We start from the raw sequence: 72,089 nt of genomic DNA, 5'->3' as shown, positions 1-72,089 counted from the left end.
GACTGAGTTGTGAGTCAGTTTAGAGCTCCTATTAAAGTCAGATTGATCCAGATTTACATTGAAGTTTTGGCCTAGTTTGCAGAAAGCTATGGGAACCAAGTTATATTTTAGTACCGTTTTTCATCCACAGACATTAGAGGACATGTTGAGAGCATGTATATTGCAATTTAAGGGCAATTAGGATACATATCTGTCGTTGATCGAATTTGCGTATAACAACAGCTACCAATCGAATATCGGGATGGCACCGTATGAGGCACTATATGAAAGACCATGTAGGACTCCGATATGTTGGAATGAAGTCGGTGAGAGGAAATTACTAGGTCCAGAACTTATGCAGCAGACATCGAATAACGTTAAGATTATAAGAGATAATCTTAAGACGGCTCGAGATAGGCAAAAAAGTTATGCCGATAAGCGGGGAAGAGAATTGGAGTTTGATGGTTACTATAAATATTGTACACATATTTCCGTTGTGTAGAATTGGAGTTTATACTATGGAGTGAAGATTGGAAGCTCCAAGACTATGAGCGGGGAAGAGAATTGGAGTTTGATGGTTACTATAAATATTGTACACATAAACGTTACTACGGAAATATTGTACACAAAATCCAGAACTCGTTACTCAATTCTAGACATATTTCCGTTGTTTAGAATTGAAGTTTGAAGAGGTCTTAAGGTTTAGATGGTTACTATAAATATTGTACACATATTTCCGTTGTTCATATAGGGACTAGGGTTTTTGGGCTTTGGGACTTATGAATCTAGTGTTGTAATTACTCTAAACATATTTTTACCGTCACAATCCTACATTGTTTTATATCTTTGCATTGTAATAACGTGTATTTCTACCCGTTATCAACGAAAAGTGCTAGACGATAGATGTTGGACGCTAAATGATAGGCGTTGGGCGCTAGACGATAGGCGCTGGGTGCTAGACGATGGAGTAAGCAATATGCACAAGGCATTGAAACTCGATGCACACTAAAGTTATGCTATGAGGCGAAGGCCTAACAAGGGTTAGAAGAAAGAGAAGGAAAAAAAATTAGTTGAAGAAACTCACTAATTGGAATTGGTCGGATGCACTAGGTGCTGGATGAGGTGGCAGTTTGACCATTGAACATGGGAGGTGGCAGGAAGTATTAAAGGAAAAGGAACTTCAGAAGCTCAGTTTTCGCAAAGGACTTGAGCAAATTAAGTGAGATCAGTGCCATTTGAAAGCTGAGACAACCTAGATTTTGAGGTTGCTTTGCCAAAGAAATATCTCACGGGGAGAAGAACAAAAAGTGAAGAATATTCAAAAGGGGCAGATTCTCGGATTAATCAGAGCCTGGAGTGAAGATTGGAAGCTCCAAGACAAATTAGAAGGAATTTGGGGCTGATATTTTAATGTAAGAACGTTACTCAATTCTAAACAAATTTTTAGAAGAAAATTTGTTAAAACGAGTTCTGGATTTTGAGTTATGAATTTTTGAAGTTGTAATAGGGTGTCGGTGCGTAAACAGGCAGCTGTTTGGGAAGAATAAGCAAGCAGCTCACCTAGTGAGCGACATAAGAAAATGAGTGATAGCGATAGCGAGATAAGAAAATGAGCGAGGTAAGGAAGAGGTAGATCTCGCTAAGGATAAAAATCTCGCTGGTTTTGCGCTGAATCTCGCTGGAAAGTGGCAAATCTTGCTAGAAGTGGCCAAGAGTAGCCAAGAGAGGTATATAAGCTGTTAAAAGCCCCGACGAGCTGTGAGTGACTCTAAATGCTTTAAATGTTTTACGTAAATTGCTAATGTTTATGAATTTTTAGCAATGCATGTTTAGTAAAAGCTATTTATGAAAACTATTCTCAAATAGTTTCCAAGCAACACATCTCACATTAATTTTATGTTTATGCTATGCTTTTCAATGAACATGAGGATGCGTTAGTATGGAATGCTTTTGGGAAACTAAGTCATTAAGAGATAAGAATATGCAAGTTTAGTATGAGTAGCTCAGTACTGAAGGACTAGATGAGAAGGTACTGAAGCTCAATCTTAGATTTGAATAGCTCGGTAAAGAAGGACTAGATGAGAAGGTACTAAAGCTTTATCATAGAATTTGAATAGCTAGATACTGAAGGACATGGAGAAGGTATCCGAGCAGCTCGATACTGAAGAACATGGAGAAGGTATCTGAGCAGTAGTACCTAAGGTATGATGGTACTTAAACTAGAATCACACGAATGTAAGAAAAGTTGTTATTGGTAGTGTTAAGATCACTCCACACTAACTATGGATTGATGTTGAGGAATTGAGTAAAGGTTCTCTCTGAACTAAGGATGCAAATTATGTTTTTTAGGAAGTGAACAAAAGGGTTCCTTCCCAGTTAAGTAGTAGTATAGTTAAGCATGATAAAGAGTGAGCAAAAAGGCCACTCTAGACTAATAAACTAAGGCATAGTCTAGCAAAGCATGAAATAGTGCTATGTAATATTGATGATGACATGAATAATAGTTGCCAAGTTTATGTTTTCAATTAAATCTTTCAATTTTAATGTCAAATTTCTGTATGAATGTTATGCTTTAAATGTTAGTCACTCACTGGGCTTCTAGCTCATGTTTTCAAATGTTTTCCTTTTAGGTAGCGGTCAGTTCCCAAAAGACTTCCCTGCTATTGCTCTGCCACTGAAAGAGACAGGTTGAAGGATGCTTAATTGAAGACCTGTATTAGTTAGTACACATGTGTCTATCATATAGGGACTGGTATTCTAGATGGGGCTCACTAAGTTGTAATATTCACGTAAAAACAGGGTTATGAAACCCTGTAATGTAAATGTGTTAAGTTCTGAGTTAATTTGTTCAGTATATTGATGAAATGTACATATTTAGGGTTTGAACAAATTTAACAAGTTAAATAGGCAGTAAGTGCCAGCAAAAGGGTTGGTAACTGCTGCAGTCATAAATACATCTAGGTTAAGAGGGTAATCTGGAGCGGGGTGTGACAAGGGGTCACACTTACGCGGGATTGTTAAAGGTTAACAGTTCTGGACCGAATAAATTGTGGCTGTTAGGTTTAGTTCTAAGAGTTCGTTCTACCTAATGGTTGAGAATGTCTCATCTCAGCGAAGGGGCATCTAATCACCCCATCGGTGACGTTTGTCCTATCTCACTGGGGCATCATTGCAAAATAGAAGTCTTTCACTTTGGGTACTTGAAATTGTTCTGCAAAATTAATTGGTTAAATGTTGTTTAGCAAAATCTAATGAAGTTTTTTTTTCATATTTTCAGCAACAAGTTTTCAAAATGGCCACAACGACGTTAGCTTTGCTTAGCACCAAAAAATTAATTGGCGATAACTTTTCGACATGGAAACACATGATCACGATGATTCTTATCATCGAGTATCTCATATTCGCCCTTACGGTGATTTGTCCTCCTATTCCAACTCCTAATGCCGCTCGAAATGTTCGAGAGGCATACAAGTTATGGACACGAACAAATGAGAAGGCCTGAGCCTATATCTTGGCAAGTCTTTCTGAAGTCTTGGCCAAGAAACATGAGCCCATGGTCTCAGTGCATGAGATCATGGAGTCCCTACGGGGGATGTTTGGACAACCATCTGAACAGCTTATGTATGAGCCTCCTAAGTATATATTCAACTCCAGAATGGAAGAAGGCACCTCTATTCATGAACATGTGCTTAACATGATGGTCCACTTCAATGTGGCAGAGTTGAATGGGTCTATCATCAATGAGGGTAGCCAGGTTAGCATAATCCTGCTTTCTTTTCCGGAGAGCTTCATGCACTTTGTTAGCAATGTGATTCTTAACAAAGTGAAATATAACCTTACAACTCTCCTCAACGAGTTGTAGACCTACCAATCTTTATTGAAAAGTAAGGAGAGGAAGAAGGGTGAGGTAAACATTGCTTAATCCTCTAGGATGTTCCATAGAGGTTCGACCTCAGGGACGAAGTCTATACCTTCTACTTTCAACTCTGCAAAGGGGAAGAAGAAGAAGGGTGGTAAGGGAAAAGAGAAGGCATCTGCTAACCGGCCACCTGTCTCCCCAAGTAGGCATCCACCACCGGTTGAAAAGGGAAAGTGTTTCCACTATAACCAAGATGGACACTGGAAAAGGAACTATCCTTACTGGCTGATGGAATGGAAGGCCGCCAAGGTAAAGGCCAAGGCAGATAAAGGTAAATATGATTTACTTGTACTTGAAACTTGTTTAGTGGAGAATGATGATTCTGCCTAGATAATTGATTCGTGTGCCACTAATCACGCTTGCTTTTCTTTTTAAGGGATTAGATCCTGGCGATAGCTGAAGGCTGGTGAGATGATGATGTGAGTAGACTCTAGGCACGTCGTCTCAGCTGTGGTAGTGGGAAGGCTCCAGTTAGCTTTACCCAATAGGTTTCTGGTTTTGAATGATGTATATATTATTCCTGAACTTAATTGGAACCTCATTTCTGTAAAGTGCTTGTTACAATGTAAATACACTATTAGTTTTAATGTGGATAAAGCGTTTATTCATAAAGACGGTGTTACTATTTGTACAACATATCTGGAAAGTAATTTATATGTGCTAAGTCCGTTAGCCATTAATTCCCTCCATAACACATAATTGTTTAAAACTGCCGTAACTCAAACAAAACGTCGACTCTCTAAAAGAAAATGTCCATCGTTGGCATCTTCGTTTAGGGCACATCAAGTTCAATAGGATTGAGAGATTGGTGAAGAATGGACTTCTAAGTGAGTAAAAAGAAAATTCTTTACTGGTGTGCGAATCTTGCCTTAAGGGTAAGATGACTAAATGACCTTTTACTGAAAAAAGGTTATAGGGCCAAAGAGCCTCTTGACTAAGTACATTATGACCTTTGTGGGCTTATGAATGTGCGAGCCCAAGGTGGCTATGAGTATTTTATCATTTTACTGATGATTACTCTAGATATGGGTATGTTTATCTTATGCAACGGAAGTCTGAATCCTTTGAAAATTTCAAAGAGTTCAAGGCTGAAGTTGAAAACGTATTGGATAGACGGATTAAAATACTTCAATTAGATCGGGGTGGAGAGTTTTTGGACTCAGGATTCCAGGACTATTTGATAGAACATGGAATCGTTTCCTAACTCTCAGCATCGGGTATACCTCAACAAAATGGTGTAGCAGAGAGGAGAAATAGAACCTTGTTGGACAGGGTTCGTTCAATGATGAGTTATGCTTCCTTATTGGACTCTTTTTAAGGTTTCGCAGTGGAGACTGTGGTCTACATACTTAACTGTGTTCCCTCCAAGAGTGTTGTGAGAACACCTCTGGAGTTGTGGAACGGGCGTAAAGCTAGTCTACGTCACTTCCGCATTTGGGGTTTCCTTATGCTTCATGCTAATCCCAAGAAGTTAGAACCACGGTCGAGGTTATGCCTCTTTGTAGGCTACCCCGAAGGTATACGAGGAGGTTATGTACTAAGACCATTAGTTATAAAAGCCTTGTTTCACACTGAAATGTTCAGAACGACAACAATAGCTAAAAGACATCCTAACGAAAATACCCATCCTTGGCATCTAAGGTTAGGTCACATCAACCTTAATAGGATTGAGAAGTTGGTGCAAAGTGGACTTTTAAAGATTTTAGAAGAAAACTCCTTGCCGGTATGTGAATCATGCCTCGAAGGCAAGATGACTAAATGACCTTTTACTGGAAAAGGTTACAGAGCCAAGGAAGCCTTGGAGCTTGTACATTCAAACGTCTGTGGTCCGATGAATGTTAAAGCTCGAGGTGGGTATGAATATTTCATCACTTTCATAGATGATTATTCAAGGTTTGGGTATCTCTTCCTAATGCAATGTAAGTCTGAAGCCTTTGACAAGTTCAAGGAGTATAAGGTTGAAGTTGAAAACTTATGAGGTAAGAAGATAAAAACACTATGATCTGATCGTGGTGGAGAGTATATGGACCTCCAATTCTAGAACTATATGATAGAACATGGGATTGCGTCCCAACTCTCGGCCCCTAGTACACCTAAGCAGAATGGTGTATCAGAAAGGAGAAAAAAACCTTTTTGGACATGGTTCGGTCTATGACGAGTTATGCTCATCTTCCAGACTCGTTTTGGGGTTATGTAGTGGAGACATCATGTTATATCCTGAACAACGTTGCCTCGAAAAGTGTTTTTGAAGCACCTTTTGAGTTATGGAGAGGCCGTAAAGGTAGTTTACACCACTTTAGGATTTGGGGCTGTCCGACACATGTGCTAGCAACTAACTCAAAGAAGTTGGAACCACATTCGAAGGTTTGCCTCTTTGTAGGCTACCCCAAAGAAACCATAGGTGAATACTTCTATGATCAAAGTGAGAACAAAGTGTTTGTTTCCACAAATGCTATCTTCTTGGAAGAAGATCACATGAGGGATCATAAGTCACGAAGTAAGCTCGTTTTGCATGAGATCTCTAGTGCAACTGAGACTACTGAGGGTTCAACAAGAGTTGTTGAACAGGTCAACAGATCAACAAGAGTGTTTGAGGTCGAGACATCTGATGCTTAGTTTTATGAAGTGGATTTATGGGTGATATGCGATGGTGAAATTGTGTTGAGCACTTAAGTTCCCTCAGCGAAATCCAAGTGTAAAATCCACTAAACTTCTTGGTAAGTCCAGAGTCGAACTCAGGGACTTGTGAAAACAGGTTACGTTGGTAATTTTTAGGAAAACTTTGCGGTAACAAAATAAATAAATTGTTGGTTTGTTGTTGATTGCGTTAATGAAAAATAACAAATATGACAGATTTGAGAAAAGTCAATTGTGTGAAAGATGCACTGAGTAAGCAGATGAACGGGTTGAGGAGGTCTTTAGCTAGCGTTACTTGGGAATGCATCAGACTATGCGATCATGCCACAACCATGCACAGCAAGTCATTTTCCAATGCAAATGTGATGCTCCTAGGTCTAGGACGCATGTGTTGAATGCAAAAGTGTCCATAGAGCTTATTCCTAAGTCTCTACTCTTTTCCTATGCGATGATGCAACATGCATAAAGGCAAGATGACTGCATACAATCATATCACATCTCTAGGATGCATGCAATGTGTTAATAGCAAATAGTGCTTATTCCTAAGCTCCCATCTCTTGATTATGCATTCTAATTTGACTCTCCTGAGCCTAGACTACCCTCCCGAGTATCTCTAATGGACGAATGAAACATACATAATACAAGATAACCGCATAGAGTGAAGCCTAGTTGTGCTAGCTAAATGCTTCTCAACCCATTCAACTGATTTAGCTACTCATGCGTAAATAAAGAGAGTGAAAAGATATAGAGAAGTAGATTCCATTTTGATAAATGAATGAAGTACAAAACAACAATTGAAGTTGAAGGTAGAGACCCTGGTAGCAATTCCTTACTCATCGAGGCTTTTACACTGTAAATCTTTATTCGGTTCCAAAGATGTTCCTACTTTCGCATGTGTCGGCCCTCTCTTTGTCCTTGAAGCTTCCGGTGCTCTCCCAAGCTTACCGGAATGATCTGTCAGCACAACCTCCTCTCGCGTTCGCCTTCAAACTAAAGAAAACTATGAATAGGGACGTGTGAACTGAATGTATGAAATTTCGAATGGCTGAACGGTGAACCCCTTTTCTAAAGGTTGCCTTTGTTATTTATAGAACATCCAGGGTGAACGGTGGCTTCTCTCTCATGATTGCATGATACAAGCTCATGTCCCCGGCAATGGCGCCATAAACTTGATGCACTGAAAATTGAATTTCGTGTTGTGCATGCATGATAATGTGCTACAAGCTCATGTTGCCATAAACTTGTAACACTATTTTTATATCTTACAGCATGTGAACAAACATGAATATGAAAGAATGAACAAGTATATGCATTAAAGACATAAACTTGGTGACATAAAGATGGAATGTTATACTGTGTTATTGCCCATGCACACTTTATGCGATACTACTTCTAAATATATGTGTTGTTAATAATATGCTTGTAGTATGCTATGGAGTAATGCGTTTCACAATTTTCCTTGCGCTGAAACCAAGTATAATTCCAACGCAAGTTTCTCAGAATAATCCGAGGTCAAACATAGAGATTGTTGTCATTAATGTGTTACTTTTGTGATACATGTGATCGGTTTTTACAATTAATAAAGAATTAGGTTTATACAGGAATCTAAAGTGCGATGAAAATAAAGTTTGCGTTTATAAAATAAAAGTGCTTTAAAAGTAAAATCCTAAGCTAATATGATACAAGATACAAGATACATGATACATGATACATGATACTGAGTTTGAGACTGACTGTGAAGTTATACAAAGGATCATGGTATGCGATGGTTTATGGATGAATCAGACAGAGAAAGCATAAATAGTAAAAACATCGCAAGTTTGTTAATTACGTTAAAGATGTAACTAAGGTTCCACTTTCCCTTGGTGTACACCTCTCAGTGATCGGCCGCGTTCCCATATCTCTATGGTGAAATAGGGATGAACGTGATGAATGCAAGGTTGCTTCCATCTCTGGAAGTACTTCTCGCTTTAGTTAATGCATTCTTCCAACCCTCTCTCGATAGGCGGAATAGCATCTTCACTTCTGCTCTTACAGGTGAAGATGTCGCCGAGCATGCTTTCGCTAAACTTAATTATTTCCTTAACACAATTAATTTACTTGCTTTAATTCTTGCTAAGTATCCAGGGAATTAGGAAAACGTCATGGAGAAAGTGAATTATGGATGAACAGAAATAGACAGAGAGATGACAATGGAAATGGTCATAACATTTAATCATAGAATTAAGCGTCTAATACATGGTGTGAATGAAAGATTAAGAAGATGAATACAAGTGATGAAATAGAGATAGAAACAAATATGGAAAAGTGGTAACGTCTTGACACAAATCTGAACAGAGGTTTTGCTTGTCGGCGTGTGTAAGTAATGAAGAGAAGAGCTTCCCTCTAAGGCTTTCTCTTCTGGTAGAAGTGACATTCGTACAGAGCTTTAATAGCGAGGATCGGAAGGATTCTTTGCCCGGAGACTCACCTCTCGGCCTTGTCTCTTGATTATCCCAGATCTACTCTGGAAATCGCTCAGACCAGTCTCTCTCTCAGATCAGTACATACACGTCTCTATGTATTCAAGTATATCTTTCAATGGAATTGCAGAAGCTATTTATAGGCTAAGCTTAACTCTTTGCATTGTGGTCCCCACTTTATGGTTAAGGTAGTTCTTGAGATGGTGGAGTGAATATTCCTTCTGTTATGCAATCAATCTCATCAGAAATGCACAATGGTCAGCTGTACATTCATCAGACTCCTCCGTAGATGCATTGCTCTTTACATCTTCGATCGTTCGCCCGCATGCGGTGTTATTTTTTATTACCGCATGCGGTTAAGATTGCGTTGATTTCTAAGCTCTTGATCTATTGCCATATGCGCCGTCATTGTGTTGATCATCTTTTCATTCTTGAATGATGGGCATAATGCGACGTAGATGCATTGTTTATTTCATCTTTGAGCCATGAACGCATGCGGTGACTTAATTTCCTACAAAACAGAAACAGGAACATTCTATTCTACCATCGCAATGATGTTAGTGGGTGTATTGACGATAATTTATAATTCTCGTATTTCTTAGCCATTTTCTATACTATCGATGCAACTTTTCTTTCTTTTTGCCACAATATCTAAATAAAACAGTAGAAATAACTTGTATTTCTACAAGTTATCAGAGCACTCAAGTTTCCTCAGCGGAATCCAAGTGTAAATTCCACTAAGTTTCCTGGTAAGTCCAGGGTCGAACACAGGGACTTATGAAAATAGGTTGCGTTGGTAATTTTGATGAAAACTTTGTGGTAACCAAGTAAATAAATTGTTGGTTTGTTGTTTGTTGCGTTGATGAGAAAATAAACAAATGCGGCAGATTTGAGAAAAGGCAGATGTGTGATAGATACAATGAGTATGCAATGAACGGGTTGAGAAGATCTTTAGCTAGCGGTACATGGGAATGCGTCAGACTATGCGATCATGTTATAACCATGCACAACAAGGCATTTTCCAATGCAAATGCGATGCTCAGGTCTAGGATGCATGTGTTAAATGCAAAAGTGTCCATAGAGCTTATCCCTAAGTCTCTACTCTTGTTCTATGTGATGATGCAAAATGAATAAAAGCAAGGTGACTGCATACAATCATATCCCATCTCTAGGATGCATGTGATGCGTTGATAACAAATAGTGCTCATTCCTCCTATCTCTTGATTATGCATTCTAATCTGGCTCTTCCGAGCTTAGATTCTAACCTGACCTTTCGAAGTCTAAATCCTGTCCTTAGACTACCCTCCCGAGTATCTCTAATGGACGAATGAAGCATACATAATACAAGATAATCGAATGGCATGAAGATTCCCTAGTTATGCTAGCTAAATGCTTCTCAACCATTCAACTGATTTAGCTACTCTTGCGTAAATAACAGAAAGTGAACAAATATAGAGAAGGAAATTCCATTTTTATAAATGAGTTGTGTACAAAATAACAATGGAAGTTAAAGGTAGAGAGCCTGGTAGCAATTCCTTGCTGACCAAGGCTTTTACACTGAAATCTCTATTCGGTTCTAAAGATGTTCCTGCTTCTTCAGGCGTCGGCCCTCTCTCTGTCCTTAAAGCTTTCGGTGCTCTCCCAAGCTTATTGGAACGATCTGTTGGCACAACCTCCTCCCTCGCGTCCGCCTTAAATTAAAAGAAAACTATGAACAAAGACGTGCGTATGAACTTCGAACTAAAGAATGGTGAATCGATCAACCCCTTTTCTGAAGGCTGCCCTTGGTATTTATAGACATCCAAGGTGAACGACGGCTTCTCTCTCATGATTGTACGGATGGGACGGCTTTAATTCCTGACTGATGCGCCGAATATTTGTCACCGGAAAATCTGAATGTACTTGTGATCGTTATCGGTTGTCAACTTAATTCGGATTCGACTGCCATCAGCTTTCTATCCCATCACGATTAATTAGCCTTACACCCAGATGCACCCACCATGTTGCGCTAACCAAGTTACAGCGATCCTTCTCGGGCTAATGTTTGCGAGCACAATCATCGCAAAGCCTTGCGGTGAAGTTACGCTCAACCAATGATTTCCTATGATCGTAATTCTTGCATTGCGTCAATGCATATTCTGCACAAAAATAAAAAAATCAACTGTTCTAATGCGATGAATGCATGCGACCACAATATCATGGAATCGATGCTTAATGGACGTAAATTAACGTATTTCATCAATGCAATCCAACATTGTTTAAGAACTTAGCACCATGATAACGTGCATTTCTGCCCGTTATCAGTGAACAGTGGCTTCAATCTCATGATTGCATAGATGGGATGGCTTTAATTCCCTTGACTAATGCACCGAATATTTGTCACCGAAAATCTGAATATAGTATCGTTAGAGGCTGTCAACTTAATTCGGATTCGATTGTCATCAGATTTCTGTCCCATCGCGATTAATTAGCCTTTCACCTAGATGTGTCCACCATGTTGCGTTGACCAAGTTGCGACAATTCTTCTCGGGCGAATATTTGCGAACACGATCATTGCAAAGCCTTGCGGTAATGCTGCGCTCGACCAATGATTTCCTATGATCGCAATTTTCATCTTGCGTCAACGCATATTTTGCACCAAAATACAAAATCAACTGTTCTAATGTGATGAATGCATGCGACCGCGATATTATGAATCTGATGCTTTTTGGATGCAATTTAACATGTTTTATCAACGCAATCCAATATTGTTTAAGAACTTAGCATTATGATAACGTGCATTTCTACCCGTTATCGTACCCCCAAATTTAAAAAATGCTTGTCCTCAAGCATAAGCTAAAGATTTCTTTTAGCAAATCGACCGCAATGTTCTTTTCCTAGATTTCTCAAAGATACTTCATTCAAATTGTCGCACCCCCTCCCTAGCCTTAGCCCCCAAGACTTGGAAGAGAGCACGAGGGTACACCAGTAGTAGTCCAAGACAACATTTAAATTTAACATTCTCCCCCCTCCCCCCCCCCCCCCCTATCTCTATTAAAAATTTCAACATGTTTACAATACTTTGTCTAACTTCCATACACATAGTTCCATTTTCTATATTCTTTATTACATGATCCGAGTCGTGCCCTAAGAATTTACCAAGTCCTGGTGTGTTGGTGGTTAGTAGACTCCTTCCTGAACGCTCCGCTTTGCTACCTGGGGGGGGGGGGGATATAAGAAAACATTTGGAAGAGTGTGAGCTACTAAGCCCAGTGAGTGGTGCTTTTAGAATAATAATCACTTTGCAAAACATATTTTTGGGAAGTCAAATCACATAATCACAATTCCAACATAATTTATGCATGATCATGTGTACATTCATTCAATCATCATCCTCCAGTTCCATGTTATACATGGCATGCTCATATCATGGAAACATTATCAATCATAACAACTTTTTATGGAAACTTTCCTATAACCCACTTTTCCGCCAATGTGCACATCGACAATTCTTTTCCCGCTAGTCATGCTTAGGTAACTTGACTATATTTCCCGCCGGTCCTCACCGACTTATTTTCTGCCGACCGAGGCTGACTATATTTTCCCACCAAGTACCCTTTTATTAAGCATGCTAACTTATGTAGTTCGGGTATAATCTCAGTTTCCATAGAAATTCCACACACAATATCATGGCAACATCATAACATCATAAGCATGCATTTTGCACCTACATATGCATTTATCCACATATCAACGCATAAAACTAAGTAAACACTCACCGCAGTCAAGTTTTTCCACTAAAAAACACCTTGAGGATACCTTCCTGAGAATTCCTCCATATCAATGGAAATTCCTCAATTAATACTTGTTATATCAATAAATAATGTCAAAATAGCCAAACTACCATTATATAATGAAAATACCAGCTTACTCTACTCCAATTTAGCCAAAATCCTCAAATTAGCCTCTTTAGAGGTTATTTGGACCGTGGTAGGCAGCTAGGCGTTTGGGCAGTAGGAAGGGTGGGTGTGCTGTGCCGCACACGGGGTTGACGCATTGGGTGTGCGTTGCGCTGGGCGTGTGTTGCGCTAGGGGGCGTTGCACTAGGCGTGATGCATCGCACGGGGAAGGCAACTGCGTTGGGCTAGTGCGTGGGATGCGTCGAGCGAGGCGCGCAGATGGACGCAGCACTGCGAAGCATGCGCGTAGGGTGTGGGCTGGCTGTGCATCCGGCTGACTCAATGCCTCACCAATGCAACCTTTGTTTTTTTTTTTTTATCTCTAATCAATTTGGCAGCCTAATAACTCAAACGTAACTCTCTAAATATGCTCCCAACACAAGATTTAAGTTATGGTATGAATAAATTCCTCTTGCCCAACCCCTCTATTTATAGCCATTCCAAACTCGCCCCATGGTGACAACTCAACTCCCATTTGTCTCACTTTGGAGCTGCCAACACGCTACCCTAGCCTTGAGTTGTTCTCATCTCAGCTTGCTAGCCAAAATCTTCTTTTTTGTATGAAATCTCCTTCACCCACCTCCTGCTTGGGGTGATAATACTTCAATTGCATGAAATCTCCTTTGTCCACCTCCTACTAGAACTTTGTGTGATCCTCCTTTTGCAACCTAAATCACTTAAATAAACATATTTCTCTTTTTAAATTGTTGAAGACTTATGTTCGTATACCATTGGCATCTTCCCTTGAAGTTTTCCTTCAATTAGCCTTACCTTTTATCCTTAACGCATAACAACTCACCTTTCCTTCATTTAAGTCCCACTTAGCCATCGTATGAGTCGGCCATCACTAACGCATAGGGTGGCCACTCACCCTTGACGCATGGCTTGCTAGGTGTGCTTGCTTAGCCTACTTAACCATGGATGCACGACATTGACCATCAACGCATGGGCGTGCTGCCTAGGCGCTTGCGTGCTTTGCCGTATAAGCATGCTCGGTCGTATGGGCGAGCCTCGCCTCATAGGCATGCTTCACCACATGGGCGTGCGCTTGGCTTAACGCATCGATGCATTGCTGCTCGGTAGACTCGGCAGTGCTTCAAAGCATTGTATGGCTTGCCCGCTTACCCGTTCGATGCATAGACAGGGCGCTTGGCATACATTATCGACGCATGGCCTGTGCGCTTGTCCTCGATGCATGGGTTGCGCGCTTGGCGCATGGCCTGTGCACTTTGTCACACCCCGCCCCAGACCACCTTCTTAGCCTGAGAAAGGGCATGACTGCAGCAGTTATCAACCCTTTGGTTGACACTTACTGCCTAATAACTCTTGCGAAAATAACTCTGATACCATAAAAAAATTCAACAACCAACTAATAAGTCAAGGAGGCAAACTACAAAGGATTAAGTAGGCCCATCTTTATTTTACAACAATATAACGTTTATACAACTCCAAGACTTAACTATAAAGTTTACAACAATAATTGTAAAACCCTAGAAGTGTAACTGTGGCTTGTGGCAGACCTTGACCTTAGCAGCACCCTAGAACTCCTCACCGTTCGCTACCTGGGAAGAAAAACATGAAATAATGGAATGGGCTTTTACAAAGCTTAGTGAGTGGTAGGCAACTTATAGAGTCTATTTCAACTTATAACTAACAAGCATATCACGAATACGAGGTTACATTCAAACCTCTGCCTCGAGTGAGTCTGTTCTCAAACTTCTATCTACGCGCACAGTAGATAGCTAAACCGATAACCACTTAGAATGAGTATGTTGTCTACCTACACATACGGTAGATAGATAATTGTTACTAGCTCCAGCCCGATTCCTTAGAGCTTCTTCTCCAGAAGCCCCACCATGAAAACTATACTCTTTTATCTTTCAGATGGCTTTAGAATCACATCAAACGCACGAGTATTCTTGGAGAACTTCTCGTCCCAAGTTGATGTTGTTTTCCAGACTTCACTGTCCAATGCGTCCTCTTTGAAGCTCTATGATCAACGCATGGATTTTGCTCTCAACGCAATGTTTACTCAACTTTCCCATTCTTTTTAAATGTATTTTGACTTGTGTTCTGAAAAAGAAGTCTTTTGGCCCTATTTATAGGCGTCCAACCCTTCTCCAAGGTCGACACCTCCTCCTCCATGTGTTACTCTTAAAGATGTGCCAACCTACAGCCCCTTCCACCTCTTGCTTGAGGTGTCTACCAACGCAAGGTTGGATCCATGCAAGTGCTGGATGTCTATCTTCTACAATGCCAATGCATGAGACCAAATTTGCATGTATCCTCAAGCCTCCACCTCAAATCCTTAAGTCTGAAGGTTTCCTCCCAAGAAGACACATGTTTGATGACGTTTTCTATGTGATCTCATCCTTTATATGCGTCAAAATCTTGGATGTTCAACGCATAGTCCCTAATCAATGCATAGCCTATAATCAACGCATAGCAAGCCAACTCACTACCATCGTAATCCAACTTAGCCATCGCAAGAGATAACCATCAACAGCGCATAAGGTGACCGCCCATCCTCGATGCATGGCTCACTAGGTAGCATCGCACGGCTTGCTTGGCATGGGCGCATGGTGTTGGCCACCGACACATGGGCGTGTTGCATAGGCTAGCCGCTCGACGCATGGGTGTGCTGCATAGGTTGGCCACTTGACGCATGGGCATGCAACATGGGCTGGCCATCGCTCGCTCGCTCGGCCGCATGGGCGTGCTTGGCCACATGGACTGTGCGCTTGGCTGCATGGCAGGGGTGTTCGATGCATGGCCGCTCAGTAGGGCACTCAACACAATGGCATGGCCGCTTGACAGGCTTGGCAGCGCTCGACGCATGGGCTCTTGGCACACGCATGGGCGCTCGACAGACTCAGTAGTGCTTGGCGCATGGGTTGGGTGCATCGACGCATGCCACATGCCTTTGCATTGTCCTCGCCTACCCCGTGCACCTTTGTCTTCAACCGCATGCCATCACCAATAACCCTTCCAACACATCCTTTCAACCTCCTTCCTTCACCAATGCATCCAATGAGTCCAATGCATTGGTCTAACCTCCAAGGCATGCGTTAATCCTACTTCAAAATTCTCCCTTTGCCCAAGTAATCTTTCCAAGATCTTATGGCCAATGCATAGGAATGCCTAGTCCAACACTTAGTCAATTTTCACCAATTTAAGCTTAACTCAAAGCTACTCAAGGAAAAATCTATCCAACACTTAGAAATTTCCATCACTTCAACATAGGATTTAACTTCCACATAGTTAATCCCTTAATCACCTGCTTAAGTAAGGAAAATGGAAATTCGGGTTTCACACGCTTGGCCTCGACGCATGGGCTGCGCGCCTAGCATGCTCACTCGACGCATGCTTCCTACCCATGTTCGCACGACTCATGTATGCCTTTGCGTTGGTTGTATGCAACCCTTAGCCATTTTTCAAGTCTTCTTACTTCCATCCTCCATGCATTCTTGCGTCCCACATGTTTTAAGCCCTTCATAGGCGTTTGGACCTTTGGTCACCTTTTTGGATAATTTTAATGTTTTCCACCCTTTGTTCCAATATCCTTAATTAGGATTTTCTTCTCTATTTAACCTCCCACATTGGATTTAGTGTTAGGGTCTTACATTTACCACCCCCTTAAAATAATTTCGTCCTCGAAATTAAACAAAACTTATTTTACAACAGAACTTTTATTTAATAACTTGCCTCATACAGTTTTATTACACCACAACTTTTATTCTAGTCTTCTAAAACTTTCTCTTTCCCTTTTCCCATGGCCGACATATTGTCTTCCCTATCTTGAGTTGGTCCATATAGTTTCCCTAACATCATTTTTCCTGTTTCCTCTTTTCTTCCTCCTACAATTTGTCCTCCCTCAACCATCATTGATCTTCCTCCCGGGTTGTTTGGTGGTTGTACATTTCCAGTATCCATCAACTGAGGACATTCTCGTTTAAATTGTCCTGGTCTACCACACTTAAAACACGTGTGTGATCGTTCTTGGGTTTGCTCCCAACATCTTCCCCAATGATATTTATTATAGATCGGACATCTTGGTCTTTGGTTAACACTCACCATTGACTCCTTTATTTGGCTTTCCCGTTCAGGGTCTGCTTTAGTGTTGGTAATTCCTCTTCTTTTCCATCCACTTCTGCTTTCTACTCTGGGGATAAATTTTCTTGGTTCTTCCCTCCGCCACCGACTCATTGATGAGTCTCTTTCCGGTCTTACTTCTTCCACCGTTGAACTTCTTTCTACACTCATCGCGGCTTCTATTAGTTTCAAAAATTCTTCCCATTCCAAAGTTGCTGTAACAGGAGTTCGAATCTCTTGTCTCAATCCTGTTTCAAACCTCCAATAGCGTTATTTTTCATCCACCACTATATTTAAAGCATACTTGGATAACTCCGTATACTTTAATTCATACTCCGCTACAGTCATGTTTCCCTGCATGAGCTGTAGGAATTCATCTTGTTTCATATCCCTGAATGATCGGGGATAAAATATTTCCAAAAATGCTTTTCGAAAATCCTCCCAACATATTTCTTCTTGATCGCCCCTCCTATTCTTTAGTAGCTTCCACCAATCTTCTGCCTGTTTTTGCAGTAAGAATGTGGCAAGACTTACCTTACAGTTTTTAGGACATCTCATCACCTGGAAAAATTTTTCTATTTGATTCATCCATGCTTCTGCATCTGCAGGATCCTTTGTTCCTTCAAAGTTTATGGCTCCAAATGCCTTTAATCATTCTATCCCATATTTCTTTTCGGGATCAAGTTGTATATTTTCTAAGTTGCTTATAGTCTTTGGGTGAATTTATCCATTTGTTCTTCCTCCCTACATTTTTCTTTTGGATGGCTTGAGGCACTTTCACTTTCATTCCCAGAAGGTTTCCCGATTCTACGTTTCCACTTCTCAGCATTTTGTCTACAACCATTCACATATAAATTAGACATATATTATCAACATATTATTTTTATTTATGAACATTGTTGCTATTTACATTAGTAGTTTTCTTCAGTCTACGTAGTTATTTGTTTACTCGTTCTTCGATAGTCGTAAGTTTTCAAAGTTAAGGTGCATCCTCTCGTTTTTCCATACACACCTCTCTTGAACATGTCCTATTTCCTTATAGAAAATACAGAATTTATAGTATTTCGTGTTGTTAGAGTCATAAGTGGGTTGTTCCTTGAATTCAATCACGATACATCGAGGAATATCCTTCTTTGCTGCACACGCCCATTCTTGGTCCACCGTCAGTTCAGGCAATATGTTGTTACTTCCTGAAGTCAAACCTCCGACCAGTTCTCGTTGATATTTTTCCTGAATCTCTCTTGTTTTTCTCTAAAAAGTATAACAATTTTTACGGATATGGCCAACCTTGCCACACCCATAGCAAATTTCAGTCCCTTTCAGACACAGACCGGTATGATTTTTACCACATTATGGACATCCCATGTTAGTTTGGGATCCCACTAAATTTTCATTGTTCAAGGTAATAGAATATTCGATATTATTGTTCACACTATTCTCAGATTTTTCAGGGTTTTCCCCTGGGCTAGTGTCGAGGTTTCCAGCTTGCATTCCGGAGTCATTCCACCACCAGTCTTGTCTGCTCGGATTCATTTCCTACAGTGGAAATTCTTTAGGTTAATTTTTTTATTTTCACTTTCCTTTCTCATGTTTTCCTATGTCCACTTATTATTCCTTATTTCTTTTTCCTAACCTTTCCTAATTCCACTTTAGGTTTTCCTAGTATATTTCATTATATTTATTTCTTTTTAGGTTTTGACCTAGCCTATCTTCTAATATTATCTGGCTTCCCTACCTTAGGTAAGCCTTTTCCTGATGTCGCTTTGGCTTTAACCTATCCCTTCTTCCTTTATTTTTCCTAGATTCTATTTATACTTATGCTAGACTCAACTTTTTCCCAGGTTTTACGTAAACCTTTGCTCTGATACCAAGCTGTCATACCCCCTCCTTAGCCTTAGCCCCCAAGACTTGGAAGGAAGCGTGAGGGTACACCAGTAGTATTCCAAGAAAAAATTTAAATTTAACATCCCCTCCCCCTATCTATTAAAAATTTCAACATGTTTACAACACTATCTAACTTCCATATACATAGTTCAATTTTCTATATTCTTTATTACATGATTCGAGCCGTGCCCTGAGAATTTACCAAGTCCTAGTGTGTTGGTGGTTAGTAGACTCCTTCCTGAATGCTCTGCTTTGCTACCTGGCAGGGGGGATATAAGAAAACATTTGGAAGAGTGTGAGCTACTAAGCCCAGTGAGTGGTGCTTTTAGAATAATAATCACTTTGCAAAACATATTTTTGGAAAGTCAATCACATAATCACAATTCCAACATAATTTATGCATGATCATGTGTACATTCATTCAATCATCATCCTCTAGTTCCATGCTATACGTGGCATGCTCATATCATGGAAACATTATCAATCATAACAACTTTTTATGGAAACTTTCCTATAACCCACTTTTCCCGCCAATGTGCACATCGACAATTCTTTTCCCGCTAGTCATGCTTAGGTAACTTGACCCGTCGGTCGTCACCGACTATTATTTTCTACCAACCGAGGCCGACTATATTTTCCCGCCAAGAACCCTTTTATTAAGCATGCTAACTTATGTAGTTCGGGTATAATCTCAGTTTCCATAGAAATTCCCCAAACAATATCATGGCAACATCATAACATCATAAGCATGTATTTTGCACCTACATATACATTTATCCACATATCAACGCATAAAACTAAGTAAACACTCACCGCAAGCAAGTTTTTCCACTAAAAAACACCTTAAGGATACCTTCTTGAGAACTCCTCCATATCAATGGAAATTCCCCAATTAATATTTATTATATCAATAAATAATGTCAAAATAGCCAAACTACCATTATATAATGAAAATACAAACTTACTCTACTCCAATTTAGCCAAAATCCTCAAATTAGCCTCTTTAGAGGTTATTTGGACCGTGGTATGCAGCTGGGCGTTTGGGCAGTAGGAAGGGTGGGTGTGCTGTGTTGCACAGGGGGTTGACGCGTTGGGCGTGCGTTGCGCTGGGCGTGCATTGCACTGGGCGGGCATTGCGTTGGGCGTGATGCGTCGCACGGGGAAGGCAGCTGCGCTGGGCTAGCATGCAGGATGTGTCGAGCGAGGCGCGCGGATGGACGCAACGCTGCGAGGCATGCGCGTAGGGTGTGGGCTGGCTTTGCGTCCGGTTGACTCAATGCCTTACCAATGCAACTTTTGTTTCTTTTGATCTCTAATCAATTTGGCAGCCTAATAACTCAAACGTAACTCTCTAAATATGCTCTCAACACAAGATTTAAGTGATGGTATGAATAAATTCCTCCTGCCCAACTCCTCTATTTATAGCCATTCCAAACTCACTCCATGGTGACAACTCAACTCCCATTTGTCTCACTTTGGAGCTGCCAACACTTAGTCTACCCAGCCTAGCCTTGAGTTGTTCTCATCTCAGCTTGCCAGCCAAAATCTCCTTTTTTGTATGAAATCTCCTTCACCCACCTCCTGCTTGGGGTGATAAGACTTCAATTGCATGAAATCTCCTTTGTCCACCTCCTACTAGAACTTTGTGTGATCCTCCTTTTGCCACCTAAATCACTTAAATACTTAACATATTTCTCTATTTAAATTGTTTAAAACTTATGCTCGTATACCATTGGTATCTTCCCATGAAGTTTTCCATCAATTAGCCTTACCTTTTATCCTTAATGCATAGCAATTCACCTTTCCTTCATTTAAGTCCCACTTAGCCATCGCATGAGTTGGCCATCACAAACGCATAGGGTGGCCGCTCACCCTCGACGCATGGCTTGCTAGGTGTGCTTGCTCAGCCTACTAAGCATGGAAGCACGACGCTGACCATCGACACATGGGAGTGCTTGCGCGCTTGGCCGCATAAGCATACTCAGCCGCGTGGGTGTACCTCGCCGCATGGGCGTGCGCTTGGCTTAGCGCATCGACGCATTGCTGCTCGGCAGACTCGGCAGCGCTTTGACGCATAGGATGGCTTGCCCGCTTGCCCATTTGACGAATAGGCAGGGCGCTCGGCACACACTATCGATGCATGGGCTACGCGCTTGACGCATGGCCTGTGCGCTTGTCCTCGACGCATGGGTTGCGTGCTTGGTGCATGGCCTGTATGCTTGGCCTCGACGCATAGGCTACGTGCCTAGCATGCTCACTTGACACATGCTTCCTGCCCATGTCTGCATGGCTCATGTATGCCTTTGCGTTGGTTGTATGCAACCCCTAACCATTTTTCAAGTCTTCTTGCTTCCATCCTCCATGCATTCTTGCGTCCCACACGTTTTAAGCCCTTCATGGGCGTTTGGACCTTTGGTCACCATTTTGGATAATTTTAATGTTTTCCACCCTTTGTTCCAATATCCTTCCTTGGTCACCATTTTGGATTTTTCTTCTCTATTTAACCTCCCTCTTTAGATTTAGTGTTAGGGTCTTACACAAATCCTATATATCAAAATTTCCTAAGTCTTATTCAAGTCTCTTCTTAAAATATTTGTAAGACCTAGGGACCACAAGCTTAACCTTCGAAAGGACTTTACTAATTTCCAGAACATCGCATGATTTATTTCAAAAAGAAAATTTTCCACCAGAGTGTTAAGTGATTTTATCCTTGCATATTTCTTGACATTATTATTTTTTTTCTAACCTTGCGCTAATCCAAGTGTCTTGCCTTCGTTTTGGCTTGCCTCATGTGTGTCATGCGGACATCCAACTATGAGCAATGCGCTCTTTCTTAGACTAAACTCATGCCTACTTGGCAGTGTAGTTGCGGTCATTTATTTATGCGTTGATCCTGGTGACTTACTTTCGTTTTGGCTTGCCTCCACGTGTGTCATGCAGACATCCAACTACGAGTAAGTGCCTTTCACAAAACTCTTATCAACATCGGTTTCCCATTGCATTGGCAGTGGAGATTTTATTTGTGAAACCCGGATTTCCATTTTTCCTACTTAAGCAGGTGGTTAAGGAAATTAACTAAGTGAAAGTTAAAATCTATGTTGAAGTGAAGGAAATTTCTAGGTGTTGAATAGATTTTCCTTGAGTAGTTTTGAGTTAAGCTTAAATGGATGAAAAATTGACTAAGTGTTGGACTGGGCATTGCCATGCATTGGCCATAAGTTCTTGGAAAGATTACTTGGGCAAAGGGAGAATTTAAAGTGGGAGTGACGAATGTTTTGGAGGTTAGACCAACACATTAGGCTGGATGGATGCATTGGATGCGATGGATGCGATTGATGCGTTGGATGCGTTGGACATTGGATGCGTTGGATACGTTGGATGCGTTGGACGTTGGATGCATTAAATGCGTTGGATGATGGGTGCATTGGATACGTTGGATGCGATGGATGCGTTGGATGCATTGGATGTATTGGACGCATTGGATGCATTGGATGTGTTGGATGCATTGGATGCGATGGATGCGATAGTGCAATACTATGCGTTGGTGATGCACTATGCATTGGTGATGTGCTATGCGTTGGTGGTGTACTATGCGTTGGTGATGTGTTATGCGTTGGTCATCCAAGGGTTTGTGGATGCATGCACCGGTTGATGATGTCCGGACATAGGTAGTTTGCGGTAATGGATGGGCGCATTTGTTGTTAACGCATATGAGAGTTGATGGACGCATTCAAGGACGTCATCCAGACATATGGCTTGTTAGGAGGAATTCTTAAGCCTTAAGTAAAAAAGGTGGATGCATAAGAAGACATGCAAAGTTGAGAGCTATGCATTGGTGAAAGGAGAAGATGACACCTTGGCTTGCGCTGATGTAAGAATGCATCGATGGTGTGAGGAAAAGACACTTGGACATGCGGCCAAGTAGGAGGTGTCGGCCGTGGAGCAATCTTTGACACCAATAAATAGGGCCAAGGACTTCAGATGAGAACTCAAATTCTCTTCAAAGGACATAAAGGAGAGCGTGTGAGGACAAATTGGGAGAAGACTATGCATTGATCGAGGAATGCATGCGTTGGTAGCAAGACCATGCGTTGGTCAAGAGGTTCCAAGAGGGGTGAAAAGACAGGAAGTAGCATCAACTTGGAACGAGGAGTTCTCCCAGAATACTCGTGCGTTTGATGTAATTCTAAATCCATCTGAAATCTAAAAGAGTCTACTTTTTATGGTAGGGCTGACGGAGAAGAAGTTCCAAGGAATCAGGCTATAGAATGAGGAAAAGACAGAAGGGTCGAGCTATCGGGTAAGCTGGGCCAGTCTTAATGTTTTGATGATTCCGGCCAAAACACGAGAAGTTATGAGCTAAGATTTTATGGTAAGCTTCCTGAGACATTTTAGAACATGTTTTCAGAAGGAAGTATCTTAAAATAAGGTCTAGAACTATGGGTAATCTAAGCTAATATTTGAATATGGAATTTAGGGTTCAAAAGGGAAACCAAGGAAACTTAAGGAACTACGGAAAGGAAAGTTCCTAACCAACCAAAGTGAGTGGTTATTGTGTGTTGTATTGTTGATGTAATTTCCATATATAGATAAATATATATAGGGGATATTGTTAAAGTGGCATGATCAGGGATATATGTTTATCTGATTACTATGCTTGTTGAGATATTGCTTGTATGTTTGTGTTGGAGACTAGAATTGTACCTGTGATATATGGTTAGCATGCTTGAAAAGGTACTTGGTGGGAAAATATAGTCGGCTTCGGTCGGCTAGAAATGATAGTCGGTGACGATCGGCAGGAAATATAGTCAATTTACCTAAGCATAGCTAGCGGGAAAATAGTCGATGTGCACATTGGCGGGATAATAGGGTACAGGGAAAGTTTCTATAGGAATTGTTGTTGTCTTAGTATACGTGTGAAAGTACTAGGGACGTTTTCATTATGTTATAACCAGTGGTCAAGCTGGGATTGATTGTTTTAACCAGCAGTTGAGCTGGGGATAATCCAGCGGTCTAGCTGGAAGAATAATATTGAACTTGTGGTAATGTACTCATTGATTATGTATTGATTTCCCAAAAGTATATTTCTATAATCAAAGTTATTGTTTATTTAAAGATACCACTCACTGGGCTTTATAGCTCATGCTTTCCAAATGTTTTTCTCCCCCCTCCCCCAGGTAGCGGAAGGTGAAGAGTTCCAAGGTGTTGCTAAGGTCAAGGTTTGCCACATGCCACAGTTACACTTCCGGAGGGTTTTACGGTTGTTGTTGTAAACTTTGTTGTTAAGTCTTTGAGTTGTATAAAAGTTACATTGTTTTAAAATAAAATGGGCCTATTTAATCAGTTGATTGGTCAATTTGTACATTGGTATCAGAGTTATTTCCGCAAGAGTTATTAGGCAGTAAGTGTCAACGAAAGGGTTGATAACTGCTGCAGTCATGCCCTTCCTCAGGTTGAGAGGGTAGTCTGGGGCGGGGTGTGACATTATTTTAAAAAAATTTCTCTCTTTTTCTCTTTTTTTTTTCAAAATAGCAAGGTCGAAAATAAATACCTCACCCGCAAATTTAAAATGCGGCAATGTCCTCATTGCCAAAAGATTTAGTATATATGAAAGAAATAAAAGCATAGTTTTCATCATTGAAATCATAATTGGCAAAGAGACAGCATGCGGTAACCTACTAAAGTTATCCATGTCAAATGATTGTGGTAATCAAAGAGGATCCGGTGATAAAACTTTGAAAACTAAATACGATGCGATAGTGCAAAATTTGAAATAAAGATAAGGAAGAATACACCCCCAAATTTGTGCTGTCGCCCACATTGTGTATTGACAACAATCTTTGTGGCGATCTATCTTCTTTGGATTGCGGTGATGGAGTAAGATAAGTGGCTTCTTCGCATAACATATCCGCAATCCAACACCTCGATCGTTGTAAGAAAAACAGAGAGAGAGGGTCAAATTATTTTAAACAAAATGAAATTCGTTATCGCAATCTCCCCCCCTCCCCTTTTTTTTAGAGAAGAATAATGGGTAAAATGCAGATAGATAAATGATGATTAAAATGAGGAAGGAATGAGAGTTCAAGAACCAAACAAAGGGTATTCCGGGTTTTTCAGCTTCACGGAGGCCTTTTCTGGCTAGAAATCACCTCCGCAATATGCCTTAACTCGCTGTCCATTAACCTTAAATGTACGGCTTCCATCCTTAGTGATCAGCTTCACCGTACCATGTGGGAATATTTTTGTAATGATGAAGGGTTCGGACCAGCATGATATTTATTTTCCCAGGAAGAGCCGTAGACGTGAGTTGAAGAGTAAGACCCTCTGCCCGACTTGTAGGTTTTTGCCGTATCTGAGTTTGTCATGCCAGTGCTTGGTGCGCTCTTTGTAAATCTTCGCTTTTTCATATGCGTTAATCCTCCATTCTTCTAGCTCGACCAGTTGCATTTTTGGTGCTTCTCCTGCTTTCTTCAAATCAAAGTTCAACTTCTTTACCACTCACAGTGCCTTATATTCCAATTCCAGAGGAAAATGACACGCCTTACCAAATACCAACGCATATGGGGACATACCTATGGGTGTTTTAAATGCAGTCCGGTATGCCCATAACACATCGTCAAGCTTTGTTGCCCAATCTATTCATGAAGGCCTTACTACCTTCTCAAGTATTGACTTAATTTCTCGATTGGTCACTTTAGCCTGACCATTCGTCTGCGGATGGTATGTGGTGGCCACTTTGTGGAGAATGTTGTATTTACACAGCAGCTCCTTGATTGGTTGACAAAGTGGGACCCTTCATCACTTATGATGGCACGGGGAGTGCCGAAACAAGTGAAAATATGTTTCTTCAGGAACTGGGAGACTACCGCAGCATCACTTGCGGCGCATGCCACTGCCTCTACCCACTTGGAGACATAATTGATGGCTAATAAAATGTAATGTTTACCATTTGAGGGAGGGAATGGTTCTATGAAATAAATACTCCATACATTGAACAATTCAAGCTCCAAGATAGTGTTCATCGGCATGGCATGTTTCCATGAAATGTTACCTATGTGTTGGCACCGATCACACTTCATTATGTAGTGAGCTACATCCTTAAACAATGTAGGCCAAAAGAATCCACTCTGTAAAACTTTAGCGGCGATGCGCTATCTTCCAAACTGCCCACCATATGGTGAGTCGTGACATTGCGATAATATGTGTTGTTGAGTAGCATTTGGTATGCATAATCGCAAAATCTAGTATGCCCCTCTTTTATATAGATTCGGCTCATCCCAATAATAATGTCTGCAATCATGCTTGAGCCTCTTCTGTTGGTGGTAGATGTAATCTTCAGGAAATTGCTCGGAAAGTAGATAATTGACTATGTCTGCATACCAAGGCAATTCTTTCAATATGGAATAGCTGCTCATCCGGGAACACCGCACTCACCTCAGACTCATTACAGTCAACCTCAGGATTTTCCAATCTAGACAAGTGATCCGCAACTTGGTTCTCTATCCCTTTCCGGTCAGTTATTTCTATGTCAAATTCATGAAGAAGGAGAACCCATCTGATCAACTTTGGCTTTGCGTCCTTCTTTATCATTAAGTACTTTATTGTTGAATGATCAGTATGGATGAGTACCTTTGTCGCCAGCAGATATGCTCGAAATTTTTTCAATGCAAAAATTACCACCAAAAGCGCTTTTTCTGTGGTGGTATAATTTGTCTGAGCAGGATTTAATGTTTTAATCGCATATGCGATGGTATGCAAGATTGTTTTTCTCTTTTGTGCTAGAGCTGCTCCCATCACATACCCGCTTGCATCGCAAATTATTTCAAAAGGAAGTGTCCAGTCAGGTGGAATCAACACAGATGCGGTAATCAGCGCATTCTTCAAAACTTTGAATGCGTTGAGGTAGTTGTCATCAAAATCAAATCTTCTGTCAGCCTCTAACAACGCACTCAGTGGTCGTGCTATTTTGGCAAAGTCTTTGACAAAGCATTGTAGAATCCAACGTGCCCCAAGAAGCTTCGTACAGCCTTCATGCTTGTTGGAGGTGGAAGTTTTTCAATTACTTCGATTTTTTCTTTGTCGACCTCTAACCCATCCTGAGAAACCTTGTGTCCCAACACTATGCCCTCCTTTACCATGAAATGGCATTTTTCCCAATTAAGCACCAGATTCGTCTCTTCACATCTCTTTAGTATCTTCTCCAAGTTGACTAGACAGACTTCATAAGTGTTCCCATAAACAGAGAAATCGTCCATAAAGATTTCAACAGAGTCCTCGAGATAATCTGAAAAGATGGCCATCATGCACCTTTGGAACGTGCTTGGCACATTGTAGAGGTCAAAGGGCATGTGGCAAATAGCAAAGGTCCCATTTGGGCAGGTGAATGTGGTCTTGTCTTGGTCTTCTGGAGCTATCATAATTTGGTTGTACCCGACATAACCATCCAAAAAGCAATAAAAGTCATTTCCAACTAGACGGTCTAACATTTGATCAATGAACGACAGAGGGAAATAATCATTCTTTGTGGCCGCATTCAGCTTGCGGTAGTCCATGCAAATGCGCCACCCAGTGATGGTTCTTTGTGGTATTAATTCATTGTTTTCATTTGGGACTACCATCGTGCCACCCTTTTTCGGCACACACTGCACGGGGCTGACCCACATGCTATCTGTTATAGGATAGATAATGCCCACATCTAACCATTTAATGATCTCCTTTTTAACGACCTCTTTCATCGTAGGGTTGAGCCTATGCTGATGTTCAATCATTGCTTTGTGGTCCTCTTCAAGACGAATGTCGTGCATACAGTACACTGGGCTGATTCATTTAATGTCGGCGAGCGTCCAGCAATTGCTCACACATGCTTCCTCAAAATGCTCATAAACACATTCTCCTGGTCTTTGTTCAGCTCAGAGGAAATAATAACTGGTAGCTTCTCGTTCTGCCCCAAAAACGAGTACATTAAATGATTCGACAAGGTCTTTAATTCCAGTGTTGGTGGTTCTACTAGGGATGGTTGCGTTATTTTTATTTCTTCTTTTTCTGTTAGCTCTTCTTCTTGATTTGCGATCATTTCTTCTTCCTTGTTTGTTTTTGTTATGATCGCATTACAGGCAGCAACGGATGTGCTGCCATCCTCTTCTTCATTCTCTTCATCAAACTTTTCTTCCTCAATCAAATTCTGGTCATCATCTGAGTCATGCAGGTCTTCTCCATCCGAAAACTTCATGGCACGAATTATGTTAAACTTGAGATTCTGTCCGTTGATGCTCAAAGTTATTTCCCCTTTATGCACATTAATCTGAGCACGACCTATTGATAAAAATGGTCGCCCCAGAATGATGGGCACATCTTTGTTGGCCTCGTAGTCCAAAAGGATGAAGTCGGTTGGTAAGATAAATTTGTCAATGGTTATCAGCATGTCCTTCACCTTTCCCTCTGGATGAACCAGAGATCTATCGGCCAGTTGGAGAGTCACCATTGTGGGCACAAGTTGCCCCATATTCAGCTGCCTAAAGATTGACAGAGGCAACAAATTTATGCTGGCTCCCAGGTCACGTAGGGCTTGCCCGATGTACAGTCCTCCTATGGAGTAAGGAATAGTAAAGCTCCTAGGATCACTCATCTTTGGTGGAATGATTGATTTTAAACTCTGAATTAGTGCCACTATGGCAAACTTACCAGCTCCCCTCTTCTCAGTTACCATATCCTTCAGAAACTTTGCGTAGGCAAGCACTTCCTCAATCGCTTCACTGAATGGAATATTAATATGTAATTGTTTTAACATAAACATAAAGCGTTGGTACTGTACCTCTTCGTTCTTTTTCTTCCTTAGTCTCTGCGAGAAAGGGGGTAACTGCATTTTCATGGTCCCCGTCTCAATTGGCTTTGAGGTCGACGCAACCTCTGGTTCTACTGCTTCTTTTTCTCTTTCTTCTTCTTGTGTCACCGCAATTTCATGTTCAGCTGCAATGGGAGCTGTCCGACTAAGCTCCTTCTTTTCTCCCCTATAGTTTTCCCACTTCGCAATGTCACAACCTGACATTGCTCTTTACCTGATCCCCCCGAGTTGCATGGGAGTTCTGTTGAACTCGGCAAAGCCCCTTGCAGCTCACTCACAATCTGGCCCATTTGTAACTCTAGGTTGCGGATGGATGTAGCCTGACTTTGAAGCACGGTTTCCTTTTTCTCTATGTATTGCTTCAATAGGCTTTTCAAGGAAAAGGATTGCGGTGGTTGTGAGCTACTTGCTTGATTGTTTATTTCACCATTGTTGCATGGGAAGAATCCTAGTGGTCCTTCTTTCTACAGCACAAGTTGGAAATTCTGTTCTTGATTCTTCCAAGTAAAATTGAGGTGGTTTCTCCACCTAGGGTTGTAGGTATTCGAAAAGGGGTTATTCTTTACAAAGTAAACGGACTGTGGATTTTTTAGGCAATCTTCCATCACATTCCCATCACCGCAAGTCGCACACCCTGCAGTGTTTTGACTGATTGCGTTGATTTGCCCATTTTGCGGTGTTCTGCTGATCGCAATTCCCTGAATTAAGTTCATCATTGCAGTCATCTAATTTTTTAGTGAAACAATAACACCATTACTTGCGTCATTTTCGTTGAGTCTTAATCTCTGGTCACTCTCTCTCCAATATTCATGGTTCTTAGAGATGCAATCCAAGATATTCTTCACCTCGTCATACGTTTTATCAAGTAGACCACCAACGGCTACCGCATTGGCAGCGATCTGCAAAGCGAGATTCAAACTGTGATAAAAAATTTCATGTCTTGTTCAAAGTTCTAATTAGTTTCCTTCATCTGGTATTCTCAGTAGGTGGAAAGTATTTCTTCATAAACTTTTTCACATCTTGTTCCCATGAAGTGATCTCACCCGGTTCGAGGAATACGCCCATTTCCTGCCTAATCAAATAGAGAAAATGGGAACAAAGTTAGTTGAACTTTTTCGACAGAGATGTTCGGGAACACAAAAGTATTGCAGATTTCAATAAAGCTTCGGAGGTGGGCGTGCGTGTCCTCGCCACGTCGGCCTCCGAATTGTCCTGTAGTCTAGATCATCTACAGCATCAACGATTTCATTTTGAATCTGCTTCCGTCGAGGACAGGCCTCATGATTTCTGGAGAGAAATCATAGAGGTTTGGCGATGCATAGTCCCTAATGGGTCTATTGAGATTGTTTGCCAGTAGGATTGGATTCGCCATGACATAATTTCCGTTTGGTGCTCCATTTCTAGGCTGCATCTGATTGTGGTTACTGTTGACGGTCTCTCAATATTTTTCTAAATGTCCTCTCAATCTCCGGGTCATAATTCGCCAAAGATTGAGAGTCTGCAAAGGAATCAGAAAAATTACCGTTAACACACTATTTTGCCGAAGTCCCCGGCAACGGCGCCAAAAACTTGATTCTTATTTTTATGAAGTGGATTTGTAGGTGATATGCGATGGTGAAATTGCTTTGAGCACTCAAGTTTCCTCAGCAGAATCCAAGTGTGAACTCCACTAAGTTTCCTAGTAAATCCAGGGTCGATCTCAAGGACTTGTGAAAACAAGTTGCGTTGGTAATTTTTAAGAAAACTTAGCAGTAATAAAATAAATAAATTGTTGGTTTTTTGTTGATTGCGTTAATGAAAAATAACAAATGCGGCGGATTTGAGAAAAGTCAGTTGTGTGAAAGATGCCCTGAGTAAGCGGATGAATGGGTTGAGAAGGTCTTTAGCTAGCGTTACTTAGGAATGCGTCAGACTATGCGATCATGCCATGACCATGCACAGTAAGGCATTTTCCAATGCAAATGCGATGCTCCTAAGTCTAGGACGCATGTGTTGAATGCAAAAGTGTCCACAGAGCTTATTCCTAAGTCTCGACTCTTTTCCTGTGCGATGATGCAAAATGCATAAAGGCAAGGTGACCGCATATAATCATATCTTATCTCTAAGATACATGCGATGTGTTAATAGCAAATAGTGCTTATTCCTAAGCTCTTATCTCTTAATTATGCATTCTAATCTGACTCTCCTAAGCCTATATTCTAACCTGACCTTCCTAAGCCTAGATCCTATCCTTAGACTACCCTCCCGAGTATCTCTAATGGACGAATGAAGCATACATAATACAAGATAATTGCATAGAGTGAAGATTCCCTAGTTGTGCTAACTAAATGCTTCTCAATCCATTCAACTGATTTAGCTACTAATGCGTAAATAAAGAGAGTGAACAGTTATAGAGAAGTAGATTCTATTTCAATAAATGAGTGAAGTACAAAATAAAAATGGAAGTTAAAGGTAGAGAGCCTGGTAGCAATTCCTTGCTGACCGAGGCTTTTACATTGCAAATCTCTATTCATTTCCAATGGTGTTCCTGCTTCCACAGGTGTCGGCCCTCTCTCTATCCTTGAAGCTTCTGGCACTCTCCCAAGCTTACCGGAATGATCTGTCCTCCTCTCTCGTGTCTGCCTTAAAACTAAAGAAAATTATGAATAGGGACGTGCAAACTGAATGTATGAAATTTCGAATGGCTGAACGGTGAACCCCTTTTTTGAAGGTTGCCTTTGGTATTTATAGAACATCCACGGTGAACGGCGGCTTCTCTCTCATTATTGCACAGATGGGATGCCTTTAATTCCCCTGACTGATGCGCCGAATATTTGTCACCGAAAAGCTGAATGTACTTGTATCGTTAGCAGCTGTCAACTTAATTCGGATTCGACTATCATCAGCTTTCTGTCCCATCGCGATTAATTAGCCTTTCACCCAGATGCACCCACCATGTTGCGCTGACCAAGTTGCGAAAATCCTTCTTGGGCGAATATTTGCGAACACAATCACTGCAAAGCCTTGCGGTAATGCTGCGCTCGACCAATGATTTCCTATGATCGCAATTTCTGCCTTGCGTCAACGCATATTCTACACAAAAATACAAAAATCAACTGTTCTAATGCGATGAACGCATGCGAACGCAATATTATGAATCTGATGCTTTGGATGCAATTTAACATGTTTTATCAACGCAATCCAACATTGTTTAAGAACCTAGCACTATGATAACGTGCATTTCTGCCCGTTATCAATGTCTAGTCAACTAGCTCAAGAGTTGAGACTGCCTCGACGTAGTGGGGTGGGTTATGAACCCATCGGATCGCTACATGGGTTTGACTGAAGCCCAAAACATCATTACGAATGATGGGGTCGAGGATCCACTGTCTTTTAAGAAAGTAATGGAGAATGTTGACAAAGATGAATGGGTTAAAGCCATGAACCAGGAAATGGAGTCTATGTACTTCAACAACGTCTGAGAGATTGTTGATCCAACTGATGGGGTAAGACCTATTGGATGTAAGTGGATCTATAAGCGAAAGAGGGGTGTAAATGGAAAGGTGCAAACCTTTAAGGCTAGACTCGTGGCAAAGAGTTATACTAAGGTTGAGGAGTTGACTATGAGGAAACTTTCTCACATATTGTCATGCTCAAGTTTATTTGGATTCTCTTGTCCATAGCCACATTTTATGATTATGAAATATGAAAAATGGATGTCAAGACTGCCTTTCTTAATGGTAATCTTGAGAAAACCATCTATATGACTCAACTAGAGAGGTTCGTAGTTCCAGATCAAGAGCAAAGAGTTTGCAAGCTTAATCGATCCATTGATGGGCTGAAACAAGCATCTAGATCTTGGAACATCAGATTTGACAATACTGTCACTTCGTTTGGCTTTGAGCAGAATGTTGATGAGCCTTGTGTTTACAAGATGATCATCAACAACTCAGTAGCTTTCCTGGTACTGTATGTGGATGGCGGTCAAGACGATCCTCAAGTATCTTCAGAGAATGAGGGACTACATGCTTGTGTATGGAGATAAGGATCTGATCCTTAGGAATTCACGGACTTTGACTTTCAGACCGATAGAGATTCTTGCAAATCGACATCGGGGTCAGTGTTTACTCTAAATGGAGGGGCTCTAGTTTGGCAAAGCATCAAGCAAGGATGCATCGTGGACTCCACTATAGAAGTCGAATACGTAGCGGCTTGTGAAGTAGCTAAAGAGGTTGTTTGGCTGAGGAAGTTCCTTTCAAATTTGGAAGTTGTTCCAGATATGGATTTGCCTATCACTCTTTATTGTGATAATAGCGGGGCTGTGGCAAATTTGAAGGAACCTCAGAGTCATCGTCGGGGTAAGTACATAAAATGAAAATATCACCTGATCAGGGAGATTTTGCATCGCAGTGATGTGATAGTCATGAAGATCTCATTGGAGCACAACGTTGCTAATCCCTTTACAAAGGCCCTCATGACTAAAGTGTTCGAGGGTCACCTGGAGAGTCTGGGTCTACGGGACATGCAGCATCTTGTCTAGGGCAAGTGGGAGATGATACTGGGTATGCCCTAGTTTATTGTATATTGTACATTTTTATATTGTGTTGTAAATTAGTCTCCAAAGTCATTAGGAAAGTGAGAGATTGTTGGGATTGGTGTCATAATTCTCCCAGAGTCTCATTGTTTTGTAAAGATAGACATTGTTGAATGAATAAAATAAGTGTTATTTAATTCTGGCATTTACTTATATCCAATAATCAAAGCTCTTTGGTTATCTTATGTGAACAAGCATGTACATGTGATATACAAGTGGATCATGCTTTAATGATAACCTAAATAGGTCTGTAGTATAAGAATAAAGGTGGGATACCTGATCCTGGTGACAATACGAATGCGGCCCACTTTGTAGAAGTTTGCAAGTGTTATAGACTACTACAGATGGTAGATCCTGACCATTCATGTGGAGACATGCGAGGGGGGGGTGTCTTATACAAAGAGTTTGGACCACGAGATGACTAGACTCTATATAAAACGTCGTTTATACTAGAGACTTACATCTCACCTAAACGACCATAGATGACACGACCTCAATCCTGAGTGTTTTGGGAACTCCTGCCTTTGAGGGCGGTCCTTTGATTAGTATGGGTGAGAGTGGCCAGATTGCGAACTCAACATGCCTACCTTTTTGGGGACTTGTCTCATCTGGGAGCTGGGAACTCAATTCACAAGATGGAATTCACTCCTTTCCCGAAGTAGGGATAAGTAGAGAGATTGCTTTCTTAAGGGCTGATTTTGGGGCGTGAACATATTGGCCACAACTTCACTTTGGAAAAGAAGACTTAGTCATAGTAGGACTATGACTTATGTTCATTAGAGGGATTAGTGGTACTTAAGGAGACAGATGTAACTACAGGGGAATAACGGTTATTGGCCCAGATATATGAAGGGTTGTCGTACTGCTGATTGGTTAAGATGGACACATGATATATCTGTGGTAAGAAGAGTTCAGTTGTCGGTCTTTAGTGGAGTACGTGGTAGTTAATGGATGGTGGATCCCGTGACTAAAGAGTTTAGTCAGTTATTCACATACTGTTGGAGCTTCGAGCTATAGGTCCATAAGGTCCCCTTGGTAGCTCAATGGATTCAATTGAGGATCAGTTCTTGGGGTTGATTTGAAATGTTCAAATTGACAAGAGATTTTTTGATTATATAATATAATCGGTATGATGTACGAGATACATCTAGTGGAGGATTGATGTAAATGAGATTTACATTAAGTACCATGGAATAGAAAAAGAACTATGGTTTATATGTTGCATGTCACACTCCGCCTCGAGCCTGCACACCCGAGCCCGAGGAGAGGCGTGAGGAACTGCAGATACCACCCTTTTTTGATACCTACTGTTCAACTGAACCTCTTTACTACACTCAGTAAACTTTAAGTCAAGGAGATAACAACAACTGATTAAGTATCCATTTTATTACAACTATGTAATGTTTATACTGTTCCAAGACTTAACTACAAAGTTTACATCAACAGTTCTTAAACCCTCAAGAAGTGTGCTGCGGGGGGAAGAGATAAAACATGGAAAACGTGAGCTACATTGCTCAGTGAGTGGCAAATTTAAACAAACATAAGTTTGATTTTAGAAATCCATCTTTGGGAAACAATTCCACAATCAACAAGAATCACATAACAAAATGCAATCTCCCCAGCATGTCAGCTGGATAACCCTGGCATGATTATGTATTTTTCCCAGGTATTCTCCGCAAATAACCCGTGATGACCAACGTGGACTCTGGCTCAATACCCTATAAACCGTCGACTGTGCACATGTCGACATTTCGTTAGCCATGCTTGGGTATGCTGACAATCCCAGCCAAGCGTCCCACCAAGCACGCTAACAATATCCCTGGTATGAATCCCATTTCCTAATGCAAATATACACGGATTGTGACAACAACAACAATCAAATATCCAGAGAAAACACATTTCCCGATCATGCCAATATTTCAAATACAACCAATATATATAATCATATATGTATATATATATATATATAAATCAACCATACAAACGATGGAACAACCACTCACCTTGGTTGGTTAGGAACTTTCCTCTCTGAAGTTCCTTAGGTTTCCTTGGTTTCCCTTTTCAATCCTAAATTCCATATTCAATTATCAGCTTAGATTACTCATAGTTCCAGACCTTATTTTAAGATACTTCCTTCTATAGACATGTTCTAAATTGCCTTAGGAAGCTTACCCTAAAATCTTAGCTCAGAACTTCTCATGGTTTGGCCAAAATCACCAAAATAGGCCCAAGCTTACCCGACAGCTCGACCCTTCAGTCTTTTTCTCACTCTCCATCACGATTCCTTGGATCTTCTTCTCCGACAGCCCTATCATGAAACCTAGGCTCTCAGAGCTTTCAGGTGGCTTTGAAATCACCCCAAACACACGAGTATTCTAGGAGATATCCTCGTCCCAAGTTTATGCTACTTCTAGACCTTATTGTCCCATAGCATCTCCTCTTCTTGGAACCTCTTGACCAACGCATGGTCTTGCTACCAACGCATGCATTTCTGCATCAACACATAGTTTCCTCACAGTCGGCCCTCACACTCTTCCCAATGTCCTTTGAATAGAATTCAAGTTATCATCTGAAGAGAAATCCACTCTATTTATAGGCGTCCAAAGTTTCTCAAAGGCCGACACCTCCTGCTTGGCTGCATGTCCAGGCGTCCTTTCTTCTCTGAGCCAACACAACTCATTGCCACATCCAGCTTAAAGTGTTAGGTTCAAGATTTCTCCTCAACAAGCCACATGTCTGGATGATTTTTTCATCACCATTGGCGCATTCCACACCCTTATGGTTGTAAGCCATCTTGGCTGATCGCTCCCTCATATGGCCTATGCGTCCATCCTACCTCAAATGCGTCCATCCAACCTCAACTTTCTTGGTCGTGCATGTCCTTTTATCTCGCGTGGCTTTACCTTTGCCCTATGCACTCAACTAGGATTATGACCCTCTTCCAACACATACTATGTGCCTTGACCTATGCTCCCACATGCCCTCGGATGTCCTTGGCATATAGCACATCACCAACGCATAACAACCTTTGGGTCAAGCTAGGTCTCAACTCAACGCCTCATGGTATAGCTTACCATAGCCTAATGTCACAGTCATGCTTGTCCAAGGCATGTTGCCCATGGCCGCATGACCGCCTCCACCTCTTTTTACTATGCTTTCATCCTACTTATTTCCTTATGCTAGGTAGTTGGGTTTATATGTACTTTTCTTAGTGAGTGACCTCTCGCCCATTTCCATATGTAAGGGTAGCGGTTGTGTTTTTTGTTCAGAATGCACTATATGGGATAAGACTAACAATCACTTCCCCATACCCAGAGTAAGTACGTTATAAAGCTGTTTTTGTTACTTATTGCTTTCTAGCCTACTACAATCTTTCTCTTCTCCATTCTTGCAATCAAACTATTTGCGAAAACCTTTTCTCCAAACCTGTTTTCTAAAACCGTTTTCTCTAAAACGAGGGTGGAGGTTGCGAGAGGCACCTGCCATTGGCTATTCATATTCGAATTGGCTGACTTGTTCGTTAGCGGAAACAAGTGTCGCACAATCGCTAAGTGAAGCTTTAGAAAGTGCGATTATGACAGTTGGTATCAAAGCCTAGTTGGCTCGTGGAGTTGAGAAGCTGCAATCATGTCTGCTACGAAGCAGTTGGGCAAGTCCCATGTTGAGCGATTGGTTGAGATTGAAGAGAAAATGCTCTATTTAGTATAAGTCCCTGATCAGGTTCGGTTCCTAGAGACTCGGTTACAGGAAGTCACCGAAAAGGCCGATGAAATTGATGCACTGGCTGGCCGCTTAGACGGGATGCCCATCAGAGAATTGTTGACAAGGGTTTGAGACCCTAGAAGCAGAAACCACATGGGTAGGCCTCTCGAGCATGGGGATGATTCATTGGGATCTGTTGCCCCGATAGAAGAGTGTGTCAAAGAACTAGACAGCTCATAGAGAGTGATCATTCAGATGGTGACCGAAATGTCTGAGGACTTTCGAGCCACTATCGATGTCATCTAGGAAGATATTGAAGACATTGGTGCAAAAACTAACCTCACCATGAGAGCGGTGGGAAATCAAGTCCCAGTCATGGGTGCAGCCCAATTCAACAGGGTAAAAGTACCCGAGCTTAAGCCCTTCTGTGTGGCTCACGATTCAAAGGCACTAGAAAATTTTATCTTTGACATGGAACAGTACTTCAGAGATACGAACACAGCGACCGAAGAATCGAAGATCACCCTAGCGACGATGCACATAGCAGAGGATGCCAAGTTATGGTGGAGATCCCGTTTCATGGATGTCCAAGAGAGACGGTGTACAATAGACATGTGGGAGAGACTGAAACAAGAGTTACGTTCTCAGTTCTTCCCCAAAAATGTTGAGATTTTGCAAAATGCAAGCTATGGGAATTGAAACATACTAATACTATTAAGGACTATGTGAAACAATTTGCCGGATGATGTTGGACATAAGAGACATGTCTGAAAAAGACAAAGTTTTCTGTTCTATCAAAGGCTTGAAACCGTGGGGAAAAACAAAACTGTATGAGCAGAGAATACAGGATCTCCTGGTAGCATACGCAGCGGCCGAACGGTTATTTGACTTGATTGATGAATCTTAGGAGATGAGGCAACACTCGAGAAAGAGCAACGGTGCGAGCCCATCGAGAAACAATGGGGGAGATAAAGACGATAATGGGGATAGTAGACCTCCTCAGCAGACGACTGGAAATACGTGGAGGGGGCAGAATCAGAAGAATTTTCATCGGCCCTTATCCTGTTATATATGCAAGGGTCCGCACAAGGCGAGCGAATGTCCAGAAAGAGCCGCCTTTAATGCTTTCCAAGCCTCATTAGCTTCAGACTGGAAAGGCAAAGCTGTTCAGGTAGAAGACGAGAATGTGCAAGCAGAGGAAGATAGAATCCCATGGGTTGGGGCCCTGAGATATTTAGCTGCCCTCCAAAAAGATATACGGGAAAAAAAGGTCCCATGGAGGTAGACTGATGTATGTTGATGCTTGGGTCAACCATAAATTGGCCAAAAGTACCATGGTTGATTTGGGGGCCACCCATAATTTTATGTCTAAAACAGAAGCAGGACGACTTAATCTCCATTGGGAAGGAGGTGCAGGAAAAATGAAAGCAGTGAACTTTGAGGCCTTGCTGATTACAGGAATGGCAAAGAGGACAATTGTAAAGTCAGGGGACTGGAGTGGTCTTTTCGATTTCATGACCGTTAAGATGGATGACTTTGATGTGGTGTTGGGAATGGAGTTCTTACTTGAGCACAAGGTAATACCAATACCCTCACCAAGTTTAGTGGTCACTAGGTCTACGCCCACCATTGTGCATGCTGAGATTAGACGGCCGAAGGTGATAAGGATAATCCCAAATCCAAGAAGGAGAAGAAGGAGAAGAAGGAAGCCTAGACACCAAGAGTTCCTACTGGGAGACTAGATTCGAGTGAATTTATGTGTGGGATAGTTTCGAAGTTGAGGGCACAGAGAACATCGCCTCATGAGCAACTTTAGAGACTGGTGTAAGTCATCGAAAGGGTGGGGAAAACCTCTTATCAGGTGCAGTTACCATCGTGGATGGAGATTCATCTTGTCATCCACGTAAGTAGACTAAAACCCTATCATCCCAACCATGCCAAGGAGAGATATAGAGTGGTGACCCGTCCCAAGCCACAACGAAGAGAATGGAAGGAGAAGAAGCCAACGAAATACGCGGGAAGGAGCGATAGAGCGAAAGGACCAGAACTAGGCTGGGAAGAGTTCCTAGAGAAGTGGAGAAGCCTCCAAGACAGAGAAGTTCGTTGGGAGCTCATGGAAGACCTCAAAGGTAGCTGCTCAACAGTATGTTGAGTTTGAGTAGAGTCAATTAACAAGGATGTCAACCAATTGAGTGGGGGTTCACGGTCATGCTTGTCCATGGCGTGTTGCCCATGGCTGCATGACCGCCTCCACCTCTTTTTACTATGCTTTCATCCTATGTATTTTCTTTTGCTAGGTAGTTAGGTTTATATTTACTTTTCTTAGTGAGTGACCACTTGCCCATTTCCATATGCAAGGGTAACAGATATGTTTTTGTTCCGAATGCACTATATGGGGATAAGACTAACCATCACTTCCCCATATCCGGAGTAGTATGTTATAAAGGTGTTGTTGTTGCTTATTGCTTTCTAGCCTACTACAATCTTTCTCTTCTCTATTCTTACAATCAAACTGTTTGCGAAAACCTTTTCTCTAAACCCGTTTTCTAAAACGTTTTTTCTAAAATGGGGGTGGAGGTTGCGAGAGGCACCACCTTTTCTCTAAACCCGTTTTCTCTAAAATGGGGGTGGAGGTTACGAGAGGCACCCGAGGTGCCATTGGCTATTCATATTCGAATTGGCCGACTTGTTCGTGAGCAGGAACAAGTGCTGCACAATCGCTACGTGAAGCTTCGAAAAGTGCGATTGTGACACCTAGCCTCTTGCTAATGCATCCGCCATGACCAATACATGTATGTCCTTGTTGCTTGTCAACGTCCTTAATCTCTTCCTCAAGACCAACGCACACTAACCTCATAAGCCTTATGTACCGCCGGCCTTGAAAATGCAAAGACATTTCACCATGCGTCCACCATGGCTTGTCTCATCGCCTAGCTCATCGTTTAGCAAGGCCGTCTTGAGGAAAATTAGGTTGAATGCAATATTTGTGTGTTGTATGGCTTAAGCTATTTGTTTATGCCAATGAGTCGGAGGTCATACGTTGGAATGGAAAGTATTTGTTAATCTAGTATGCAATGACCATGCATTCCTATCACAAGTTTTCTTGCCTCTCGCCAAGTATAACAAGAACGCAAGTTTCTCAGGTAATCTGAGGTCGAACACAGGGACTTGTCACTCAATAATGCTTGTGAAGCAATATATTTGATGCGATGAATAAAAGAAAAAGAAGAAGTTGATGGATTATGCACTACTCCTACTCCTAACTAAACAGATTGGGCAATGGAAGACTTACGATGAGAATTGGTATATACGCAACAACTGTTAATGCATTTTAATGTTTATTATCTTAAATTGCTCGATTAATCCCAGCTCATCACATTAACGCATCGCACACCTCTAACTGGTAAGCCACGTGACTATATATCTATAGTGCATAGTTGTGTCGAGCATAAGATCGTGCCTATCTCAAGGAACAATGCATACTTTGCTTTAGTGTGTTCCATCTCTTACCTTCTCAGGTAGTTAGATGCGGGTAATTAACTTATAGAAAAGCATTGCAACAGCCCATAGACAAGCATTGCTACAGCCTCACACCAAGCAAAGAGGATTAACTCACTATACTCGCACAACGCACACCTCTCAGTGGGTTGCTACTTGCATCCTATCTCTAGGCTACATGATTGAGTATGCGATCGCCTTTGATAAATAAACGATGAAGGTAAACGATGATAAAGATGAAGAAGATGAAGAATATGGCATTGAAGGAATTAAGATATGCATTGATTACAAAATATCTTAATATCTTAAGCTAAATTTTAATACAACACAGAGATCAGAGAAGAAATGAAAGACTCTGTGTCAAGGCTGCTGGTGGTGCCATGGATGGATGGTAGAGACGACTTTCTCGAGCTCTATCTCCAACGAAAGCTCCAATCTTCACTCAAAATGGTTTATAAAGGTAAAGAATCCTCACATAAAATCTCGCTCATGCGCTCATTTGTGATCGCAAACATCTGCCTTAAGGCAGAAGCTCGGATGCCTTGAAATGAAGGTCCAAGGGGTATTTATAGAGTTAAAATGCCGACAGCAGTCATGATTGCGTTATGTCTTGCTACTTCCTTTGTTGCGGTATGGGCAATGTCACATCATCTTATCTTGTTGATAATCCCAAAGTATGCGTTCGAGCTTTATTCAACTGAAGTATGAATGCATTCCACCCATCTTACGGTCACCCTTCTATTTAAGTTTATCACTCTGTGGCCGCAATCTCAAAGTGATGAATGCATTCGATTGATAGCCGCAACTTCCATGCGATGGACGCATGCGATCACTGCATGCGTTCGTTTATGTGATAGCTCGGTTTTCACTGAATGCGATTGTCTTTCCAGTCGCCTGGCTTCAGTGCAGGTGTTTGATTTTGTGATTGCTTATTTCTAGCGCATGCATTTGATTCCTGCGATAGCTACAAAAATAGACACTTTGACACAGAATAACACATAATATTGGGGTTAGTGAGGATTTAGGTGCTGATCGACGCAAAACTCAAATTTTCACAAATTTTAAGTGTTATCACCATATTTTCTACTTGTTAGCCCTCGTAATTCTAAATAAAAGGCTTATAATAACTGGCATTTCTGCTAGTTATCAGGTCACTGCATAGCACCATCGCATAGCGCCTACGCCTATCGCATAGCACATAGCCTACCGTACAGCTCTTGCTCATCGTGTAGCACTGACACCCATCGTCTAATGCATCACGACCATCGTCTAGTGTCCACGCCCAGCATCATCGTCTAGCGCTGATGTTGATCATGTAGTGCCAACACCCCATCGCTTAAAGCTATCGCCATCGCATAGTGCTATTGCCCTCGTATAGTGCTATCGCTTAGTGCAACTCTCCGCATCGTCTAGCGTCGCACCGTGCCACACAATCGCTTTCTACATTGCTTAGCTCCGCTCATTTGCTACACGATCGTCCAACACCCGCCTACATAATCACCTACCTCATCTTGTAGCGTGCCTCACTTTCTAGACGATCGCATACCCCATCATGTAGCGCCGCTCATTTGCTACCCAATCGTTTACCTCATCGTGTAGCACTGCTCATTTACTACACAATCATCCAATGCACGCAACTCCAACGCCCAGCGCCCATGTCCATGTAACTTCAGGTTGCCACATGCTTTGCTAACCTCTCAAGACATTGGTTGCCGCATGCTTGTCCCCGCATAGCCTTTCCTTTCGGCCACACTTTAGCCTCTTTCAACGCCCAAATAACCTCTCAAATGTTCATGGCCAACGCATGGCACAACACTTAGCCATTTTCTAGCCTACAACGCATAGTTCTTTTTGGATTCATACTTAACCAAATTTTCACTAGTTACGGCTTATTTCAAAGCTAATAAAAATCTATTTAAACACTTAGAATTTTCCTTCTCTTTAACATAGGATTTAACTTTCACTTACTTAATTCCTTTTATCACTCCCTTAAGAAGGAAAAATGGAAATTCGGGTTTCACATTTACTTCCCCCTTAAGGAAATTTCGACCTCGAAAATTATTCAAACTAACTCTGGTTCAAGATTTCACAACAACCACTGTTGTAAACTCTTATAACTTTGTCTATTACCATGCTTCCATTGCGCTACTCTGATATCAACTTCCTTAGTTTGTCCAACGATACTTTTCCTAGCCATCTCTTAGCTTTTCGTTATCCAAAATTTCTAAGATAACTTTTCTATCTCAAATACTAAATGAGAATAACTTATATTCATACTTACCTCCCTCGGTAGATCTTCAGGTAGAGTTATGAGTTCTAGTTTCGGTTGCCTGCTAGGTCATGCCACTTCCGCTATTCCTCTTAGTCTCACTTGGACTAATTCTTAGGTTTCCCTTTAAACCTTTATTCTATCACACTTCCCTCTAGTTTTATCGAACTCAAACCTCAGGGTTTTCTAACTCAACCCATTGGTTTCCAAGAATTTTTGCTTTGATACTAGACTAGTAACAACTCAATCTACCTTTCCTAGGTTTTGTGTAAACCTTTTCTCTGATACTAGGCTAACTCTTAAACTTTCCCAGAAACTTATGCTCTGATACCAAGTTGTTACACCCCGCCCCGAGCCCGCACTCCCGAGCCCGAGGAGAGGTGTGAGGGATTGCAGATACCACTCTTTTATGATACCTACTGTCTAACTAAACCTATTTACTACACTCATAAACTTTAAGTCAAGAAGATAATAACAACTGATTAAGCAGACCCATTTTGTTACAACTATGTAATGTTTATACTACTCCAAGACGTAACTACAAAGTTTACATCAGCAGTTCTTAAAAACCCTCAGGAAGTGTGACTGTGGCTTGTGGCAAGCCTTGAACTTAGTAGCACCCTGGAACTCCTCAACCTCCGCTACCTAGGGGGGGGGGGGTGGGAAGGGGGAGATAAAACATGGAAAACGTGAGCTACAAAGCTCAGTGAGTGGTAGCCTTAAACAAACATAAGTTTGATTTTAGAAATTTATCTTTGGGAAACAATTCCACAATCTACAAGAATCACATAACAAAATGCAATCTCCCCAGCCTATCAGCTAGACAAACCATTTGAAGCTGAACCGGACTAAACCTCAACAGAACCGGTCGAACCGGCTTCTCTTGCTCTCACCCAAAATCTCGTCAATTCAGATCGTTTAGCATTGACGACCATCGTCATGCCTTTGGCTTGATCGTTTAGCAACCAACGCCTATCGTTTAACAAAGCTACATGATCGTATAGTGTTCGCTTTCTATCGTATAGTATCATCGTCTAACGCAGGAGGATGCTATACGATCGCTTAGTGTCAAACACTATCGCATAGCTCCATTGTTTACCATCTCGTCTTGATCATTTAGTGTTGTCGAGGTAAGCGATCGCCTAGTGCTATCGCATAGCAATCGACGCATCGCTCAGCTGCTGCTCATAGGTAAACGATCGTGCAAGCGATCGCTCAGTGCCATTGCATAGCTCTTCGCCGCATCGTTTAGCTCTCGAACAAAGGTAAACGATCATGTAAGCGATCGCTCAGCGCCATCGCATAGCTCTTCGCCTCATCGCTTAGCTCTCACCCGAAGCTATACGATCATGTAGTGCCATCGCATAGCAAAACAACGCATCATTTAGCTCCTGAGGTAGACGATCGTGATGGAACACGAGACATATGCAGTGGAATTAGGACCTAATTACACTTTAATTGCTTCTAATTTAAAGGAAAATAGCATGCAATTGAAGGAAAAAAATAGTAAATTAAAATAGATAGCATACAACCTTTGAAGCTCCCGAAACCTACTTTTCCTCGTTGAGTCTCGACCCGAATACGAACGGACCACAACTAGAGTTGACCTACTATCCTCTAGACTCAGAACCGGATTGTGGGACTCGGTGGATGAAAAAAACTGAGAGAGAGTAAAGAGATGGAAAATAAGAATGAATTTGGGTTTGGATTTTTAATTTTTCAGCCCAATTATGAAAACCAATTTTTGCAAAAAATGGTAAAAGTCTTTTATCCAAATTCAAAAGCCCATTTTATAGAAAAACCATGCAATATTTGCATGATCCAAATCCATAAAAACCGAACATCTAGAATCCACTATCTAAGTGGGCTTAATGTCTCCACTATAAGCCAACACCTAGCTCACTATTTTGTTAGTGGAATTATCCAACAAAAATTTGGATTTTCCCATTAACTATAGTCAAAGGGCAAAATAGTCATTTTGTCAAAGTAAAACTTTGACCAAAAAGTCAACATTTTGACTTTTTATGATTTTTCCCGTGTTGACTAATTTTGACCTCCCGAGCATGAATCCGCATTCATTTTTTCGAAATTCAAATCACATTTGAATATAAGGTCTAGGTGTTGGCTTATACTGGAGACATTAAGTCAACTCTTTTGTTAATGTCCTAAATCAACTCTTTGACTTTTTACATCTTTGACCATTTCCATTATTTCTGAGCTTCCAAATATGAAAGTATTCATATTCTTAATATTTAAATCACATTTAAATATTAAAGCTATATCTCTACATTGAAAAATCGACCACTATATCACATATACTTGTCGGTTTCTCTCTCTTCACCTAATTTGAACAATTTGAATTATTCTATCATATTGTTCTAAGTTTATTCCATATGAGCTAGTAGGGGAACCTAACGGACCTATAGATCATGGGATCCAACGATCCGAGATTAGCTGGCTAAACTCTTTAGATGGATCTAATCTACATTCGTTAACTAACGGGTCATTCCACTATAGTCCCGTAGTTACACTCCCCTCACTATAGATATCTTTGTGTCCATTTGATAGAACCATGTTTAGTAAGCTAATCCTTCACAGGTTGTACGTAATCTCGGCTAGGTCATAAAAATCGTTTTACCCCCAAGACTACATCTTGTTCCTTAAGTTCCATTGATCCTCTAATGAACAATTGGTTTAAGGTCCAACCTATAAACCAAACCCCTCTCGGGCCAAGGAGAGGGTGGGGCCCCTTGTTCAAGACCTGGATTCAGTACTAAAGGGAACAACCTATCTACTATCCCTATAATGGGTAGGAGTGAATTCTGCCTTATACCCGATGTTCCTAGCTATCCACCCGATCTTACCCCTAAAATGGGAGGCTTATTGGGCCAACGATGATGAGCTGTCATCACCTATGCAGATCTAAGGATAATTATGAGTGAATAGAAGTTCATAGTTAGCTTAGGATTAAGATTAAGTTACCTAGGTTATCAATTAACGAAATAGTCAGTTTTATACATAAAATGACATTTAGAACGTAAAAAGTGGCTATTTCATGGTTCAGTCATATGAAAACTCATTGCATAGGATGCCCCCACTCACATACCTCTATATGAAGGATTCAGGATCACATCGTTTGTACTAACTACAAAGTGGGTCGCATCCATAGTGTCTCCAGAATAAGGCGCCCAACCTTATTCATATACTATAGACCATTTTGGTTATATATTTGAATTTGATCCACATTTATGTCACTACATAAAGTTCAAACTACATTAAATAGCCTCGGGACCTTAGTTTATTGGATTCAAGATTACAATTTCAATAACAACTTTATCGAGAAACAAAATAGAATATGTTTATTTATTTACAAACTACGAGTTTTAGGACATAAAATCCAACAAACTCCCACTTGGTCTAAAACTCCTAGTGGAGTATCTTAATGTTGAATTTAAGTGAGAATCATATGAGTAAAATAAACATATGAATACAATAAACTAGGGCATAAACCCAAAAGTTCCCCCACTTGTCCTAGTTTACAAACTTCGTAGACCTAGACTCTTTAGGTGACCTTCAAACACTTTAGTGTTTTGCTCAGAAGATATCTGGGTTTCTACAACGTCTCCACGATGTACAATCTCCCGGATCAGATGGTATTTGCGTCTAATATGCTTGCCGCGCTTGTGGCTTCTTGGTTCTCTTGAATTTGCAACTGCACCACTATTATCACAAGGCAGATGCATATTTGGAACGACTTCCTAATCTGTCAAGAATTTCCTCAACCATACTGCTTCCTTTGTTGTTTCACAAGCAGCTACATATTAAGCTTCCATTGTGGAGTCAGCTATACAGGTTTTTTTTATCCTTATCCACACTACTGCTCCTTCGTTAAGAGTGAACACCGATCAAGATGTAGACTTTCTAGCATCTTTATCAGTTTGAAAATTAGAGTCAGTGTATCCAGTAAGGATCAAATTCTTAGTACCATACACGAGCATGTAATTCCTCGTTCTCCTAAGATACTTGAGGATATTTTTAACAGCAGTCCAATGATCATATCTAGGATTGGACCGATACCTACTGACTATCCCTACTGCGTAGCATATGTCAGGTCTAGTACATAACATTGCATAGGGAATGCGTCTCATATTCTCAACCTCCTGAGGTGTAGGGACATTGATCCTTTGACAAATGAATTCCAAATCTGTAAGGTAACAAACCTCTTTTGAAATTCTGCATCTTATACCTAGACAACATTTTGTCTATGTAAGTTGCTTGAGACATGGCTAGTGTTCTATTCTTGTGGTTCCGAATAATTTGAATCCCGAGAACATATTGTGCATTTCCCAAATCTTTCATTTGGACTTGTGTTGCTAGCCATTTCTTGATGTCAGTTAGGTAACCTACTTCATTCCCAATGAGTAGAATATCATCAACATATAAAACTAAGAACACTATAGTAGAATTGACGATCTTCTTGTAAACACAAGGCTCGTCAACATTCTGTTCAAAGCCGATTTTATCGCAGTATCAAATTTTATATTCCAGGATCTAGAAGCTTGTTTCAACCCATAATGGATTTTTGAAGATTACAAACCTTTTGTTCTTGATCCTGTGCAATAAACCCCTCTAGTTGAGCCATATAGATGCTCTCCTCAAGATCGCCATTTAGAAAGGCTGTCTTGACATCCATCTGCCAAATTTCATAGTCATAAATGGTGGCAATGTAAACCCCAGATTCTAAATTTCCTAGGCAAGTATGTTTAGCCAAAGGAATGATATATTAAATATCTAATACGTGAAAATCCATGTTATTTATAGGAGTTGTGGAGAAAGGAAAAGAAAAACATATTAAATAGGGAAGCTCACTTATTGGTTTGGCTAGAGGCACTAAATATGGGTGACGTTAATCATTGAACTCGGGAGGCAGCAGGAAGATTAAAAGGAAGAGGAAATTCGAAAGCTTGGTTCTAGTAATCTACATGAGCAAATTTAGTGAAATTGGTGCCATTTGAAAGCTGGGAGAATCTAGTTTTCGAGGTTGTCTTGCCGGAGAAAGATTGCAGGAGTAGAGGAATAAAAAGTGAGAAATTTGAAGAAGAGGAAGAATCTTAGATTAATCAGAGCTCGAAGTGAAGATTGGAAGCTCCAGGCCAGACCATAAGATATTTTCGGCTGAAATTTTGAGGTAAGAAATTTAACTCAATTTTAAACAAGTTTATGCCAGGAAGTTTCTTGAAAAGAGTTCAAGATTTTGAGTTATGAATTCTTGAAATGAAACAGTGAATCTGTGCAGAAGCAGACAGCTGCTTGGGAAGAACAAGCAAACAGCTCACCGTGAAGAGCGAGAGCGAGATGAGAAGGATAAGGATCTCGCTCAGGATGATAATCTCACTGATTTTGTGATGAGGATCTCGCTCAAGAAGGAAATCTCGCTAGAAATTGGGCTGAATCTCATTGGTATGGTGAGTATTGCTAGGTTGAAGTTTGTTAAAGAAATGCTTGATCTCGCTCATGAGGATCTCACTCATGAGGATCTCGCTCATGAGGATCTTGCTCATGAGGATCTCGCTCATGAGAATCTCGCTCATGAGGATCTGAAGGACGATGAGAAGGTATCCTAAGGATACTGAAGGACAATGAGAAGGTATCTTAGTCAAGTACCTAAGGTATGACGGTATTCAGTTATAAGCACGTGCATGTAAGTAATACGACGTCGAGGGATTGAGCAAGGTTATTCTAATGCTAAATTTTATGTGATTCCAAGCAACTTATTTCTATGATTGAAAGCATGATCAACGCATGATGTTTACTATTGTATGAGTTTTCCAAGTATGTTTTCCATGTCTAACGCATGCTAGTGGTTTTTACAAGCTAGTTCAATATGTTTTAAGCCAACTTATTTCACAAAGTATGAAGCATGCATTAGGGTTAAAGCTAAGGTTGAATGAAGCCTGATGCACTATGTTTTGAATACCTAAGGTTGTCAAAGTACATGCGTTGGTATTTCTAAATATAATGAAAAGGGATACTGAAGGTAGGGAAGGTTTCAGAAAGAGTTTTCTATGCTATATTTGAGAGCTATTCTTTTAATACTCTTCGAGAACTTGATAGCTTAAGTAAGCTGAAGGTAAGAAAGGTATCTAAATAAATGTACCTAAGGTGTTGATGGTACATAGAAAACTCCATGTGCACATAGGCAGGTCTGAATGAGAGGCCGAAGTATGGGTCTCTTGGTCGATAACAGATGTTGGGAGCTAGAACGATGTATGCTCATTCTCAACTAGGAAATAATGATGTTTAATGGTGTTTAAGAGTTGTTAGCAATGTTTATGATTAAAGGAAGTTGCTTGAGATGCCCATCGGTATATTTAAAGAGATCGACGTAGGGATCTTTCCTAGCCATAATTTAGTGTGAACAGGTAGAAGTAGAGGTCTCATTTGGCCATGGCTTGTCGTTGGGAATTAGAACGATGAATGTTCATTCTCAACTAAGATTCAGATTTTAGATACAATGGTTTTAAAGGTTTTATGTACACGTTTGCTTGGTATATTTTAGTTTCAGTATTATGTTTTCAAGCTTTAAGTTTAAGCATGAGATTTATATTTTTATTAAGTCACTCACTGGGCTTCCAGCTCATGTTTTCAAACGTTTTCCTTTTCAGGTAGCGGTCAGTTCCCAAAAGACTTTTCTACTGCTGCTCTGCCACTCAAAGAAACAGGTTGAAGGAAGCACAATTGAAGACCTGTATTAGTTAGTACACATGTGTCTATCTAGTGACTAGTATTCTTGATGGGGCTCACTAAGTTGTAATATCCATGTATAAAAAATGCTGCGAAACCCTGTAATGTAAATGTGTTAAGTTCTGAGTTAATATGTATGTATTCAAGGTTTGGGCAATATTTAATAGGTAAGCTAGGCAGTAAGTGCCAGCAAAAGGGTTGGTAACTGCTGTAGTCACCATTCCATCCAGGTTAGGAGTGTAATCTGGTGTGGGGTGTGATAGGCGATGGATAAGAGTATTCTAATCGACCTAAGCATAGCAACGAGAGAGAAAGTTTCTTCATAGTCCACTCCCTCTCTCTGGGTATAACCCTTTGCCACAAGTTGAGCCTTAAAAGTCTGTACTTTATTGGTTTGGTCTCGTTTTCTCTTGTAGATCCACTTACCACCAATTGGTTTTACATCATTTGGTTGATCTACAAGTTTCTAGATAGAATTGAAGTACATAGACTCCATTTCGAGGTCCATGGCTTTGACCCACTGATCACGGTCCACATCTTTCATCGCCTGTTTATAGGTCGATGGATCCTCTATGCTGTCATCAGGTATGACGACTTATGTTTCTGGTAAACCCAAGTAACGGTCAGGCTAATAAACAACCCTCCCACTACATTGAGGCATTCTCAAATCTTGAGAAGGATGTGACCGACAAGATGTACTAGTTTTATCTACTACTTTAGTAGATGAACTAGTTCTATCTGTAGCATCTTTGGAAATTTCATTCAATACTAGTCTACTGGAGGTTGATGACTTCTTAAGTGGTCTTCCTCTAAGAATGTGGCATTTGTCAATACAAATACCTTATTCTCTCGAGGATCGTAAAATAGACCACTTTTTTGTTTCTTTTGAATAAACCTAAAAATAAGCATAGTTTTGAACAACGTTCCAATTTTTTGGGATTTTGCATCAACACATGTGTCGGGCATCCCCAAATCCTAAAGTGACGTAAATTGCCTTTACACCCTTTCCATAGCTCATAAGGTGTTTCTGAAACACTTTTAGAGGGCAAAATATAATGTAATCAGGTAACTTAGCAAGGCTCAACATTGAGCGAACCATGTCCAACAAGGTTCTGTTTCCTCTTTCAGATACACCATTCTGTTGTGGCATATTAGGTGCAGAGAGTTGTGACTTGATTCCGTGTTCTATCATATAGTCCTAGAATCTTAAGTCCATGTACTCCCCACCTCGATCTGATCGTAGTGTCTTAATTGTTTTACCTAACTAGTTCTCAACCTCAACATTATATTCCTTGAACTTTTCAAAAGAATCAGACTTGTGATGCATTAGGTAAATATGACCATACCTTGAATAATCATCAATAAAACTAATGAAATATTCATACCCACCTCAAGCTTTGACATTCATCGGTCCACAAAGGTCCGAATGTACGAGCTCTAAGGGTATAGTGGCTCTGAGACCTTTTCTAGTAAAAGATTTCTTAGTCATTTTTCCCTCAAGACAAGACTCATATGAAGGTAAAGAATTGTCTTCTAACTGATTTAGGAGTCCATTCTTAACCAATCTTTCAATCCTTTTGAGATTTATGTGGCCAAGTCTTAGATTCCATAGATAGGCATTAGAAGAAACTTTTTGTCTTTTATTCTGAGTTTCAACTATTCTAAACATCTCAGTATTTAAGACAAATTTTGCTTTAGTTGGTCTTAACTTATATAAGTTGTTTTCAAGTATAGCAGAACAAATTTGAATACCTTTTTTGAAAATGAACGCTTTATTAACTTCAAAAAATATTTTATACATTTGTTCCAATATACATGAGATAGATATTAAATTCCGTCTCATTTTAGGAGCATAAAAAACATATTTAAGTATGATATATCTATCATTGAAAAACAACTTCAAGTCTCCCACTGCTTCGGCTGAGACAACCTCTCTTATTCCAACCTTGAGGTGATCTCGCCTTCTTCAAGCTTTTTCCAGGAACTAGTTTCCTAAAAAGAGAAGCAAATATGATTAGTGGCTCCTGAATCCAATATCCAAGTTGAGGTATCATCCTCCACTAAACATGTTTCAGCAACTAGTAAATCATATGTACCTTGTGCTTCTTTCGAGGCAGGGGCCTGAGGACATTCCTTAGTTAAGACAAATCTCAGATCATCTATTACTAGTGTTGAATTCAGATTGTTTTCTCATGTTGAGTAATTATCACCGTTTAGTTTCTCAGAAGTTAAGAGTTGATCTAAAGAGCTAGTCATGCTGAAAAGAAAAACATATCCTTTTTAGTAAAAACATTAATCTTTTAAATCCAATCAAGTTTAGCAAAAAATCTAATAATATACCCTTCATCATTATATTTTGCAACGATATTTCAATGGTCTAGAATAGCCTTCACCGAGGGGTGATCGACTATTCCTCCATTGAACCAAGATTATCTTGACTAGATACTATCACCAGAATAACTCTCATTCCTATAGTAACTCAATTATCGCTACTTTGGTCAAGAATTTACTAACACTTAGTAATTCTCATAAGTGTGACCCTCCATTTTCAGACCTCAAAGATCGAATCATTATGCTCCTGAAGTTGGAAAGACAAGAATGAAAATGGACCTGAGAGACCCTATCTATTTCTAGAGTTCGTGGAGTTCCAAATCCTATAATACAGCCCTCCGATTGGTAAAGTCGCTCCAGGGCAGACATGTAGGCGCATTATAGGAATCTCACGGTGCGACCTAATGGAAGAGACCGTAGGATGTGTTGACACACTTCCTTCTCCCACTTACTATGAACAACTTCCCCTATTCACCTTGGTATTGACTCATGCAAACACTCTCCGAATGGAGTCCGCTCCCAGGGCAGCCCAAAGCCAAGCATGAATCTCACGGTGTGAACTCTTAAGGACGTTAGAGCTAAAAGTACATTACTTTTCTCCAGCTGAAGTGTTCTAGACGGTTAGGGTATAAAATACTTAGCGCTACATTTCGACTAACTAAACATATCCTAAGTCTAGGTGATTCATCCGAGTATAACATTTATACTGGATTTTTAACCTACGATGTCTGGGTGATAAACAAATTTTATTACCTCACACCGCTCACGCATGCTCATAAAATCAGTTTAACCTAACTCAGACGCCAACTCGATCTCCAGGTAGTAGGTGTTCCGTGAACTGTCAACTTAAAAACCTTCAACCTTTGTCATCTTATCTGACTTTTTGCCAAGATCTTGTCGGGTGAGTTTTCTTTTAAATTCGGTTTTACAAGATATCGACCTATTTTCTATGAAAATTAGGATTGTTTGATGGTTAACCCTAAATGAGCATGCATCTTAACTTTGTTATAGATTTTAGAAGTCTAGGTTATTTTATAACAATTATAACCCTAGAGCATTCATCTATAACATGCTTCCTTCAATCAAACATGCTTTAATATAACACTTATATTAAAACTAAGCATGCATAGTATATATTTTATAACACTTGTAAGATATAACAAATGCATGTCACATGCTTTTCCTATGGTGGGCTTTTAAAACTATATGGCATACTAATATGCAACATAATCAAAGAAAATTATACATCACATGCATAATAGGTAAACAACACTAAAGTGGACCGCTTTTGGCCTTAATACAAACAAATAACTAATTTTTTTAGCAACCAGCTTCCCTGAACCGGCTTCACACACTTTGAACCATCAGAAACCACTCAGAAATCACTCGACAAGGTCAAACGGACCAGTCCAGACCATCTAGACCGACTGGTCAACGCACGCTGGCACAGTCAACGGAGGCGTGGGCGTGCGGGTCGTGGGCAGGCGGGCAGACGGGCGCGCAAGGCTAAACGAAGCGAAGTAGACGCGTGGGTTGGATCCGGCCGGGGTAGGCATGCGAAGCCAGCGCGCGTGAGAGACAGCTTTGAATCGGTCGGACGACTGCTCGGGTCGGGTCTGGGAGCTCTCTCTCGAGTCTGTGATCAATTTTCCTCCATTTTTGCTACTGTCTTCTCTCCCGGAATCAAGCAGTTACAGCCTAATTTCAACTCTAACGACTCCAAGAAATTTACAGACCCTTTTTCACACATTATTGCTCATAAACATTTCTACAAGAAATTTAAAGAAAAACAATGCCAAAATCATAATAAATCCACTTTAGTCCATATTTCATCAACACTTGAATAGAAAGGAAAAAAACACCCACCAAAAGAAATTGAGTGTAGATAGGAGCTTAGGAATAAGTATTGTTTGCTATAACCCATCGCATGCATCCTAGAGATAGGATACCATTGAGTGCGGTCACTGTAGCGTTGTGTGCATTTTGCATCATCGCATAGGAAAAGAGTAGAGACTTAGGAATAAGCTCTATGGACACTTTTGCATTCAACACATGCGTCCTAGACTTAGGAACACCGCATTTGCATTTGTTGTGCATAAGTGTAGCATGATCGCATTGGCTTGTGTTGAGTAGGGTTGCCCTTGTGGTCACTCTTAAGGGTTGCAATGAAATCATCTCCGCATTTTATCTATTTTCCCATACATTTATTTCATGTCAAGTGTTATCGTATCTCTACCTCTCATGCATATTCTCATTGCGTTGTCTGTTAGATAGGAGTAGGAGTAGGATTAACTTAGCAATCTCCCTTCCATTCTTTGATTTAAATCGCCGCATGTACATTACCGCATACATATAGCTACAAGTCCCTGTGTTCGACCTTGGATTATCAGAGAAACTCGCGTTCATGTTATACTTGGTGTGAGCACAAGAAAACTTGTGACAGGGCGCATGGTCATTGATGCTTAATTTTATGAAATGGAAATATGGATAATATGCGTTGAGGGATTGTGTTGTGCACTCAAGTTTCCCCAGCGAAATTCAAGTGTAAATTCCCCTAAGTTTCCTGGTAAGTCCAGGGTCGAACACAGGGACTTGTGAAAATAGTTATGTCACACCCTGCCACAGACCACCCTCTTAGCCTAGGAAAGGGCGTGACTGCAGCAGTTATCAACCCTTTGGTTGACACTTACTGCCTAATAACTCTTACGGAATAACTTTGATACCAAGATATAACTCATATACAGCGGAATGTCTTTAGGCCAAAAATTTATTAATTCACAAACATAACATGATTAGAGTCATTACAACACTAGATTCATATGTCCCAAAGCCCAAAAACCCTAGTCCCTATATGAACAATAGAAACATGTGCACAAGATTTATAGTAACCACATAAACCGACGGGTTACAATATCTTTATCCTTTAGTGGCAGAGCAGATGCAGAGCTATCTTATGAGGATTTGACCACTACCTGAGGGAAACGAAAACATTTCAAAACGGGGTGAGCTTACTAGCACAGTGAGTGACTTAAGAAAGATATCTGATTCTCATGCAAAAGTCTCAATAAAGAGTTTAAACTAAAATATAAGCTCCTACAATACCTTATATTGCAGTATAAACATTTTCCAAGCATAAAGCATATAAAGTTATTTTAATCATGAACATTAAAACTGTTTCTCAGTTGAGAATAACCCCACTAAGTGTAAAAACAATCCCAACACCAACTGCTAGTCAAGAGAGAACCCTTTTGCTCAATCTCTGACTCTAACTACCTACGTGCACGTGGCCATACTAAGTACCGTCATACCTTAGGTACTTCTACTCATATACCTTCTCAAATGTCCTTCAGTATCGAGCTGCTAAGATACCTTCTCAAATGTCCTTCAGTATTCGATTGGTTTTGTACCTTCTTAAACGTCCTTCAGTACTAATAGATACCTTCTCAAACGTCCTTTGGTATCTAGTTGGGTGGATACCTTCTCAAATGTCCTTTGGTATCGCGTTTTAAGTAAAGCTAGTCATAAATGACTTTCTCTTTAAAGCATGTAAAGTATAACACATATAAACATATGGCTTTAAAGATACTAACGCATGCTGGGTATATTTAACACATATAAATAGCTTTTCAACAAACTTCCCACACATGCATGCGTTTAAAACATAACTCATGGTTTGCTTGGAAATCACTTTGTAGAACTAGTTGGCATGAGAATAATCTTCTTGAAAACATGCTTTCTGTAAAACATTGTAAATAAAAAATTTTAGTCAAATGTTTTAGTCACTCACCTTGATCGCTTAGGAACTTTTCACTCTAGTAGTTCCTTTTCTACCTCGGGCTCCCTTTTTCACCCCTAGAATCCAGATTCAATTTACAGATCAGATTACTCATAGTTCTAGGCCTTATTTCGAGATACTTCCTTCTACAAACATATTCTAAAATGTCGCAGGAAGCTTACCCTAAACTTTAAGCTCATAAATCCTTGTGGTTTGGCCGAAATTATAAAATCTTCAAGACTGGCCCAAGCTCATTCGACAGCCTGACCCTTCTGTCTTCTTCTTAGTTTCCAGCCCAATCCATTCGAGATTTTTCTCCGGAAGCCCTACCATGAAAGCTATACCTCATGATCTTTCAGGTGGATTTAGAATCACTCCAAACACACGAGTAAATTGGGAGAACTCCTCGTCCCAATTTGATGTTGTTTTCCAGACTTCACTGTCCAATGCGTCCTCTTTGAAGCTCTATGATCAACGCATGGATTTTGCTTTCAACGCAATATTTACTTAGCTTTCCCACTCTTCTTAAATGAATTTTGAGTTTTGATCTGAAAATGAAGTCTTTGGCCCTATTTATAGGCGTCCAAATACACTCCAAAGTCGACACCTCCTACTTGGTTGCATGTCCAAGTGTTTCCTCCTCACACTAACAACACAACTTTTTGATCAAGGCAATCTAAGTGTCCTTCTCCTACCTAGCCAATGCAAGGGGCTCAAATTGCATGTCCTCTTATGCAACCACCTCAAATTCTTAAGAAGGCTTAAGGTTTCCTCTCAAGAAGGCATATGTTTGATGACGTCCTTTATGTGATCTCATCCTTCATATGCGTCCACAAACTCATGGATGTGCAATGCATAGTGTCAAGCCAACTCACTACCATCGCAATCCAACTTAGCCATTGCAAGAGCCAGCCATCACCAATGCATAGGATGGCCGCTCATCCTCGACACATGGCTCACTAGGTATCACCGCACGGCTTGCTCGGCATGGGCGCATGGCACTTGGCATAGGCACTGACCACCGATTCATGGGCTTGCTCGGCTGCATGGGTGCATGGCAGGTCGCTCGACACATTAATGTTCGGTAGGGTGCTCGATGCATGGCTGGGTGCCTGATGCATGCCTGCTCGATAGGGCTTTCGCTGCAAAAGCTAGGCGCTTGGCACATGGCATCGATGCATGGGCAGGGGCGCTTGGCATGGCCGCTCGACGCATGGGTAGAGGCACTTGACATGGGCTGGGTGCTTTAGGAGGAGGCGCTCGACGCATGCCACCCTTCGAACGTATGTCTTGCCCGCGTCTTTGCCTATCCTTATGCCTTCCAATGCATCATTTCCATCTTCCTTCATTTAGCCGCATATTACCACCAACAATCCTTCCAACGCATCAACACAACCCTTCCAACGCATCCACCACACAATTTTACACTTAGCCAAATTTTCCAATTTTTTCCCCAAAAGTCAAGCTTCTAAATTCCCTCTTTTCTTCTAATTTCCACCCTTTGCTCTACCATTACACACTACACACTAGTTTCCACATCAACCTACTCACCACACTAGTCTCAGTAGGGAATGTACTCAAGTAGAGAAATTAGGATTCGGGGTTCACAAGTTATGTTGGTAATATTTATGAAAACTTTGTGGTAACCAAGTAAATAATAAGTTTTGGGTGTGTTGTTGCGTTGATTAAAAAGAAGTAAATAAGAGCGGCAAATTTGAGAAAGATAGTTGTGTTGATAGATGCAATGAGTATGCAGTGAATGGGTTGAGAAGGTCTTTTAGCTAGCGTAATTGGGAATGTGTCAAACCTTGCGATCATGTTACAATCATGCACAGCAAGTCATTTCCCAATGTAAATGTGATGCTCCTAAGTCTAGGATGCATGTGTTGAATGCAAAATGTCCATAGAGCTTAGTCCTAAGTCTCTACTCAAGTCCTATGCATTGATGCAAAATGCATGAAGCAAGGTGACCACATACAATCATACCTTATTGCTAAGATGCATGTGATGCGTTAATAACAAATAGTGCTCATTTCTAAGTGCCTATTTCCCGTTTATGTGTTCTAATCTGGTTCTTCCAAACCTAGATTCTGACCTAACCTTCCTAAGTCTAGATCTTATCTTTAGATTACCCTCCCGAGTATCTCTAATAGACGAATGAAGCATACATAAACAAGATAATCACAAGGATGAAGATTCCCTCGTTCTGCTAGCTAACTACTTCTCAAACCATTCAACTAATTTAGCTAATCATGCGTGAATAACAGAGAGTGAACAGATATAGAGAAAGATATTCCATTCTTATAACTGAGTTGAGTACAAAAGGACAATGGAAAGTGAAGGTAGAGAGCCTGGTAGCAATTCCTTGCTGCCCGAGGCTTTTTACACTGAATCTCTATTATGATCTACAAATGTTCTCACTTCTGTAGGCATCAGCCCTCTCTCTGTTTTAGAGCTTCCGATGATTTCCCAAGCTTGCCAGAACAATCTACCCGCACACCACCTTCCTCGCGTCCTCCATAAAATCAAAGAAGACTATGGACAGAGACGTGAACTTGTAAAGTGATGAAGTAATCGACTGTTTAACCCCTTCTCTGAAGAATGCACTTGGTATTTATAGGGCATCAAAGGTGAAAAGCGGCTTCTCTCTCCCGGTTTTACAGATGGGATGGCTTTAATTCCTAACTGATGCAACGGATAATTTTCACCAATAAAGCTGGATGTACTTTGTGACCGTTATTGGCTATCAACTTAATTTGGATCCGACTGCCGTCAGCTTTCTGTCCCATTGATCTTAATTATCCTTTCACCTGGATGTGCCCACCATGTTGCACTAACCAAGTTGTGATGATTCTTCTTGGGCGAATGTTGCAACCACGATTAACGCAAAATCTTGTGGTGAAGTTGCGCTCGAACAATGTATTCCTATGATTGCAATCTTTGCATTGCGTTAATGCATATTCTGCATAAAAATATAAAGATCAACTGCTCTAATGCGTTGAACGCATGCGACCGCAATATTATAGAATTTATGCTTAATGGACACAATTTAACATATTTCATCAATGCAATCCAACATTGTTTAAGAACTTAGCACTATGATAACGTGCATTTCTACCCGTTATCAGTCATCGCATACATCCGTTAACGCATGACCATCGACGCATGACTATCAATGCATATCATAAGAACATGGATCGCATACCGCGTCCAAGGGATTTTAGTTGTTGAATAATTTGACTTCTAATTTTCTGTCACCAAGTTTTTGGCGCCGTTGCCGGGGACTTGGAAGCTAAATGTTTGTTAAGTTTTGTGTCTCTGCGAGCAAACATTTTATCTTGGGAGTATTGCAGCTTTGCGACCAGGCTGCAAACAATATTGAAGTGTAGGCAATGCGCCGAAAGCCAATGTTGACTCCAAGGTAGAAGGGCAATCAGTCGCAAAAGAGTTAAAGGAAATTCTAAGCTCATGACGGCCATATGCACCCAACAATTCTCGGAAGTTCCAATGGGCAAGGCAGCTTGACCCGAGCAGTTGAGAGCCATCTCCTGCATGGAAGACTCCTTGCGGTGACAACATTCCAATCTTTCCAGGAACACCTTCTACTCTATCTTTAACTTGCTTTCTTAGTATAGGTTATTTTTATCTTTATTGTTATTTTGGATAGATGGCTGCTTCCTTGGTTGTGGTACGTTTTCTCTTATAGGTGCAACAATAAGTCTCCTCGGTTCGTAGTTCAATGGAAGAATTCCTTTCACCCTTCAACGCATGGCTTCAATCGTGTGGATTCCAATGCATGACCGTCGTTATTCTGCCTAAGGGTTTTTCTTGTTATCTTGTATGCCTTATCCTTTTGAAATTCTCTTTTTTCCCGATTGCGTTGTTTTGCGATGTTTCGATGATGGTACATATAGTTCACCACATCTTCTAACTAATCAACGCAAGGCGCTCTTTACTTTTAATAGCTTCTTCAAATTTTGAAAGTCTTAAGTTTTATTCTGTGCAAACCTTTGTTCAAAGATTTATCATCGCATTCTTGTAATTTTGTTTTTAGCTTTTCGGTGAAAACGCTGCCAACCTCTAAGTTTGGGGGTGGCAGCAGTCTCAGAGAATTGTGTCCATTGCATTGCGATCATTTGAAAAAAAAAAAGGAAGAGTGAAGTGAGCTTTTGGGAATAATAAACTCCACTGTCAACGCAATAGGGAAACACTTGTTGATAAGAGTTAAGTTGTGAAAGGCACTTGCTCGTAGTTGGATGTCCGCATGACACATGTGGGGGAAAGCCAAAACGAAGGCAAGCCGTCATGATCAGCGCATAAGCGCAACTCCTCTGTCCGGCGCAAGCCAAAACAAACCAGACAAGAGTTAAGTTGAATATGGAACGCAACCGAAGTTGGATGCCTGCATGACACACGTGGGGGTAAGCCAAAACGAAGGGTGTAACCAAGTTCAATACCGCATTTCAATAAGCCATCACAAATTTTTGAAGTATTTTGAATGAATGCATTCTCAAAAGCTAGACACAAAGTTGCGGTGCATGAATAAAAGTTTTTGAGTGAAGGCTTGTCGGATTTAAACTGAGACAAGATCTTTTTGAAGAAGCAGCCAAAGTGGAGGAGAGCATTGCGATGATGGTCAAAGATGTGTGTAAATTATATTTTGAGAAGCTGGTCATCGCAAAGGAAAGCATGAAGGTGAGTGAGAATTTCTTGAGTATAACGCATGCTTGAGGACAAGCATGATTTTAAGTTTGAGGATGTGATGACAAGCAGAAATGATGTCATCATAGGCCATTTACTTAGAATTATGAAGCTTGTTAGGCAGAATATGCGTCAATCATGATAAGAATTCACGATAAAAAGAGTTTGCGTCAATCAGCATGTCGAATCTCAGCTAGCCCGTTATTTTGCATTTATTATGTGTTCAATGCTCTATTTTTATAGCTAATGCAGGAAATGGACGCAAATGTGGAAACCGGACCACCGCATACGAAGAAACTCTCCATCGCAAGGAAAACACATAGATCAATGCATGGGTGTTGCGGTGATCAGCTACATGCGTTCATTGCATGGGAATTGCGCTCGTCAGGCGATTGTGATCATCATGTAGAGTTGCGGTATTAAGCGAATGCACTTATTGAATGATTGCGGCTGCGTGACAACGTAAACTAATGAGATCAATGCAAGGTAGGTGGAATGAATGATGAAACACGAGACATACGCAGCGGAATTAGGATCTAATTACACTCTAATTCCTCTTAAATTAAAGGAAATAAGCATGCATCATGAAGGAAAAAATAGTGAATTAAAAGTGTAGAGATCATACCTTTGAAGCTCCCGAAAGACACTTCTCCTCATTGAATCTCGACCCGAACTCTTTTGGACCACCACTAGAGTTGATCTACTATTCTCTGAACTCAGAACCAAGTTGTGGGACCTAGTGGATGAAGAGAACCAAGAGAGACAAAAAGATGAAAATAAGAAATGAAATTTTGAGTAGGTTTGGGTGTTTCCTTTTTTTCCTTCACAAAGTTGTAATTTTCCAGCCCAAATATCAGAAAACTATGGCAAAAGTCTTTTAACTAAATTGAAGAGCCCAATTTATAGAAAAAAGACATGCAACAATTACATGAAAAAACTTCACAAAAAACCCAACACCTAGAATCCACTCACTTAGTGGGCTTAATGTCTCCACTATAAGCTAACATCTAGCCCACTATTTTGTTAGTGGAATTATCCAACAAAAGTTTGGATTTTCTCACTAACTATAGTCAAAGGGCAAAATAGTCATTTGGTCAAAGTCAAACTTTGACCAAAAAGTCAATATTTTGACTTTTTATGATTTTATCCATGTTGACTGATTTTGACTTTCCGAGCATGAATCCGCATTCATTTTTTCGAAATTCAAATCACATTTGAATATAAGGTCAATCAAAGTTTGACTTTTCAAAGTTAAAAAACAACTCTTTGACTTTTACAACTTTGACCATTTCCATTATTTCCGAGCTTTCGAATATGAACATATTCATATTTTTGATATTTAAATCACATTTAAATAGTAAATCTATATTTCTAAGCTGAAAAACCCGACCACTATATCACATATACTTGTCGGTTTTACTCTCTCTACCTAATTCGAACAATTCGAATTATTCTATCATATTGTTCTAATTTTATTCCATATGAGCTAGTAGGGGTTCATGGACCTATAGATCATGGGCTCCAACGATCCGAGATTAGCTAGCTAAACTCTTTAGACGGAGCTAATCAACATTCGTTAACTAACGGGTCATTCAACTAAAGTCCCGTAGTTGCACTCCTCTCACTATAGATATATTTCTGTCCATTTGATATAACCATGATTAATAAGTTAATCCTTCACAGGTTGTTCGTAATCTCGGCTGGGTCATAAAAACCGTTTTACCCCCAAGACCACATCTTATTCCTTAAGTTCCATTGATCCTCTAATGAACAATTGGTTTAAGGTCCAACTTATAAACCGAATCCCTCTCGAGCCAAGGAGAGGGTGGGGCCCTTTGTTCAAGACCTGAATTCAGTACTAAAGGGAACAACCTATCTACTGTCCCTATAACGGGTAGGAGTGAATTTCGTCTTGCACCCTATGTTCCCAGCTATCCACCCGATCTTACCCCTGAAATGGGAGGCTTATTGGGCCAACGATATTGAGATGCCCTCACCTATGCAGATCTAAGGATAATTATGAGTGAACAGGAGTTCATAGTTAGCTTAGGATTAAGATTAAGTTACCTAGATCATCAATTAACGAAATAGTCCATTTTATACATAAAACGATATTTAAAACGTAAAAAGTGACTATTTCATGGTTCAGTCTTATGTAAACTCTATACATATGACGCCTCCACTCATATATCTCTATATGAACAATTCAGGATCACATCATTTGTACTAACTACGAAGTGGGCCGCATCCATAGTGTCCCCAGAATAAGGCGCCCAACCTTATTCATATACTAACCATTTTGGCTATATATTTGAACTTGATCCACCTTTATGTCACTACATAAAGCTCAAACTACATTAGATAGCCTCAAGACCTTAGTTTATTGGATTCAAGATTACAATTTCAATAAAAAATTTATTGAAAAACAAAACAGAATATATTTATTAATTTACAAACTACAAGTTTTAGGACATAAAATCCAATAAACTCCTACTTGGACTAAAACTCCTGGTGGAGTATCACAATGTTGAATTTAAGTGAGAAATATATGAGTACAATAAACATATGAATACAATAAACTAGGGCATATACCCAAAAATTCTCCCACTTGTCCTAGTTTACAAACTTCGTAGACCTAAACTCTGTAGGTGACCTTCAAACACTTTAGTCGTGATGGCCTTTGTACAAGGATTAGCAATGTGTTGCTCAGAAGATATCTGGGTCACTACAACGTCTCCACGATGTACAGTCTCCCGGATCACATGGTATTTGTGCTCAATATGCTTGCCGCGCTTATGGCTTCTTGGTTCTCTTGAGTTTGCAACTGCACCACTATTATCACAATATAGGGTGATAGGCAGATGCATATTTGGAATTACTTCCAAATCTGTCAAGAATTTCCTTAACCATACTGCTTCCTTTGCTGCTTCACAAGTAGCTACGTATTCAACTTCCATTGTGGAGTCCGCGATACAGTTTTGCTTTACACTTCTCCCCACTACTGCTCCTCCATTAAGAGTAAACACTGATCCAGATGTAGACTTTCTAACATCTTTATCAGTTTGAAAATTAGAGTCAGTGTATCCAGTAAGGATCAAATCCTTAGTACCATACACGAGCATGTAGTTCCTTGTTCTCCTAAGATACTTGAGGATATTTTTAACGGCAGGTCTAGTACATAACATTGCATGCATCAGGCTCCCGACTACAAAAGCATAGGGAATGCATCTCATATCCTCAACCTCTTTAGGTGTCTTAGGACATTGATCCTTTGACAAATGAATTCCATATCTATAAGGTAACAAACCTCTTTTGGAATTCTGCATCTTATACCTAGACAACATTTTGTCTATATAAGTTGCTTGAGACATGGCTAGTGTTCTATTCTTGCGGTTTCGAATAATCTGAATCCCGAGAACATACTGCGCATTTCCTAAATCTTTTATTTGGATCTGCGTTGCTAGCCATTTCTTGATGTCAATTAGGTAACCTACTTCATTCCCAATGAGTAGAATATCGTCAACATATAAAACTAAGAACGCTATAGTAGAATTGAGATCTTCTTGTAAACATAAGGCTCGCCAACATTCTATTCAAAGCCATAAGATTTGACCGCAGTATCAAATCTTATATTCCAAGATCGAGAAGCTTGTTTCAACCCATAAATGGATTTTTGAAGCTTAGAAACCTTTTGTTCTTGACCTATTACAATAAACCCCTCTGGTTGAGCCATATAGTTACTCTCCTCAAGATCGCCGTTTAGAAAGGCTGTCTTGACATCCATCTGCCAAATTTCATAGTCATAAAAGGTGGCATTGGATAAGAGTATTCTAATCGACTTAAGCATGGCAATGGGAGAAAAAGTTTCTTCATAGTCCACTCCCTCTCTTTAAGTATAACCCTATGCCACAAGTCGAGCATTAAAAGTCTGTACTTTACTGGCTTGGTCTCGTTTTCTCTTGTAGATCCACTTGCAACCAATTGGTTTTACATTATTTGGTTGATCTACAAGTTTCCAGATAGAATTGAAGTACATTGACTCCATTTAGAGGTCCATGGCTTTGACCCACTGATCACAATCCACATCTTTTATCGCATGTTTGTAGGTAGATGGATCCTCTATGCCGTCATCAAGTATGACGACTTGTGTTTCTGTAAAACCCAAGTAACGGTCAGGTTGATGAACAACCCTTCTATTACGTCAAGGCATTCTCAACTCTTGAGAAGGATGTGACTGACCAGATGTACTAGTTTTATCTACTACTTTAGTAGATGAACTAGCTCTATCTGTAGCATCTTTAGAAATTTCATTCAATACTAGTCTACTACGAGGTTGATGACTTCTTATGTGGTCTTCCTCTAAGAATGTGGAATTTGTCGATACAAATACCTTATTCTCTTGAGGATCATAAAATAGACCACCTTTTGTTTCTTTTGGATAACCTACAAATAGGCATAGTTTTGAACAACGTTCCAATTTTTTAGGATTTTGCACCAACACGTGTGCTTGGCATCCCCAAATCCTAAAGTGACATAAACTGCCTTTACACCCTTTCTATAGCTCATAAGGTGTTTCTAAAACACTTTTATAGGGAACATTATTTAAAATATAGACAACAGTCTCTAATGCATGTCCCCAAAAGCAATCAGGTAACTCAGCAAAGCTCATCATTGAGTGAACCATGTCCAATAAGGTTCTATTTCTTCTTTCAGATACACCGTTCTTTTGAGGCATTAGTGCAGAGAGTTGTGACTTGATTCCGTGTTCTATCATATAGTCCTGGAATCTTAAGTCCATGTACTCCCCGCCTCGATCTAATCATAGTGTCTTAATTGTTTGACCTAACTGGTTTTCAACCTCAGGCTTATATTCTTTGAACTTTTCAAAAGAATCAGACTTGTGATGCATTAGGTAAATATGACCATACCTTGAATAATCATCAATAAAACTGATGAAATATTCATACCCACCTCGAGCTTTGACATTCATCGGTCTACAGAGGTCCGAATGTACGAGCTCTAAGGGTATTGTGGCTTTGAGACCTTTTCCAGTAAAAGATCTCTTAGTCATTTTTCTCTCAAGACAAGACTCAATGGAGGTAAAGAATTGTCTTCTAACTGATTTAGTAGTCCATTCTTAACCAATCTCTCAATCCTATTGAGATTTATGTGACCAAGTCTTAAGTGCCATAGATAGGCATTAGAAGAAACTTTTTGTCTTTTATTCTGAGTTTCGACTGTTCTAAACATCTTAGTATTTAAGACAAATTTTGCTTTAGTTTGTCTTAACTTATATAAGTTGTTTTCAAGTATAGCAGAGCAAATTTGAATACCTTTTCTGAAAATGAACGCACTTTAAAAGATATTTTATACATTTGTTCCATAATACAAGCGATAGATATTAAATTCCTCTTCATAAGAGGTGCATACAAAACATCTTTAAGTATGATATATCTATCGTTGAAAAACAACTTCAAGTCTCCCACTGCATCAACCGAGACAACCTCTCATGTTCCAACGTTGAGGGTGATCTCGCCTTCTTCAAGCTTTTTCCAAGAACTAGTTTCCTGAAAAGAGAAGCAAATATGATTAGTGGCTTCTGAATCCAATATCTAGGTTGAGGTATCATCCTCCACTAAACATGTTTCAGCAACTAGTAAATCATATTTACCTTGTGCTTCTTTCGAGGCAGGGGCCTGAGGACATTCTTTAGTTAAGACAAATCTCAGATCATCTATTACTAGTGTTGAATTCAGATTGTTTTCTCATATTCAGTAATTATCACCGTTTAGTTTCTCGGAAGCTAAGAGTTGATCTAAAGAGCTAGTCATGCTGAAAAGAAAAACATATCCTTTTTAGTAAAAACATTAATCTTTTAAATCCAATCAAGTTTAGCAAAAAATCTAATAATGTACCCTTCATCATTATATTTTGCAACGATATTTCAATGGTTTAGAATAGCCTTCATCGAGGGGTGATTGACTATTCCTCCATTGAACCAAGATTATCTTGACTAGATACTATCACTAGAATAACTCTCATTCCTATAGTAACTCAGTTATCGCTACTTTGGTCAAGAATTTACTAACACTTAGTAATTCTCATAAGTGTGACCCTCCATTTTCAGACCTTAAAGATCGAATCATTATGCTCCTGAAGTTGGAAAGACAAGAATGAAAATGGACCTGAGAGACCCTATCTATTTCTAGAGTTCGTGGAGTTCCAAATCCTATAATACAGCCCTCCGATTGGTAAGGTCGCTCCAGGGCAGACATGCAGGCGCATTATAGGAATCTCACGGTGCGACCTAATGGAAGAGACCGTAGGATGTGTTGACACACTTCCTTCTCCCACTTACTATGAACAACTTACCCTATTCACCTTGGTATTGACTCATGCAAACACTCTCCGAATGGAGTTCGCTCCCAGGGCAGCCCAAAGCCAAGCATGAATCTCACGGTGTGAACTCTTAGGGACGCTAGAGCTAAAAGTACATTACTTCTCTCCAGCTGAACTGTTCTAGACGGTTAGGGTATAAAATACTTAGCGCTACATTTCGACTAACTAAACATATCCTAAGTCTAGGTGATTCATCCGAGTATAACTTTTATACTGGATTTTTAACCTACGATGTCTGGGTGATAAACAAATTTTATTACCTCACACCGCTCACGCATGCTCATAAAATCAGTTTAACCTAACTCAGACGCCGACTCGATCTCCAGGTAGTAGGTGTTCCGTGAACCGTCAACTTAATAACCTTCAACCTTTGTCATCTTATCTGACTTTTTGCCAAGATCTTGTCGGGTGAGTTTTCTTGTAAATTCAGTTTTACAAGATATCGACCTGTTTTCTATGAAAATTAGGATTGTTTGATGGTTAACCCTAAATGAGCATGCATCTTAACTTTGTTATAGATTTTAGAAGTCTAGGTTATTTTATAACAATTATAACCCTAGAGCATTCATCTATAACATGCTTCCTTCAATCAAACATGCTTTAATATAACACTTATATTAAAACTAAGCATGCATAGTATATATTTTATAACACTTGTAAGATATAACAAATGCATGTCACATGCTTTTCCTATGGTGGGCTTTTTAAACTATATGACATACTAATATGCAACATAATCAAAGAAAATTATACATCACATGCATAATAGGTAAACAACACTAAAGTGGACCGATTTTGGCCTTAATACAAACAAATAACTAATTTTTTTAGCAACCAACTTCCCTGAACCGGCTTCACACACTTTGAACCATCAGGAACCACTCAGAAATCACTCGAACAGGCCCGAAAACACCAGAAACTAAGCTGAACCGGTCAAATAGACCGGTTCAGACCGTCTGGACTAGCTAGTAAATGCATGCTGGGGTAGTCAACGGAGGCGTGGGCGCGCGGGTCGCGGAGCGGATCTCGGGCAGGCGGGCAAACGGGTGCGCGAGACTACACGAAGCGGAGTGGACGAGCGGGTCGGATCCGAGCGGGCAGGCGTGCGAAGCCATCGCGTGTGCGAGCTTCTCCGAACCGGGTCGGGTCTGGGTAGTGAGTCGGGTCTGGAAGCTAATTCGGGTCTGTAAACCATTTTTTCCTCCATTTATGCTGTTTTTCTCTCTCCTGGAATCAAGAATTTACAGCTTAATTTAAACTCTAATGACTCCAACAAATTTAAAAACCCTTTTTCACAAATTAATGCTCATAAACAAGTGAGCAATTACAAATTTCCACAAGAAATTTAAAGAGAAAAAATGCCGAAATCATAATAAACCCACTTTAGTCCCCATTTCATTCAACACTTGAATGGATAGGAAAAAAAACACCCACCAAAAGAAATTGAGAGTAATTCTAGCATGCTCTGATACCACATGATGGAACACGAGACATACGCAGCAGAATTAGGACCTAATTACACTCTAATTCCTCTTAAATTAAAATAAATAAGCATGCATCATGAAGGAAAAAACTGTGAATTAAAAGTGTAAAGATGCTACTTTTGAAGCTCCCGAAAGTCACTTCTCCTCGTTGAATCTCGACCCAAACTCTTTTGGACCACCACTAGAATTGACTTACTATCCTCTGGACTAAGAACCAAGTTGTGGGACCCGGTGGATGAAGAGAACCGAGAGAGAGAAAAGAGATGAAAATAAGGAATGGAAATTTGAGTAGGTTTAGGTGTTTCCTTTTTTTTCCTTCACAAAGTTGTAATTTTCTAGCCCAAATATCAGAAAACTAATTTTCAAAATGACAAAAGTCTTTTAACTAAATTGAAGAGCCCAATTTATAGAAAAAAGGCATGCAACAATTGCATGAAAAAACTTCACAAAAACCCAACACCTAGAATCCACTCATTTAGTGGGCTTAATGTCTCCATTATAAGCCAACATCTAGCCCACTATTTTTTTAGTCGAATTATCCAACAAAAGTTTGGATTTTCTCACTAACTAGTCAAAGGGCAAAATAGTCATTTGGTCAAAGTCAAACTTTGACCAAAAAGTCAACATTTTGACTCTTTATGATTTTATCTGTGTTGACTAATTTTGACCTCCCGAGCATGAATCCACATTCATTTTTTTCGAAATTCAAATCACATTTGAATATAAGGTCGGTCAAAGTTTGACTTTTCAAAGTTAAAAAAACAACTCTTTGACTTTTTACAACTTTGACCATTTCCATTATTTCTGAGCTTCCAAATATGAACAAATTCATATTCTTGATATTTAAATCACATTTAAATATTAAAGCTGTATTTCTAAGCTGAAAAACCCGACCACTATATCACATATATTTGTCGGTTTCTCTCTCTACCTAATTCGAACAATTCAAATTATTCTATCATACTGTTCTAAGTTTATTCCATGTGAGCTAGTAGGGGAACCTAATGGACCTATAGATCATGGGCTCCAACGATCCGAGATTAGCTAACTAAACTCTTTAGACGGAGCTAATCAACATTCGTTAACTAACGGGTCATTCAACTAAAGTCACATAGTTGCATTCCCCTCACTATAGATATATTTCTTTCCATTTGATATAACCATGATTAGTACATTAATCCTTCACAGGTTGTTCGTAATCTCGGCTGGGTCATAAAAACCGTTTTACCACCAAGACCACATCTTGTTCCTTAAGTTCCACTGGTCCTCTAATGAACAATTGGTTTAAGGTCCAACCTGTAAACCAAATCCCTCCCGGGCCAAGGAGAGGGTGGGGCCCTTTGTTCAAGACCTGGATTCAGTACTAAAGGTAACAACCTATCTACTATCCCTATAACGGGTAGGAGTGAATTCCGTCTTGCACCCTATGTTCCCAGCTATCCACCCGATCTTACCCCTGAAATGGGAGGCTTATTGGGCCAGCAATATTGAGCTGCCCTCACCTATGCAGATCTAAGGATAATTCTGAGTGAACAGGAGTTGATAGTTAGCTCAGGATTAAGATTAAGTTACCTAGGTCATCAATTAACGAAATAGTCAATTTTATACATAAAACGGTATTTAGAATGTAAAAAGTGACTATTTCATAGTTTAGTCTTATGTAAACTCTTTACATAGGACGCCTCCACTCACATATCTCTACATGAAGGATTCAGGATCACATCATTTGTACTAACTACAAAGTGGGCCGTATCCATAGTGTCCTCAGAATAAGGCGCCCAACCTTATTAATATACTATAGATCATTTTGGCTATATATTTGAACTTGATCCACCTTTATGTCACTACATAAAGTTCAAACTACATTAAATAGCCTCAGGACCTTAGTTTATTGGATTCAAGATTACAATTTCAATAACAAATTTATCAGAAAACAAAACAGAATATATTTATTAGTTTATAAACTTCGAGTTTTAGGACATAAAATCCAACAATTAACGCATCAATGCATCTACCTCGAGAAAACCCAAAGCTAATGTTGACATTTCACCTACCACGTTGTTAGTGGCAGAGGTTCAAAAAGGACTAACACGTCGAATGTGAAACTCAGAGCTGTCCAATTAATGCTATCGACAATCTAAGCTCTATAAATAGAGGCTGATGAGCTGAAATTCAAATCATCCGGAGATTATCCCTCAAACCGGGGATTTTCCTCATGATCCAGACAAACTGCGTGAGAAGATGTCTGAGAGTTCTTCATCTCCTTCCTCCATTCCGAGTGACAATCAGAGCCTTCGACCAGAGCTAGATCTCGAGAGACTCAGCTCCTCCGCCCATCCATGGCACCACCGGCAACTTTGATGCACATCCGTTGGAAGCAAGCCTTTGCTTCCAACTGGTCATTCCAGTTCCCTTTCTTTTCTTATATTGTATTGTATGACATTTTGTGCTTAAGGAATCAATACAATTTGTTTTCAATGCATTACTATGTTCCTTCGACTCCATCTCCATCTTCTTTGCTTAGCATCTTTACCTTCATTGCAACACTTAGTGGGATTGCCTGGGTATTACATACTTAGTCATGTGGATTAGGGATATGAAGCATGTAGCAACCCATTGAGAGGTGTGCGTTGCGTGAGTGTGCGAGTAACCTTATTTTCTTAGTGTGAAGCTACTGCAACGCCTATCTATGGGCTAACACATTGCTTGTCAATGAGTAAAGTCAGCAACAATCAACTACACGGGAGGGTAAGTGGATGGACGCATTAAGCAAGGTATGCGTTGTTTACTAGGGATAGTAACAATCTTGCGTTAACCAAGTTCATGGGATTGTCTTGTAGTATGTATGCTTCATGCGTCCAGGAGAGATACTCGGGAGATTAGTCTAAGGATAGGACCTAGGCTTGGGAAGGTCAGGTCAGAATCTAGGCTCGGGAGAGTCAAATTAGAACACATAATACAAGAGATAGGAGCTTAGGACTAAGCAGTGTTTGCTATTAACCCATCGCATGCATCCTAGAGATAGGATACGATTGAGTGCAGTCACCACAGCGTTGTGTGCATTTTGCATCATCGCATAGGAAAAGAGTAGAGACTTAGGAATAAGCTCTATGGACACTTTTGCATTCAACACATGCGTCCTAGACTTAGGAACACCGCATTTTCATTGGAAAATGATTTGTCGTGCATAAGTGTAGCATGATCACATTGGCTTGCGTTGACTAGGGTTTCCTTGTAGTCACTCTCAAGGGTTGCAATGAAATCATCCAAATTTTATCTATTTTCCCATACATTTATTTCATGTCAACTCTACCTCTCATGTATATTCTCATTGCGTTGTCTGTTAGATAGGAGTAGGAGTAGGATTAACTTTTCAATCTCCCTTCCATTCTTTGATTTAAATCGCCGCATGTACATTACCGCTTACATATAGCTACAAGTCCTTGTGTTCGACCTTGGATTACCGGAGAAACTTGCGTTCGCATTATACTTGGCATGAGCACAAGAAAACTTATGATAGGGCGCATGGTCATCGCATACATCCGTTAATGCACTTTTATTCCAATGCATGACCATCGACGTATGACTATCAACGCATATCTTAAGAACATCCATCGCATACCGCGTCCAATGGATTTTAGTTGTCGAATAATTTGACTTCTAATTTTCTGTCACCAACTAGGAGCAGACCCTTGCGTCGATAACCAAGAGGGAAATATCATCTTAGTGATTGATCCGCTAAGCCCGCTGTCATACTTAGGATTGATATTATCCTTTAAAGATGAGGTGGCAGCTTGATGTTAAAAGGAGAACATAAAACTGTTAGTTTTAAAAGGGAAGCTCGACTTCAAACAGAGGGTT

The sequence above is a fragment of the Benincasa hispida genome, chromosome 6 (genome assembly GCF_027475165.1).
Source record: "Benincasa hispida cultivar pf3 chromosome 6, pf3_genome.v1.1, whole genome shotgun sequence".
Classification (NCBI taxonomy): Eukaryota; Viridiplantae; Streptophyta; class Magnoliopsida; order Cucurbitales; family Cucurbitaceae; genus Benincasa; species Benincasa hispida.
Note: the sequence above shows the minus strand (reverse complement) of the source record.